The sequence below is a fragment of the Corythoichthys intestinalis genome, chromosome 10 (assembly GCF_030265065.1).
Source record: "Corythoichthys intestinalis isolate RoL2023-P3 chromosome 10, ASM3026506v1, whole genome shotgun sequence".
NCBI classification, from domain to species: Eukaryota; Metazoa; Chordata; class Actinopteri; order Syngnathiformes; family Syngnathidae; genus Corythoichthys; species Corythoichthys intestinalis.
In genome coordinates, this window is record NC_080404.1 from 33,965,890 (window position 1) to 34,022,406 (window position 56,517).

Genomic DNA, 56,517 nt, shown 5'->3' on the forward strand with positions numbered 1-56,517 from the left:
TGTACTGTATGTTGAATGTATACAGTATATCCGTCTTGTCTTATCTTTCCGTTCCAACAATAATTTACAGAAAAATATGGCATATTTTAGAGATGGTTTGGATTGCGATTAATTACGATTAATTCATTTTTAAGCTGTGATTAACTTGATTAAAAATTTTAATCGTTTGACAGCCCTAGTTAAATGTACACCTTATGCCTGATATATACATAACACAATAAAACAAAATTGTTGTCGAACTCAAAATGTTGACTGGACAGTTACGGACTATGCACATTAAATCATTAGTAACATCAAATATTACACAATACACCAAAGTATATCTGTAACCGTGTCCTTAAGTCTTTCTGATAGTTTTCCCCTGACCATTTTACTGCAATAATATAATGAAAGCCTGAAATTATGGCTTTTAGTTTTGGCCACCCCAAGATTTTAAGTGGCCCAATCTGGCCACCCCTATGAAAAATTTCTGGAGGCGCCACAGAGCGAAACATGGGCGGCGCCATCTTGGAAAATTTGTGCTCCAAACTTCCAATTTAGAAAGAACAACATGAATTGCGGTTGAAGCAAGCAGTGTGTTGACAGTTAAAACTGCAAAATCAAACCAGAGGAACCCACAGAAGCTCTAAATATGGACTCAGCACGACGTAGTTGAGACTCCGAGACTTTCTGTGCTGTGCGTGAACTCCTGGAAGCGCCTATATTTTCAATATATGGTTTGAAGTGGAATGTTTTGAACAGCATCCACATTCAAAGCGCCAGTGAGAATGTACCTCGCCATATGCCTTAAATAGAAACCAGCTGCAGTCAAAAAGTTAAGGATGTGATTTAGACCTAAGGATATACCTAAAAGATTGTTTGATTGTTTTTATCACTATGTTGATCATTTGTGGACAGATTTATAACAACCTGTCAGCCTGTGTTAACGTGAGGTTTAGATTGAGGCCACTTAAGTGGGCCACTTAAGTGATCAAAATGAGGTGAAATTACAAATAATATTGCATTTGCCGAATGCAGAAAGGCTGGAACGGATTTTGATGTTACAAGGAAATACTACAAGCAGAGGTTGCGCTAGACATTTTTGTTGTCTGTCATTTTGACTGACAGGGTCATAAAAATCCGGTCATAATCTATTTTTACCAGTCACTGAAATTTTTAAAATGATAATGATGACATATTCAATAGTATTTAGTTTTAATTCATTTTTAATTTTGTAACGCTTGCTTGGCAGCGAAAAATTAGACACTGAGGTTGTATTTTTCTCCCTCTTTTTACTCTGCTTACCGCCAACAACACTAACAAAACAACTCCACTCCCAAAGAAAAAGAGGCAACCATATAGACCCCAATCACCAACGTCACACAATGATCTTAATTGTGGTTGTCAGCCCAAAATCTTCTAAATATATATTAAATGCATCTTACCAGATATAAAATGACTACTACATAGTCTGTGGTGATCGTTTGGTGCCCCGATTTCTTGTCGAATTACAGCAGTCCATCTCGCTCTCCTCTTCGGGTCTCTCAGAATACGGTAGAACTTCAAGTCTCTCCGTCTATCTTCTCTGTTACTGCAACCGACCGCCAAACACGCCTTCGCCATTTTGATTATTAATGTTAACGAACAGAAAAACACGCCGTAATAGGAGGCATGTACGTAGCGGTAATGTGTAAACACGACGAGCTGACGGACAATATGACTGCTCCAGTCAGGGGGCGGGGTTGTGACGTCATGTGATTGGGGTCTATAGACAAGTTTCCTGAGCGAAATATGGGTGCCGCCATCTAGGAAAATGTCTGCTTCGCACTTCCGGTCCGGTTGAGTAGCAGTGTATTAGCAGTGTATTGACGACGATAAAACTACGAAATCAAGCCAGAGCAACCCATGGAATCTTCAAAAATTGATTCAGCACGACCTAGATGACACGTAGATGAGATTGGATAGCAGTTCGTGTCACTTCGTTGATCATTCGTGGACAAAATTATTAACAACGGTGAGCCTGTGTTAACGTGAGGAATGGATTGATACTACGGCCATTAGTGACCAAAATGTGGTGAAATTACAAGTTATATTACATTTGCCGACTGCAGAAGGGCTGACATGGATTGTTTTGTTACAAGGAAATGCTACAAGGTTATGTACATATGATGTTAACACAGATAGTATGTCATTCTTTTTTTTTTATTGCAGGCATTGATAGCAATAAAACATTTAGACATGATTCCATTTCTTGTTTTTTTTAAAACGATTGGTGCACTCCAAAACAGGTCAATAAATCACATTTATAAAAGTATTGCAAAAATAGCATACGAGAATGTGATATCAGACTGCAGAGCTCCGGAGCCTCATGAACAAATAACGACATCACGGAGGCCCTCGGCGGCATTTAGATGTGCTTTTTTCCCGTCCTCGGTAATTCCAGCTCCAATAGCATATATTTAAAGATGCTGCCGTTCACAAGTTCGTAGTTGGATCACGGCGATCTCGGCGAACCACAGTCTGTCACAATTCCTGCCTCTCTCTCGGCCTCTCCCGGGAGTCGAGCTGTCATCATCATTGTGGAACGCAAACGATATATGTTCGATATATGTCCATCAACGTACAAGTCAAGTTGTCTTCCCTTTTATAACAGCGTTTCCCAGCTGTAAACAAACGAATAAAAACTTGTAACACTTGGATTTATGCGGTGCATTCAAACACGATTAGCAACAGGCGGATAGCAGCAGTAGCAGAAGCTAGTTGTTGTAAAAACAATTAAACTTCGTAATTACAATAATCATTGTAATATCAATAGCAAAGGCAACAAGTCGTTTCATGCGCCAGATTTTAGGTTTCGTATTTTTAGAGCACATTACCTTCCATTACAGCGGGGGCATGACTGCAGGAGCTGTCAGTTTTGTACATCTCCTTCCGTCCCTCCTGTATGACGAGTACGAGCACCCATGGTTTGGAAATCGACATGGTACGAAGCATGGAGGCCTTGGCTTGGTTCTCCACCCGCCTACATCAAAATAACATTCCCGGGATCTTGTATAAAGACCTTCCAACTTCGATTCCACTGCCATTGACTTCAATGGTAAACAGGCGGAAACGGAAGGGGAAGGAAGACATAAGGAAGTAAACCGGTACCTCGAAAACTTGTCTATACACAGGCGGCAATCTAGTCCACCAATTGGATCACGCGCTGGCACACCGGGTGCACCAATAAGAACCTCGCGTTGATATGTCAATCACGGTGCTGCCGCCAGACCCCGGTGACGCTACAATATTCTGACAGAATAGCCAACGACGTCATGCATTAAGAGAGACAATAGCTAATTAATATGCTAACTCACCACCCTGTGGTCTGGGGTGTGAATTGCAACCTGTCAAAATGACGGGCGGACTTCAGTTTTTTCCGTCACCGTTTTAAAAAAACGGTCAACGACGGAAAATATCCTGTTAACGCGACCCCTGACTACAAGGTATGTACATATAAACAAAAGTAGTATGCCATTCTTTTTTATTGCAGATAATGTTAGCAATAAAACATTGGACAACATGATTCCATTTCTTGCTTTTTTAGAACGATTGGTGCATGCGCAAAACAGGTCAATAAATCACAGTTTATGAAATGATTTGAAAAATAGCATACAAAAATGTGGTATCAGAGAGCAGAGCTGCGGAGCAACTTGAGAGCCTCGCCAAACTTTCACCAGACATTACGGAGACCCTCATGGCCTCCAGACAGGCTTTCTCCCCCTGTCCTGAGTAAATCCAGCTCCAATAGCATATATTAAAGTTGCTGCAGTTAAAAAGCTCGTAGTTAGATCTGGGGATCGAGCTGACGGTCCGCCGCAAGGTGAGCCACCGTCTCTTCCAGCCCCAGCCTCTCGGCTTCCCCCAGATACAATGCACGTAGGCTCGATATATGTCCATCAACATACAGTAAGTGTTGTTGTAAGGCACATCAACTTGTCTTCCCTTGCCTAACAGCGTTTTCATCCTTTAAACAAACGAACAAAAAACTTAACACATGCATTTATGCGTTGACATAATTGGGCCATCTACACGTACTGATTAGCAACAGGCTAGCAGCCACAGCTGTACAGTACTCGTAAATAATATTAAAGATCATAATTACAATCATCATCATAATAACAATATCAAAGGCAATAAGTCGTTTCATGCGCAAGATTTTAGCTTTAGTATTTTTTGAGCATCAGAAACATGAAGATGCAGGGATAAGAAGAACATACCTTCAATAACACAGCAGCAACATGGCTACAAAAATGAGCACGAGCTTGGTTCCACTTCCATCTGCCGTCATGAACATGTTGTCTTCCCCTGTCGTGATGATGGCAGATGGATACAGTATTTCCAGATAGTCTTTTTAAGGGATTTTGATGAGTAATGTTTCTCCAGCTCCCCTGTTGTTTTGGATGGAGGAATTGTAAAACGGAAGTTGTGAGCAGAAATGCGGAAGTAAAGCAGAAGTACCTCGGAAACTTGTCTATACTACGAAAATACACTGATCGATGATGTGGAATGGCCACTATCTGTCCCTATCCAAACAAAAGTGGGATAAATCACCACAAAATACAAACCTAAAAATAAATAAAACAATCAATCACCTCAATTGCTGCCAAGTCCAAACCATTTGAACTAGCTGGGCTGGCAGCAAACAATTTGATCATGTTTCAGTACTATTGATGACAGTAGAAATCCAATCCCTTTGGACTGTGAGGGGCTGGCAGCAATCCTATTTCAAATGGACTCGACATCTTTCGCCGTCTATGGCAGTTGATAAAAAATTCTAAATAAATTTGAGGTCGTATAAGACTCATAGCCACTATGAATACAAAAGGAAAGAATCATCCACTAATGCACACAAACACGATATTCATATTTTCTTTTTAGTAACGTGTTTTTCATCAAATAATGGAACATATACCAAATAGTGGCATATTGTGATGTAAAAAAAAAAAAGCCCAAATGGTGATTATATTTTTCTCCCATATCGCCCAGCGGCACTTCACATACTACAGTATATGACAGATATTATGAAAGCAAATTTAGCGTACAGTGGGGCAAATAAGTATTTAGTCAACCACCAATTGTGCAAGTTCTCCTACTTGTAAAGATTAGAGAGGCCTGTAATTGTCAACATGGGCAAACCTCAACCATGAGAGACAAAATGTGGAAAAAAACAACAGAAAATCACATTGTTTGATTTTTAAAGAATTTATTTCCAAATTAGAGTGGAAAATAAGTATTTGGTCACCTACAAACAAGCAAGATTTCTGGCTGTCAAAGAGATCTAAACTTCTTCTTATGAGGTCTAACGAGGGTCCACTCGTTACTTGTATTAATGGCACCTGTTTTAACTCATTATCAGTATAAAAGACACCTGGCCACAACCTCAGTCAGTCACACTCCAAACTCCACTATGGCCAAGACCAAAGAGCTGTCGAAGGACAACAGAGACAAAATTGTAGACCTGCACCAGGCTGGGAAGACTGAATCTGCAATAGGTAAAACGCTTGGTGTAAAGAAATCAACTGTGGGAGCAATTATTAGAAAATGGAAGACATACAAGACCACTGATAATCTCCCTCGAGCTGGGGCTCCATGCAAGATCTCACCCCGTGGCGTCAAAACGATAACAAGAACAGTGAGCAAAAATCCCAGAACCACACGGGGGGACCTAGTGAATGACCTACAGAGAGCTGGGACCACAGTAACAAAGGCTACTATCAGTAACACAATGCGCCACCAGGGACTCAAATCCTCCACTACCAGATGTGTCTCCCTGCTGAAGAAAGTACACGTCCAGGCCCGTCTGCGGTTCGCCAGAGAGCATTTGGATGATCCAGAAGAGGACTTGGAGAATGTGTTGTGGTCAGATGAAACCAAAATAGAACTTTTTGGTAGAAACACAGGTTCTCGTGTTTGGAGGAGAAAGAATACTGAATTGCATCTGAAGAACACTATACCCACTGTGAAGCATGGGGATGGAAACATCATGCTTTGGGGCTGTTTTTCTGCAAAGTGACCAGGATGACAGATCTGTGTAAAGGAAAGAATGAATGGGGCCATGTATCGAGAGATTTTGAGTAAAAATCTCCTTCCATCAGCAAGGGCATTGAAGATGAGACGTGGCTGGGTCTCTCAGCATGACAATGATCCCAAACTCACAGCCAGGGCAACAAAGGAGTGGCTTCATAAGAAGCATTTCAAGGTCCTGGAGTGGCCTAGCCATTCTCCAGATCTCAACCCCATAGAAAATCTGTGGAGGGAGTTGAAAGTCCGTGTTGCCCAACGACAGCCCCAAAACATCACTGCTCTAGAGGAGATCTGCATGGAGGAATGGACCAAAATACCAGCGACAGTGTGTGAAAAGCTTGTGAAGAGTTATAGAAAACGTTTGGCCTCCGTTATTGCCAACAAAGGGTACAGAACAAAGTATTGAGATGAACTTTTGGTATTGACAAAATACTCTTTTTCTACCATGATTTGCAAACAATGTGATTTTCTGCCCCCCCCCCCCCCCCCCACACACACACACACACACATTCTGTCTCTCATGGTTGAGGTTTACCCATGTTGACAATTCCAGGCCTCTCTAATATTTTCAAGTGGGAGAACTTGCACAGTTAGTGGTTGACTAAATACTTATTTGCCCCACTGTATATAGCTCCTATTTGATTTGCGTATTTCCAATATGACAGATCTTTATTCATGACCAATATTCATGTTACCAAACATGGTCCTACTTCACTATATACGTGCAACATTAGTGCAGTGGGTTATGAAACTGAGCTGTGCTGCATTGTGCATGCTGTTCTACATGTGCTCCATCTGTCCTCTAGTGTTCTCCTCTAGTGTTCTTGTGTGTGTGTGTTAGTGCACATGTCCACTTACATGTATGTATGAGTACACACTGTACAGTACATTACAGTCAAGTACAGTACTAAATGTACAAAGCCTGCAGGATGAAAACTTTCCATTGCTCTTGGTTTCAACCGCTGAAAGCCAAGCTAAGCATAATGCAAGTTCCTGTTGTGTGTGCACACGCGCATGTGTCATACGTGGTGTATACGGCCTATGGTTATGCTGTGTTCTATTGCTTGCGGCTATGTATGTGGATGAGTATCCAGCACAATGGATGCTATATATGCTCCACATTGATCATACAAGATAAATGTGTGTGTGTGTTGAGAAAGTGGAGGGGCCAGTGGCATTGACAGCTAAAAGTGGTTCCATGTGTTCTCTCCACTAACACACACACGTTGTGAGTGACTCATAAGGTGAGTGAGGTTTTGACAGTCAAGTCAAACCACAAACGGGTCGATGTCACCAACATGTGCTTTATTTTCATATTACCACAGCGTTCCCCCACTATATCGCAGATTCCATTGACAAAAATAGAAGTCAAATATATTTGAACTGGCAGTTAATGATTACGATTTAACGCCCTCCACGGCGATGGATGTCCAATCATTTTGAACTGGGAAGGGTTGGCATAGTTAAAATCATCATTTTGGTTTGACTAAAAGAAAGGCCACCGGTATTGGTAAGTTTATACCCTTTCAATGCGTATTTTCAATAGAGCTGCCAATTGTCAGAATTGAGATACAGTAAATATATACCGTAATTTTCGCACTATAAAGGGCAATAGACTATAAGCCGCACTGGACTAAAAGCCGCAGCTGTCCTCATTGTATTATGGGATATTTACAACAAAAGATATTAATCGGTAACACTATTTGACAGCAGCATCATACGACTGTCATGAAACCTGAAGGAATCTGACCTTCTAGCCAGATTGCCGGAATCGCGCCAACCGAACCGCCGAACCCGTGCCGGCGCAGCTCCAACGGGCCGGTGAGACCCCAACAATCTGGCCAGAAGGCCAAACTCCGCGCGTTCACATTAGTCTTAACCCTTTGTACTGACTCCATTTTGAAAGGTTTAAAGAAGGCTCACCGAAAACAAGTGGACAATTTATTCAGGTCGACAGCGATCAAGGTCACCATATCACACGTCAATAAAAAGTTGCCGAGAAAAATGGCCACGATTAGTTAAACATTCACTCTTTTGAAGGCTCTCGCGGGATGGGCTGTGGGCTGGAAGAAGGGTGTGTATAGGATTATTGTCTGTTTGTGGACTGGACAGGAGGATTCGGGAGTTTCTGTTGTCCGGGCAATGAGGGTTGTGGATATTGCCGTCAAAGGGGCTATTGGAGTCTTGCCAGTCGTGTTATCAGTTGGATATCAGGCGTTCTCTGGTGTTCCTTGTTTTGGGACAGCGCGTCCTGCCATTTGTTCTGGACTGTCCGGGAGAAGTGATTGCAAGAGTTGGTGGTGCAGACGTGGGCTTGTCAGCGTCAATCTTGCTCAGTCAGTTGCATGACGCACACATTGGGCTTCCGTGATAAGAAGGCGTGATGTATCTTTATGCCCTATATTTGGCTGTTTTTTCTTAAACTATGGTATAAGTGCTATTTTTTTTTTATATTGGGTGTGTTTGAGTGTACAGTCAAACAGTAAATACGAGAAACAATCCTATTCCCTGATTGATATTAATTGTGTTAGAATAATGCAAACAGTTAGACGGTGCCTACGAGAAAAGGTGCGATCTCCTTCAAACCAAATGAACCATCATGAAGCTTTGAACCAATTGGCTACAAGGCTTAATTGCTTCAAGAAGCTTCATTTGGCCATCATTGCTCCCTTGGGAGAGTCAATCTCTGCTGCCACTTGCTGTAAATACTGTTGTTGTCCAACATGCCTCCAAGCATGCATTGCAGCGCTACAGATGTAAATAACAATCAAAATTCATGTTGTGTGCTAATTAGGTCTTCAGTTACTGTTCCACTTGTTTAATTAATTGCTAGTTTTGGTATTTGGTAACACTTTATTTGACAGTGGCATCATAAGACTGTCGTTAGACAATCATAATTATGACATGACACTGCCATGAGCATTATTGAATGCTTATAACAGATGTCATTCATTGTTATCCGGCAAATGATCTCACTTTTGAATGGATGCAGAAGATACAAGCTGGACATACAGTGGGGCAAATAAGTATTTAGTCAACAACTAATTGTGCAAGTTCTCCCACTTGAAAATATTAGAGAGGCCTGTAATTGTCAACATGGGTAAACCTCAACCATGAGAGACAGAATGTGGAGAAAAAAAAAACAGAAAATCACATTGTTTGATTTTTAAAGAATATATTTGCAAATCATGGTGGAAAATAAGTATTTGGTCAATACCAAAAGTTCATCTCAATACTTTGTTATGTAGCCTTTGTTGGCAATAACGGAGGCCAAACGTTTTCTGTAACTCTTCAAAAGCTTTTCACACACTGTTGCCTGTATTTTGGCCCATTCCTCCATGCAGATCTCCTCTAGAGCAGTGATGTTTTGGGGCTGTCGTTAGGCAACGCAGACTTTAAACTCCCTCCACAGATTTTCTATGGGATTGAGCTCTGGAGACTGGCTAGGCCACTAGCCACTAGCCATCATTTTGATGCCATGGGGTGAGATCTTGCATGGAGCCCCAGATCGAGGGAGATTATCAGTGGTCTTGTATGTCTTCCATTTTCTAATAATTGCTCCCACAGTTGATTTCTTTACACCAAGCGTTTTACCCATTGCAGATTCAGTCTTCCCAGCTTGGTGCAGGTCTACAATTTTGTCTCTGGTGTCCTTCGACAGCTCTTTGGTCTTGGCCATAGTGGAGCTTGGAGTGTGACTGAATGAGTTGTGGACAGGTGTCTTTTATACCGATAATGAGTTAAAACAGGTGCCATTGATACAGGTAACGAGTGAAGCCTCGTTAGAAGAAGTTAGACCTCTTTGACAGCCAGAAATCTTGCTTGTTTGTAGGTGACCAAATACTTATTTTCCACCATGATTTGCAAATAAATTATTTAAAAATCGAACAATGTGATTTTCTGTTTTATTTTCCACATTCCGTTTCTCATGGTTGAGGTTTACCCATGTTGACAATTACAGGACTGTCTAATCTTTTCAAGTTGGAAAACTTGCACAATTGGTGGTTGACTAAATACTTATTTGCCACACTGCAAATGGAGTTAGTGACATAATTTGACACTTAATGACATCAGTCATAATCATTCAGTTATGCCCATGATTGTGTCATGTCATAATTATGGCAGTCTTACCTATTAGTTACCTATTAACCCAAACAAATCAATAAATAAACCGCATTGAACTACATATCGCAGGATTCAAAGTAAAGCAAAAAAGTAGCGGCTTATAGTCTGAAAATTACGGTATATATCTGAAGCGATAGTAGAATTAAAAAACAGGTCAACTAAATGAACACTAAAATGGTCACACAAACCATTTCACTTTCATTCTACTAGCCTAATGCTAACATGTAATGTGAAACATTATAGTCAGGCTAACAGAAATTAGCAACTATTCTTCAGAATTGTAATGCGCATGAATATACATTTTAGGACTGCATGCTTAATGCCCCCCCCCCCCCCCTCCACAGACCACCATGAAGAAGAGGAGGCGTGCACACACATACACACACCATATGTGTGAGCACCAGTGTGGGCACACTGAACTGATCCAATATTACGCCTGTGGTCCTCGCTGGCTTTATGGGGAGACAGTGGGAGGCTGGCTAGGACTTTGTACATTCTCGAGCATATTTATTATGTGTGTGTGTGTGTGTAGGTGTGCACTTTCCACAGGCCCCACTTTGCTGCACGGAGGGCCTGCGTGAGTGTGTGCGTGCCACGCCATGTGTGTTTAAGCTTTTTTGTTTAATTTCTACTTCCTGTTTTATTCTCGGCCTAATCCAAACGCAACACAGCTGTGCGTGGAGAGAAAAAAAGGGACGAGGAGAGGGGGGTGGGTTGCCAGGTTCTGGCGAGTGCAGCCGTGCTACCAACAGATGGAAGGGAAATGGGGTTACCAGCTTGGGTTTATCTTCTTTGTAGGCCAAACTACAACAGCCACCTCCCACCCCCTGTTTTTGGTCATAATACTTGCTTAAATCTGCATATTTGGATGGTAACACCACCCACCCCAATGACCTACAAGATTCTTGGGTCCAGGAGAGACCTTTTTCCAAATCCAACCCATATTCACTAATTGAGCTTCTGACAATTAGTGTGTTAAAGAAATTGAGGAAAAATTTTGACATAAATTACATAACTAACCCATGTAAGTCGCTTCTTGAAACCCATCCCAGACAGTGAGATCAAATTTCATAGGGCAAGAGACTACTTTTTGTAATTTACCCCCCCCCCCCACCCCACCCCCAAAAAAACGAACAATTTGAACAACAACTTTGAACAATTAAAAACCAATTAATATATATAAAAAATGTATTTTTATTTATTTGGTGGTCTACATTACTCACAAATGTGATGTCCACATGTGGATGCCAGGTCTCAATTCTGATTTTAATGTTTTTTTTTTTTTTAATTTAAAAACTTTTTTTTATTCATTCATTATTTTTATAGACAGTGTTTATGATAAAATGTTAACAAAATTAAAATGAAATAAAATAGTCACAAAGCTTTAAATTCCTCTCATATTAAATTGCAAAATTTGAGTTTTTCCAATACTGTAGATTAATTTCTAGTTTTTTTGTCTTTTTAAACAGACTGAAATAGTTAAATGATCTTCATTACTAATTGATTTTTTAAAATTTTTTATTAATTTCATGTATGTTGGGAATTGGACCACTATTGCCCTCACTGATTCTCTGAGAATCGGGATAAAACATGTCCCGCAATGAGTCTAACTAAATAAAATAAATAATGATTAACATCCTCACAAAGTTAGATATTAAGGAAATATGAATCCTGATGTTATGTTTGTAGCATGAATAATTACCTTTAGGGGACTTTTTTTTTTTAGTAGTCTAACCCTGGCTTATACTGATGTTATTTGTCTTGTCCTCAGCAAGAGGTTCCAATATTCAACACCCCCATAAACTTTTGAAATTTGTGAAAACATTTATATTAAATCAAAGGGTTATTATAAATATATAAACAAAGCATGTTTTGAATATGAAGTAATATTTTCTATCAAGATCGGCCAATCACAGCTGTGTCCTCAGTTTCTGTCAACTGGCAGATTTTATTTTTATAAACCTCATTAAATCAAGCAATAACATGGTCAGCTAAATCTCCAAGGACCCCTTTCCATTCTCCTGGCTGCGGTGACTGCAACAAAACTAAACATGTTCAGGTATGTTTTATATTTTTTTTAGCCAATTTTCCCATGGTCACAGCTGGAGCATGTCAGCTCAGTCTCTGTTATTTTGTTGTTGTTGTTGATTTTGTTTTGTTTTTTTTAACCCATAATGGTTTAAATGAAAGTATTTTAGTTAAGGTATTGAGACATCTAACAACTGCCATAAATTAGCTATCTAGCTGCAGTCTTTCCTTCTGCAGAGAAAGAATTTCCTATTTTGTCAACTCAGTCAGGTTTTTATATAATTTTAACTACAAATAATATTTACCGTGCAAGACGAGATGTCATTATTTGTTAACCTATTATCACATTTTTTTTTTTTTTATATCGTGTTTGTTCATTAAAACTGCACATACAATTTTGTCAACTGTCAGTTTCTTGTCAACTCCGTCTGATAGTTATTTTTTGGTGAAAAAAAAAGTACATCTTTACATCGTAAAGTACATCAAATGCTATTATTAGACCGTGACTTCGCTTTTGTAACGCGGAAGTGGGTCATTACAGAGACGCCCTCGCATATAATCCATGTTATTTCTGCTTGTTTTCTCCGGTAATCTTTCGAAAAAGAACATGCCGATCAAACACTGCTGCTATGGAACTTGTAGGAACGAGAATGTTTTTCTTCATATGTTTCCCGAAACCAAGAACCCGGAGGAAAAAATGTGAAGAATGAATCAACTTGTGCGGCCGTCCAAAAGACCAGTTTAACGCCAGCAAGGTGAAGCCATTCACATTTCATATGCACTAAACATTTTGTTGGTGGACATGGTTCTACAGAGGATGAAGAGGTAAGTCACTTTGATATTTGTACTTATTTTTTAGCATGGTGTTTTGCCGTACTGCTTGTGTCTGACAATGAATGCCCTGAAAAAAATTCAAATGGTATCTGACTTCCACTGTTACCGTTTCTGTTGTTAAAAAAAAAAAAAAAACTTTAGTAATGGGGAAATTATAGAATTAAGATTTGTTATTAATGAAAAAATTAAAAGTGTTCGCTGGCTGTCACTGAGTAGCACTTGCGATCGCGACAAAATAGTGATGAAAACTGCCCCCAAGAACGGTCAGAGACGTAAGACAACCAGAGGATATAATATATAAGAAAGACGGGGCATTTGGTGGTAAAGCAAAGATTGTTGAAACAGGAGAATGTCATTGTCAGTGGCGTAATGCAATGCACACAAGAAAGAGGGGTCGATAAAAAAAACTAACTGTGGATCAGCTCGGCTCCTTTTCCCGTCTCTTTAACTGAACATTTGTATGTTCTTCCACATCTTTACCAGTGAATTTGGCACCAGTGGCATTATTTTTTGGAAAGAATTTGTAGGTTTAGCTCAGTAAACATCTCGTTCGTACACCATTTCAATGCATTTACTACTAGGGACAAACGGGAGGTTGACCCGCCGAGCAACAATTGCTAACGTCATGAATATTAATGAGCAAAAGTGACGTGTTGCTTGCGGTACGCCATTTAAGGATTTTTTTTCCCACCAATAACCACAAAATAAAAGCTAGTCTAAGAATGAAAATATTTAGAAATCTGTATTCAGTGTTAAATTCAGCCTTAGGTTTATATATATTTTTAGAGTGCTGAAACACTATTATAGCATACATCAGAAATCAAGATTCTTGTGAAATAATTATAATTATGTACTTTTTAGTGTCTCTGACAGGGTCGACAGAAATAAGATTTTGAAAATAAACATCTGAATTTGAAATGTTTTTCAATGTGCAGCCTGCACCTTTACAAGGTTACATGCCTTATCAAATTATAGGTGATGACAAGTGTGGACACCCGCTTAAAACTGGGATGTGTCTTTGTTCAGAATGAAACAACCCTTAAAAAAGTAAAGTTAAACGTGAGTCAGCACACACCTTAATCTTCTGAACTGGGAGAGGCTGGCAGATTATGACCGCTGCTCGTCCTCCCAATTGAAATGGATTAGACATTTGTCATTGTCAATGGCAGCCAATGAGTTTAAGTACCTCTGATGAACCCCGAACAAAGTGTCCTTTTACGCTTTTCTTGGAGCAAGAAGTGTTTTTTACTGACATCGACTGATTTTTATAACTAGTTAGCAGGCTCCAGTTTAAGAATCCCTAGAGTGTAGACTGGAGTGTGTAATCCGACCCCAATGTGACCCAAATAAGAGACCTCACTCAGCATGGTGTAGCGACACGACCCCCTTTACCAGGTGGTTTTCACTCAATCCTCCCCACTTCATCTGTCGGATTATGTAAAACAGATTTTTTCCCCAACTATTGGGCATAATTGGACATCACATGCCATTGTGGACCTAAATTCACTACCATTTATCACATACAGTGGGGCAAATAAGTATTTAGTCAACCACTAATTGTGCAAGTTCTCCCACTTGAAAATATTAGAGAGGCCTGTAATTGTCAACATGGGTAAACCTCAACCATGAGAGACAATGTGGAAAAAACCCCAGAAAATCTCATTGTCTGATTTTTAAAGAATTCATTTGCAAATCATGGCGGAAAATAAGTATTTGGTCACTACCAAAAGTTCATCTCAATAATTTGTTATGTACTCTTTGTTGGCAATAACGGAGGCCGAACGTTTTCTGTAACTCTTAACAAGCTTTTCAGACACTGTTGCTGGTATTTTGGCCCATTCCCCCATGCAGATCTCCTCTAGAGCAGTGATGTTTTGGGGATGTCGTGGGGCAACACGGACTTTCAACTCCCTCCACAGATTTTCTATGGGGTTGAGATCTGGAGACTGGCTAGGCCACTCCAGGACCTTGAAATGCTTCTTACAAAGCCACTCCTTTGTTGCCCTGGCTGTGTGTTTGGGATCATTGTCATGCTGAAAGACCCAGCCACGTCTCATCTTCAATGCCCAATGCTGATGGAAGGAGATTTTCACTCAAAATCTCTTGATACATGGCCCAATTCATTCTTTCCTTTACACAGATCAGTCGTCCTGGTCCCTTTGCAGAAAAACAGCCCCAAAGCATGATGTTTCCACCCCCATGCTTCACAGTGGATATGGTGTTCTTCGGATGCAATTCAGTATTCTTTCTCCTCCAAACACGAGAACCTTTGTTTCTACCAAAAAGTTCTACTTTGGTTTCATCTGACCATAACACATTCTCCCAGTCCTCTTCTGGATCATCCAAATGCTCTTTGGCGAACCACAGACGGGCCTGGACGTGTACTTTCTTTAGCAGGGGGACACGTCTGGCAGTGCAGGACTGGAGTCCCTGGCGGCACATTGTGTTACTGATAGTAGCCTTTGTTACTGTGGTCCCAGCTCTCTGTAGGTCATTCACTTGGCCCCCCCGTGTGGTTCTGGGATTTTTGCTCACTGTTCTTGTTATCATTTTGACGCCATGGGGTGAGATCTTGCATGGAGCCACAGATCGAGGGAGATTATCAATGGTCTTGTATGTCTTCAATTTTCTAATAATTGCTCCCACAGTTGATTTCTTTACACCAAGTGTTTTATCTATTGCAGATTCAGTCTTCCCAGCCTGGTGCAGGTGTACAATTTTGTCTCTGGTGTCCTTCGACAGGTGTGTGGTCTTGGCCATAGTGGAGTTTGGAGTGTGACTGACTGAGGTTGTGGACAGGTGTATTTTATACCGATAATGAGTTAAAACAGGTGCCATTATTACAGGTAACGAGTGGAGCCTCGTTAGACATCGTTAGAAGAAGCTAGACCTCTTCGACAGCCAGAAATCTTGCTTGTTTGTAGATGACCAAATACTTATTTTCCACTCCAATTTGGAAATAAATTCTTTAAAAATCAAACAATGTGATTTTCTGTTTGTTTTTCCACACTCTTATGGTTGAGGTTGACCTATGTTGACAATTACAGGCCTCTCTAATCTTTTCAAGTAGAAGTTGCACAATTGGTGGTTGACTAAATACTTATTTGCCCCACTGTACTAGTACTGTAATTTACTAATTCACAGATATAAGTTTTAAAATGTACACAAAATTATGTAAATGAAAATGAAGGGGTATTCAATAGGTTCTACCCGAGTCGGTTTCTCTGTGGGCAAGTCTGGTTTGCTGCAGAACACTCATTCATTGGAAATGCGCCAGAGTCAGGCACTCTCATTGGCAAGCTTTGATGTCTCCATCAAGCGAGTTGGAGCTGGGCTAACGTCTTAATAGAGCAGAGGGGGGATTATGTGGATATGTATGTTCCTATAATCATAAATTCATAGGTTATTATCATGAGACCAGGGGCGGGGGGTTCACTTTAGTCAGGGTCTCGCCACTCTCTGCTATCACAAGAGACACGGGCGCTAATCCTGTTACTCTTTCATCGGGGAGACTCCAAAGTAGAGCAAGCCTCTTCCTCATTTCATGAAATGAACATTTGCATCCTTGCTGCCCAGCCTGAGGTCAAAGCACAAGTAAACCCTGTCCTCACTAGTTGGAAAATTCAGTACACTAGCAGAATGCGGGTCTTGCTAGTAATTTAACAGTATTCAGTTGCTAATGCAGAACATTTTTATATTAATACAAGCTGTGCACAGTCGTGACGTAGTGCAGTTTAACCTCACTTGTAAGATGTACTGTACTGTTGTAGCAAGGACAAAAAAACTTTAAAAAATTAACATTGATATTAGGAAAAGTTGGCCCACATCAAATGACCATATGTCCAAACCCTTATCAGATATTACCATGTGTCAAACCTTACAATTTATACATTTAAAAAAAAAATACAATTTACTTTTTTTGACAAATTGCCTCGTCTCAAATAAATGTGAACTTAAAGCAACACTAGATAACTTTTCAACCTTTATAAAATATTTTCACAACATTTGTGATATGTCAACTGACAACTAGTTGAAAGACACCTGTTTTATATTTTGAGGGGGTCTGTATAGGCACAAATTACAGTGGTATGAAAAAGTATCTTGAACCTTTTGGAATTTCTTACATTTCTGCAAAAAATTAACATCAAATGTGATCTGATCTTTGTCAAAATCACACAGATGAAAATAAAGTGTCTGCTTTAACTAAAAACCCCCAAACATCTAAAACGTTTCATATTTTAATGAGGATAGCATGCAAACAATGACAGAAGGGGGAAAAATAAGTGAACCCTTTGCCTAAGGGGACTTAACCCCTTCTTGAAACACTTAGAATTTCATGATTTTGAGACTAATTCAGAATTTTGAAATATCTTTCCTAAAAAGAAAAATAATGGATGCAAGTCAACTCATGCATCTGCAGGTTCCATGAGGAAAAAAAGATTTAGCAAGGGTTATAGATATTACAGCGCTTATTAAACATATATTTTTTTTCTTTACAAATTTGAAGGTTTCATTAAGACCTTATTTTTCAAATTTTGTGATTCTCTGACAATTGCTTCATATTGCAGGCATTAAAGGGTTGAAAAGCGATTGAAACCAATTTTACCAAACATTTGAAGTCAGGTGTGTGACCAATCACTGATGAGTGTTTAAAGCTGCCCTGTCCACTATAGACCCTACCCACGTGACGTCACAACTCCGCTCTCCTGAATGGTACCGCCCAATTGTCCGTCAAAACATAGTGTTAACCTGTTACGGCTACATACATTCCTCCTATTTACGGCGTGTTTTTCTGCTCCTTAACATTAATAATCAAAATGGTGAAGGCGTGTGTGGCTGTTGGTTGCACTAACAGAGAAGATGGAAGGAGAGACTTGAAGTTTTACCGTATTCCGAGGGATCCAAAGAGGAGAGCGAAATGGACGGCTGCAATTCGACGTGAAAACTGGGCACCAAAAAAATCACCACAGGCTATGTAGTAGTTATTTTATATCCGGTAAGATGCATTTAAGATATACTTAGAGGGTTTTGGGCTGACAAATAACCACAATTAAGATCATTGCTAGGCTAATCGCCGACAACATACACGTATGTATGTAGTGAGAGTGCTATCGCTAAACCATATAAACATTAAAAGCCTTAACTCCATTGACAAACGACATGAAATACATTAGACTTGACAGTGGATGTTAGCAATAACAAAAGATTTTGAATTGAAAATTTCGTAACTCACCTTTCCAAGCACAAGATAGATTCCTGCCGAATTTTCGTGGACGAGGACCTGTTTCACCCAACCAGCAACGAAGTATTTATAAGCCTCCAAGCTCTTGAAGTTTTTCAAATTTTCGTGAGAATAGGCTGATTTTGTGTGGACAAGATAATTGTAAATATCAGCGTTGCAGATGTCAGGCAGACAGGGCGAAGACAGTGGGTCGAAAAACATCGATTTGGGCATCAAATATGGATCTGCCGACTGTATAGAACGAAGCTTTTCCACATAACGCCTTTTATGCAACACATCCAGTGAGTTTGCGGCATCAGAAAGCACCGGGTCTTCCATGAAATGCATTTTAAATTCCTCGATCAATTGAAACCAATGCTAATACAGAGACAAAATGACTGACAAGTGGGCGGAACCATACAGCGAGCACGTGGTTTTGTGACGTCTGTGGGTAGGGTCTATAAAACACACACCTGGTAAGAAATGTCTTGATGAGAAGCATTGTCTGATGTGCATCATGGCTCGGTCAAAAGAGCTGTCTGAAAACCTGCGATCAAGGATTGTTGATTTATATAAAGTTGGGACAGGATACAAAACCATCACTAAAAGTCTGGATATTCATCAATCGACAATCAGAGAAGTTGTCTACAAATGGAGAGAGTTTGGCACGGTTGCTTCTCTCCCAAGGAGTGGCCGTCCACCAAAGATGACGCCAAGAGTTCAGCGCAGAATACTCAGAGACAAAAGAACCCTAGAGTGTCTGCTAAAGATTTACAGAAATCACTGGCACAGTCCAATATCTCTGTGCACACATCAACTATATGTAAACGGCCAAGAATGGTAATCATGGGAAGACTCCACGGAGGAAGCCACTGCAGTCTAAAAAAAACATTGTTGCTTGTTTAAGGTTCGCAAAAAGTCCCTTGGACACTCCACAGATGTTTTGGCAAAATATTTTGTGGACTGATGAAACCAAAGTTGGATTGTTTGGAAGTAACACACAACATCATGTGTGGAGTGAAAATGGAACAACTAACCAACATCAGCACCTCATCCCCACCGTGGAGCATGGTGGAGGGAGCATTATTTGGGGTTGTTTTACTGCCTTGGGGCCTGGACAACTTGCAATCATTAATGGAAGAATGAATTCAAAAGATTATCAAGATGTTTTGCAGGAAAACCTGAGGCCGTCTGTCAGACAGTTGAAGCTAAAAAAAATGGATGGATCCTGCAACAAGACAATGATCCAAATAAACAACTTCCGAATGGTTTCAGAAGAACAAAATACACGTTCTGGAGTGGCCAAGTCAAAGTCCAGACATGAACCCGATTGAGATGCTGTGGCATGACCGAAAGACAGCGATTCATGCCAGACATCCCAGGAAAATGACTGAACTACTTGTAGAGATGAATGGGCCAAGATTAGTCCTGATCGATGTGCCAGACTGATCTGCAGCTGCAGGAAGCGTCCGGTGTAAGTTATTGCTGCCAAAGGGATGAGGGGGAACAAAATTTTAAATGTGATGGTTCACTCCCGCCCCCGTCATTGTTTGCATACCATCCTCGTTAAAATATGAAAACATATGTTTGGGTGGTTTAAGTTAAATCAAACACTTTTTTTTTTCCATCTGTGTGATTTTGACAAAGATCACATTTGATGGTGATTTTATGTAAAAATGTGAAAAATTCTAAAAGGTTCAGAGATTTTTTTTATACCACTGTAACTTTAACTACAAATGTGCTTACTGCTTCACCGTCTACATCAATTCCCCATTTCTCATTTATTATAAAGACTGAAGTCAATGCTAACGCTTTTGCGCGAATTCCGCAAAGATGGCAGTGCAACAGAGACAAAAAATTTGTCTGAGGAGGAAAAAGAAAGGGCGGCTATCAGGATATACAGAACATTGGCCCAGCTCTCACTCGCTGGCGTGATGCCCCCACCCCCAGCCCACCTGAACTCGTCAGCCACATGGTTGCTAACAGTCAAATGCTATTATTTAGCCACAACTGGATACATTACCTTATTACTTTTCATCCTTCACACAGCCACTGGAAACAGAAATGTTGTTTAATCCATCTGCAGGCGACCATCAATGACTTTACGACATTATGCGGGTGTGTGCTGGTCCTCATGGGAAACGCAGCGCTGCTCATGGGAAACGCAGTCTTCCTTAAGGCAAAACACTACCGCCTTTGTCCACCGGCGTCATTAAAATCAACTAAAAATGAAAAGTTATCAAGTGTTGCTTTAACATGGCAACATTTTTAAGCACATTTTTCAGAAACAACACTGCATCAAAATGATAAAATAATATACCAGAAATTACACTGTGTAAAGGAAACACAGTTCAGAACTTTATCCCGATGGGACAATAAACAACTGATCATGTATCAATTAAGCTATGACCAGAAATTGTGTCAAATATCACTAACCAGATATTAGTAAATATGTAAAAGAATGGTAAAATTATTTATCGTAATCCTGTTGCTAGAAACATTACATGCTGCTGTACTTCAACTATTGTGTTTGAAATTTGACAAATAACACTTCCGTTTCTTCCGCCCACCGAATTGTTGCATTGACCTTTAAGCACAGGAAGCTACATTAGACTTTCACAACACTGAACATCTGCAGTGATCAGATGGTAACTTCACTGACACAAAAATTCCTTCAACCCTTGCAACTGGTTGCCATTGAAGGTGATAGACGTCCGATCCATTTTGAGGAGATGGCGTGATCCCCTCCCGTTCAAATGAGTCGGACGGCTATTGCTGACAATGGCAGCTAATGAGTTAAAGGTTTCAGTGAAATTATGTCAAGGCACCTTCTGAATGACTTTTCTTACCTATTCATGATCATTCCTGTGCTGTTTAAATGCAATCAAGTGGATGCGACAATGGGGTGAAAACGGGCTCCAGTGTCCCATTAAATGTTTTTTTTTTTTTTAAGAAAGTCCTCCGTCTACTCCAACTTCAAAGCACCTGCACAAAACAATGGCATTTGTAACAAAAATTGGCTGATTCTAGGATAAAACACAAAATTTCACAAGGGTTCGGCGGTTATGAAGACGCTTGCAAACAGTCAGTTCCCCGCTGTTTTTTGTGTATTATATTTTTATTATCTTAGGATAAAAAAAACATTAACAATTACATGGGATGCCTTGTTCTGCATAATTTAAACGTATACACAGTGGGAACAGGAATGGCAATGCTTTTAGACATCATCACAGCCTCTTCATAAACCCACCCCCTGCCCAGCCCTCCCCTTGAACCCACCCTGGCCCACCCCAACCCCCCGAACCCACGGCCCGCATGCAGTTTGCACTGCACAAAGGCCAAAAAAAGTCACGTGAGACAGCCTGCAAAGAGCACAAGAAGCATTCACAGTAAAGGAGGAGGAGGAGTAAAAGAGGAGGAGGAGGGAGTGAAACAAAGTGACTGCAGCACTGGCCTTGGTTTGGACAGGAGAAGGAGCAGCATTGTCCCGAGTAGATCGTCCTTGACTTCAACTCCCGTCTCTCCTGATTGTGGTACTCTCTGTCTTTCCATTGTCTTTGACACACACACGCACACACACCCCCACACACAAATCCTTTATATATGATTGCATATATATGTATATACATAAACATATGTATATACATATACAAACATTTTTTTTTTGTAATAGCTACAGCACCTTTTTCCCGTCGGGCAACAGTGTCAATACCTTCGCACGTGGTCGATGGCCGTGCCAAAAGGGAAAAAAAACAAAGAAAATAAAGAAAAAAACAATATATTGGTCAGGATAGTCATCTTTTTTCCCCTAAAATTGGCATTTTACATGATGATATTCTATTGCCATTTGGGTTGGGGGGAGGGTAAGGGACAACAAGGATCTTCTTTTAAGTTTATATTCAAGTTTTCTCCTTTTTTTCTCTCTGCTGAATAATTTCTTCTCTCGCTGTTTGTTTTTTTGTCATTTATTTAAAAAGAGTTCACACTTTTGTTATTTGTGAATGTTGCTCTTCGTCAAAAGGTTCATTTTCCGGATCAGAGTCAGTGGTGTCAGAGTATCGATAATGGTCTGGCTCATTGTCGCTGACGTCCGGCGTGACGGATGTCGAAGTGCTCGCCTCGGAATTCGAAGGCTCCTCCACGGTTTTTGTGAAATACAACTTCACCTGCGGGAGAAGGCAGGAAAAAAAGGTTAGTTCCTGTACAGAAGATTAAGCTAGTAACTATGATAATTTTGTACCTATTTTAGCAATTCTACGTCATCTTAAAATTAGATGGCAAACTTGGAAAGACTCTTCATAACACCCTCATGAATTGTAGTATTGACTGATTACCTTAGTGATTACCTTCATATAAAGGCTTAAATGGACAGACAACATCTTGACCATGTGCATCCCAGCGGTTTAACAACGCTAAAAGACATTTAATTTTTCCAGTGTGTTGTAGTGAATCATAACATAAAACCTGATTTTTCCCAGATGTCGGCGAATTAGCTGTTATCAGACATTTTTAAATGCCAGTCATATTTTAGCCAATCAAAAGCAGGTATCTCAGATTGTCCCGCCTACTCGTCACGCATTGGCTACCCTACTGTACTATGCACTGTTAAGAGCCTATACACACTTTAATTGTCCCAGGAAGTGAAGCGGGCATCGTATGAGTCTCAGACGGAAAACAGAGAAAGACTACGACAGGTTAATGAGGTACAGAAACTACTGTATACAGAATGTAAGCTTATTTTCTGAGCTACATTTTTTTAAATCTAATCCGAGTATCAGCGTTTATGTGCTGTGTGCACATGGAGTGACATATGTCACGTTTGTGCGCTTCGTTATTTTCTCACTATTGCCAGACCTCTAACAAATGTGCAATTTGCTTACTAAAACACTTTTTACATTTCTGTCACACGAAGGTCATTTGTACTAGGTCTTTTACATGATCTAATAGCAAGGGAGAACAGGTGCTGCTGCAAAAAAACTAGAAAAATTGCATTTTAGCAAGTTGAAATGTGTTTTATGAGATAAAACTACAGGGAGTTCAAAAATTAACTCACATCAGTACAATAAGACAAGCTATGTATGTTAAAAAAAAAAAAAAAATATATATATATATATATATATATATATACATATATATGTAAATTCTTCATTAGTTATGCGCCTATATCTATGGTGGAAAACACAGACAAGGCTGATAAAGCAGTTTCTGCTCTTGCACCCCTCTTTAAAATAAACTGCTGCATTTTAAGCCAAAAGAACTGTTGTGCTTGATAGTACAATATGTCTATATGCTGCCATAGCTGTTTTATGGCGCATTAAGCCCCCAAACTATTTTTAATTTCTCCGTTTTACTCTGGAGACCCCCGTTTACAGATACAGCTTTTGTTTCAACCCAGCCGTAAAAAAAATTATATTTATAATTCGAAATGTCTATCATTTTTAGTTTAGAATCATTAATTTATGTCCAATATTTACTTCAAAAAATAGACTTTATAAAATCATTCACTCGCATATTTTAAACTTTCAAACAAATTATGTCACACTGAAAAAAATAGTATCTGTAAATAGGTCATGGATATCTACCTCATAACTTTTACCCATAACCAGCAACTTTTTTTTACTGTCTCATTTCCCCCGATATTTTAGATGATAATCGATCCAAACAAAGAAAAATGGAAAAAAATAACATTTAAAAGGGTAAATATCTGAAAAAGAAAATCTCGCCCACTCCTTGATATCTGCGATTTCTGCGTTGCGACCCTTGTTATATTACCGTGTTTCACCCATAAAATCCCCAAAAAGTCCAGCTGTGGCCATTCACAGCTGTGTCTTGACACTCGGGGAGACATGCTACATGGAATTTTTGGATCGAAACAATGTAAGTATGTGATAATATCTCGTTAAAATCATGGTGTCTTAAATTATGCTCTCTCATGGTCTTGAGTTGGGGTTTAAGGGTTTAGATTTAAAAAGAAAAGAAAATGCCCTGTTCAAAATTTTTCTTCCCCCAGAAAATTGAGATTTTAAGCTTTCCAATGATGTATCACACATGCATTTTTGAAATTTGGCCAAATTAGGGGTCTCAGAGTGGAACTTCAAGTCACCTGAGTGTTTTCCCCCTATACAGGAAAATATAAAGTACATATATACATAAAATGTTCCGATATGACACACTAGAGCTACGTCAGCCATGTGGATGAGGGAAACACCAACACTTTTAGGTGACTAAAAATGTAAGCTTTTCAAAATGAATGGTATATACACTGTAGTGCCTGTCATGAAGAGTTGTATATCTTGCTTTTTCATATTACTCAGTTAATTACAGGTAGTCCTCGGGTTACGAACAAGTTCCGTTCCTAGGCTGGCGATGTAACCCGAATTTCCGCATAAGTCGGAATTAACCCTTTAAGTACCCCAAGATACCCCCTGAACCTTGAAATACCTGTCCGAAAACATGTATTACACATCATATTAAGAAGATGAAGTAAAAAATAAGATACTGTGAGCCAAGTACGCCAATGTATGTGGCAAAGGCATAAAACGAGTTTACACTCAAGCAGATTTGAACCTTATATTGATTTATTCAAAATATGGCTGCCTAATGTTTCACTACTAAGAAAAGAGGTTCCATTATCTAACATTCCACATGAAAAAGGTTACCTTGAAGTTTGGCGAGAAGTAGCGGTTGGCTTTGTCCTTATTCGCCTTGTCCAGGTCATTTTTGGTCAGCGTCAGGATGAGGTAGTCCCTGTCGCCGCCATCCCTGCTGCCCCCGCCACCGCCTACGTCCCTGCACTCTGCGCTGCTTGGCGGCTGCAACTGTTGTTGGACCTGGCTTCCGCTTCCCTGCTGGCTGTCGGCGTTGTTCACCGCGCCATTCTCCAGCTTTTCCACGCCCTCTTCCGGCCCGGGAATGAAGAAGGTGTTCACCCAGAAGTGGAACATTTTATCCTGTGATGGAAAAGATTAAATTAAGTGACACAGGCATGGAAACAGCAAAAATAAATCAATAAATAACCCCGTCAAAATTTGGCAAAAATTTCAAACCAACTCACTCCCAGTAATGGGCAAATAAAAGATGAAATACGTTGTGCAATTTCACACTTGATGGGTGGGCAGACCCTCCTGAGACCCACCACTTTTTATACAAGCAGTCCAATTTCTATAATATGTCCTCTTTAATGTTGGTGTGTGAATAATGGCATCTATAAAATGAGATCATTACACTTACTACTTTGACACTGTTTTCCAAACAAGGAAAAAGGATGTATCTATTTGAGGGAGCCACTTATTTGTCTTTAAGGGAACATATAATGCAATATTGACTTTCGGATTGTCTCCACACAAATAGGTCTCTTGGTCTTACTCTTTATGTTATAACACTGGATGCGATAGATGCCTGATCCATAAATGGACTGAAGATTTTAAGACTGATGTATTAGCAGACAACCAATTAGGGCTGCAGCTATCGAATATTTTAGTAATCGAGTAATCGACTGAAAATTCTATCGATTATCAAGTAATCGGATAAAACATTTTTTTTTTTTTAGGTAAAGAGCAATTATAAATATACCAGAGAAAAAAGACATTTAATCCAATAAACCATTTTCCGTCAATCTGTCTTTATTTTCGATGTACATTGTTGAAAACAGCCAACAATTGCATCTCAGATGTGACTAGAAAAATTCACTGCTTTCACTCAAAAAAACTTCTAGATCTTACTATAAACAAAAAAAAACATTTCTTACCTAAAAATTACGCTTGATGACACACATCACTTGAAAGGTACGTGTTTTTCCCACTTTTTTCAATTTAATTTCCATTTGTGTCAAGCTATTTTTAAGTTCTAATTAAGTTTTAAGTTAGTCTAAACTGTAAGTACTGATAGGATTTTGATTTTTTGCAGTGTTCAAAATAAATATGATACCTGCTGTATTGGAGCACATTAGGGACCAGTGGTACTTGGTGTTTTATTCAGCAATGACTAATGAGCTAAAACTGACAGTTAGCTTTATTATGTTTTAATTTTACACCCTCATCACTCTACAGAGCTGTGTTTTTACAGATTAAATAAAGCCTGTATGTAAGACACATTAGCCACGCATCGACAGTGGTCATGATCAATAGAAACCTAGCCCTCCGAAGGGCTAACGTTACGCGAGCACGTTACGTTATATTTATTAGCAATGAGAAGTTTACTACTAGTCCTAAATGCATGCGATATCTATGAGACTCATCCGACACTACCTGCTACCACACTAGCATCATGTGAGTGTAGTTTTTAGCAACGTCGACGTAGTTTGTAGCGGCTGTCGGCTGCAGTAAGTTTTTTTTATTTTTATTGCTACTTCCTCTACGCACGTGACGTCAGCACGTTGTCCTGCATTAAAAGTAGTCCGGGCAAAACGTGATGCTTAGAGCTGGCAAAATGAAACGATTCCTCGAGGTGAATAAAATCACTCTGATCAGTTTTTAAACTCGAGTTACTCGAGCTGCTCGAGTATTCGTTTCAGCTCTACAATCAATGCTTCCTGCATCCAGACTCTTGACTGGTTGAGAAAAATGGCTGTCTTGTAACATGAAATGAATCGCATGTGAAGTGGTTGTACATAATCCAAAAATGCAAATCAAGCACAAAAAACTCTTTAAACAAAAGATAATTATGAATTCATACCAAATAAGAAAAAAAAAAAAAACTTTCATGCACATAACACACATTGTTGTGCACACAGAACACGTACTTACGCATTCTAAACACATTTTGTTTTATGTACATGGTATTTCAAATTACGCACATGGAATTGCGGCTTGAATCTAACTGCAGCTGCCGCTAGTTAGCGTTATCACACGCAGGGCAAAACCTGGTTGTACGAAGGCGAAAAGGGCGACACGAGCGCAGAAATTACGTTTTACACAAACGCTAATTCTGAATTTAAACCAAAAACACACTTTCGTGCTCATAAAACATTTTTGTGCACCAGTCCTAAACATGTGTGCTTCAAATCAGTTTTACTTACACGCTATCTCGCATTACGCACATTGAATTGCAGTATAAATCTAACGCTATACATGGGCGTTGGTAATGTGTATACTAGTTTAGTGACTTAAGCCCTCTCAGTTTTTTCAAACCTTTTCAACACAACTTTAAAATCCAAGCATTCTCAAGGATTTTAAGCACCTGCACAAAGCGTGTAATATACAATGGTAAACACTTGTATAAAAACACCAAATTAAAAGCAAGTTCTACAAAAATAAATAAATAAATAAAAAAATAAAAAAATATAAATCGTGGAGGTCAAGCTTGGGCAATATGGAAAAATAAATTGATTTTTTAAAGTCCCTGTAAAGTAACAAAAAACTTAAATTGGACACAAAGAGAAAAACCAAGTAAATTTGACTAAATTAAAAGGAGGCTTCAAAATCTTGAAAAAAATCCGCTCATTCCTAAGGCTTAAACCGCAATTGTCTTTCAAATACCATTAACCCAAACTACAAAAATGGATGCTACGTCATCTAGCATCTTTCTTATGCCCACGCATAAATACACACTTGAGGCATGAACCCTCGGATGACTGCAATATATCCCACTGGATTGTCATGGGGTTTTTCCCCGTGGTGTCAACGAGGTGCTCTAAAATGGTGTGTGCAAACATAGGCAATTAAAAGGAAAGACAAAAACTGGTATAAATGACCTTCATGTAAAAGATGATTACTCAAACTATGCGGGTATGCAAATGGCAAATCTTTTAGATCTCCGATTATCCAGAAAGTCATGATCATAAGCAAGGAATGAATCATGAGCTCAGACATTTTGTGACATTGTTAGACCCACAAACATACACACTGATACATTTTGGTATGGGTCTAAGAACGGGTATTAATGATGTCACGAAGGGCGAGCAATACACCCATTTCATCGGCTAAAATAATATCTGCATTATCAAAATGTCTGCCCCATGTCGGGCGGCCACTTCCTGGAATGGCGTACCACACGCATGCTATTTTTAGACCGTGACGTCGCTTCGTAAAGCGGAAGTAAAGCAGGAGTGGGACATTATAGACCGGCCCTCGCATAGAAACCATGGTAATTGTGCTACTTTTCTCCGGTAATCTTTCAAAAACGAACATGCCGATCACACATTGCTTTTTTGGAACTTGTAGATATGAAGGATGTTTTCTTCATACGTTTCCCGAAACCAAACACTCGGAGGAAAAATGTGAAGACAAAATCAACTTGCGCGGACTTTTAACGCCAGCTCGGCAGTAAACATTTATGCAGTAAACATTTTGTTGGGTTGGCATTGGTAGGTGAGCCATTTTGATATTTTGAACTTATTTTTAGCGTGCCGTGCTGCTTCTGTCTGACAATGAATGACCTGAAAAGAATTAAAATGGTATCTGACTGCCACTGTTACATTTTCTGTTGTAAAAAAAAAAAAAAAAAACTTTAGTAAGGGGGAAGTGTAAATAAGTTATAGAATTAAGATTTGTTAACAATGAAAAAATTAAAAGTGTTCGTTGGCTGTCACTGAATAGCATTTGCCATCGTTACACAAAACGAACTAAATTACCCCAAAGAACGGTCAGAGATGTAGGACAACCAGAGGATATAATATATAAGAAAGACATGGCTGGTGGTAAAGGATAGCTTGTTGAAACAGGAGAATGTCATTGTCAGTCGCGTCGATAAAGAAGTTAAGGCTATGCTAAGGTCGGCTCGTTTTTTTTGTCTTTTTCAGCCTTCGACACTCAAGCCATCTCTTTAACTGAACACTTTTATGTTCTTCCACATCTTTGCCAGTTAATTTGGCGCCAGGGACATCATTTTCGGAGATAATTGGTAGGTTTAGCTCTGCAAACATCTCCTTCGTACACGATTTCCATTCATTTCCTATTAGGGACAAACGGTGGCGTGTCCCCCCCTTAGCAACAGTAGCTAAAGTCATGAATATTAATGAGCGGAAGTGACGTGTTGCTTGCAGTATGCCATTACTAGCTTTTATTACACAGCACCATTTTACTTTACAAAAATGAAATTGTTTTTTCAATTCATCAAAAGATTCTTTCTGCTAGAATTCACATTAAAAATGTGTTGTCTTTCACTTTAAGTAGTTACATATGCTGGGACCTGCCCCCCCCCCCCCAAAAAAAACAAAACAAAACAAAACAAAAAAAAAAACAAAATTGAAATACGAACATTTCTATTAGAACTGATTAGATTTTTTATCAATGAGCACTGACCTTCTTCATCATCTTGTTCTGCTTGTGAAAGAACTCCACCTTGATGTCGCCACACACCGGCAGTGGCTGCGGGAACTCGAAGAACATGTGCTTGTCCTCCCGCCGGGTGTGGGTAGGGTTGGACGTGTGGATCTTCACTTTGAGCTGGTACACAACGAACTGGGGATCTATAAAAGGCAGGAGCGAGGGCACCACACATAGGCTTGAATGTCAGGAAGGAGGTTTTAGCGCACAACACAATTGAGGATTACCAGTGTGTTATTACGTGAGTGAATGCATGCAAGTACACCGACATTAAAAGGTGAGAAAGCAACATGCTACACGTGAAGAGACCCAAACCAGAGATGCAGGACCCTATTCTGATGGCTTATCCTAACGGGGAATATGTCTGCTACCTAAAGACTGGTGCTGCCTATGGATGCTGGATCTCTGGGGCCTGGTAAAAGAAAATGAATGGAATGGAAAAATTGATGAAAGGCTCATTTACCCCAATGCCAATTCCCTTTCTTGAAGCCCTGAGGGGTTGGCTCGCTCCTGTTTTTAACGGTACTGTCTCCTTAAGAGAAGGAAAAGAGGAACATGGTGGTCACAAATGGCGCCCGACAGCGAGGGGGTTCTCAAGAGAGAGCACAGCAGGCACAAACAAGAGAGGTGGACACAAATATTTACAGATATATTTACACGAGGCGAGGGAATTCGCTCCCCACTGAAAGACTTAGGGTAGGTGTGAGGAACCTGCTGTACATGGGTTATATAGGGCCCATGAGAAAACAATATCCAAAAAAAGACCATTAAAAGAAACTGCAATACATATGGCCTCGAATAGCAAAAACCTTGTGTCACTTGCATCATAACCTGTGTCCTTTATTCCTTTTGACCTAAGTGTATTCACTCAGAATAGGTCCATTTTTCAAGCATGAAAAAGATTAGGAGTCAAGAGAAGGAACCCATCCAGTTAAGAGTTGAGAAGCCACATATATCATCTTTTATAGACAAGTTGTCGGACCACAGCATTCACATACAAGACAAATATGTGTGAGTTAACAAATTGGGTTATGTATCCTTTGGACACCATCAACACAGCAGACACATTAGAAAATTAGAAACATATACAGTTAAGCCCAAACTTTGTTAGTTGGAAATGACACAAAAGTGTTCAACAAATAACTCTTTATAGGGTACCCATTTAACTCAATGGCTGTCAATGAAGGTGTGAAGACGTCTTTCGACTTGGACGAGTCAAAATGTATTGGAAGTCTAGCGCTGTCAATTGCACTGAAACGCGAGTAAGTCACAGCCATCGTCTTGTGGACATCACATTTCGGGCCACATGTTGACCACACTTGAATACCAAATGTTAAAAATGTGGCCTACATGACCATCACTGTCATGTCGCCGTATGTGGAGGCTAGGTCTCTGAGGTAACCGTTAAAAAAATTTTTTTTTTAAATAATTATTTATTTTTAAATCATCAAAAATAGTTGCTTGCTCTATAATGGGTTTATACAATTTCTTATGTCTTTTTTGCGTCATTACCAACCCGAAGAAATCTGTTTTAATAAAAAGCTGTTTTAATGCAAAATGAATCCAGGGTGTAGACTATTTTGAGCTTAACTGTATGTAGATTTCACATGAAACAAAGCAGTAGCATTGCTGATCAAACAGGCAAAAGCAATTCAATTTCTGTTTGCTGTTAAAAATGTGACGTTTGATACTGTAGCTCTGTGTGACTATTTGGATGTAAAACAGCGAGTTTATATCTCTAAAGGTGTTAATTTTCGAAAAGTATATAAAAGAACTGCTGTGCATTGGACCAACAAATATTATTGTCTTCCCGAGGTAGCTTCAGTGTGGGCAAACATTTAAAAAACTTCATAACCTACAGGTCAAGTCGACCTGGTAGAGGAGAAAAGCAAAGGGCCTCATCAATAAGCAGGCTGCGTGCACTGCGCTACAATTTCTTTCCAACAAGAGAAGCGCCACACTGGACCCACCGTGTCCTGCGGCTCCAAAATGCGTGGGTGAGCCTTACCATGCCATATGCGTGTGCCTACGACCCAGTTTACGGCTCCAAAAAGTTGAACATGAGCATATGTGCGTGTGTGACTCACTGCAGGTGCCCCCGCTGAACATGGGCAGCGTCTCGAACACCATTTTGTGGAAGAGCAGCGCCACCGGCTTGTACTCCAGCTGGTTCTTCAGTAGGTAGCTGTAGTAGTAGACGTAGCGGCGCTGGCTCGGGATGGTCACTCCCTGGTAAAAGCGCAACGACGACAGGATCAGAGAGGACAAACACATGAGGCACCTGTCAGCTACTTTGGGGAAAAAGGAAACATTTTCAAAACTTTTCTTAGCAATTTTCTGACATATTATGAGGCAAAACTGCAACTCATTAACTAAATTCAGGCTGGTCTTTTTCTGCACTGAGAATTTCAAATGTTCTATTTTTGAATAACGGAATGAAAATTCATTCCCACCGCAACCCCATCAATTATTAAAATAATTGTTGTTTGCGGTAGCCGTACAGGAGTGTAAAATGTCTCTTGAAACATTGCCTGAAGGCTTATTAACTGCTAAATGATACATTTGGAGCCAACAGAAAATTTAGTGGGCACTACACCAAGAACACTGAAAATGACAAAAATCTAACAATTTTTTTTTCATGACAAATTTATTAAAACCCATATATGGGCATGTTGCTAGAAATCTCAGCAAAACAATGGTATACATTGCAGTGTATTGTATGTGGTGTATTGCTAACCTCATACATAGAGTTCTTATTCCTGCTGTAAACTGGTATTTTTTGTCAATTTTTTTGGCAGCTAGATAACACAAAGAAATATATTTTTATTCGTTATTTTTGAAAACCGTTGTTTCCCACTGCCAAGGCAAACTGTAAAGTCCAATATGGATCCATCTGTCAATAACATAATAAGCATGACCATTATGCGAGTGCCAGATCTGAGAAAAAATATTTAAGCATTCTTAATTTATAGCAAAATTTGTAAACGCATGCAAAATCTGTGAAAACAGCCATTGAAAATGTATAATTTTCGATGCAATTAGCTAGAGCAGGGCTGTTTACCGAAAATGTACCGTTACCGAGATGGTTCACGATGACCGACGTAATTTTAACCATGTCGGTGAATTCAGTTTTTTTAATGAAACGAAAAAATTTAAGTCTTTTCAGCCCACTTTGACATGTTTTGTTCAGATATGCTCAATCCCCTTTAAGCACGGAGCCAGTGTGCTTACGTGTGGAGCAGAGGTTGCGCTAGACTTTTTCGTTGTCTGTCATTTTGACTGACAGGGTCATAAAAATCCGGTCATAATCTATTTTTACCCGTCACTTAAATTTTTTAAATGATGATAATGACATTGTGGTGACCCTTTGTTTGGCATAAATCACCTTCCGTACTTGTGTGTCCATTTGACCGAGCGTGTTAGCGGCTACGACACAGTCACGTGACAGAGACACTTAAGAGCCGTGCGCGTTCCGGCTTGAATAGAGTTCACAGAGAGAAGCAGAGCTACAGCGGCTGGACACAGCAATTCGAGCTAACAAGACTCTTAACATTGCATACCGCTTCAACATATTCAATAGTATTTAGTTTTCATTCATGTTAAATTAATATTCTGTCCGAACAAGCTTAACAGAAAATCCACACCGTGCCATCACACATCAAGCACATGAATATGTAACTTTTTCTCCGCAGTGACAAAAACAGCTGACTGTGGCCCCAGTAGGTAAGGCTACATATAGAACAATGAAATTAACAGTTCACGTGCCGTGGCCTGAACGGAGTCTTACACCTTCCTCCTGGTGCGCATGGACTTGAATTGCGTGCCTGCTTGTGCAGTCCCTGTTTTTTCACCTCTTTTATCAACACCATTGTCGTTTTGGGTCTTTTTGAAGAAACTTCGGACACTCAGTTGCCTTGACATTTTTCAGAGTAAGGCCAACAATGTCATGCATCAAGAGAGACAATGGCTAATTAATATGCTCACTCACCACCCTGTGGTCTGGGGTGTGAATTGCAACCTGTCAAAATGACAGGTGGACTTCAGTTTTTTCCATCACCGTTTCAAAAAATCGGTCAACGACGGAAAATATTCGGTTAACGCGACCCCTGGTGTGGAGTACCGTGGCGATCACGTAATCAAACAAACAGAAGCCCGGTACACTAACGCTAGCGGGTAATGCTACAAATGAACGTGATGGAGTCTGATAATAGTGTGATTTTGGTGCCAAGAAAGAACTCGACGTCTGATGTCTGGAAAAATTTAGGATTCGAGAAGAACGAAGTCGCCATCACCACCTGTAACAGCGGCTCTAACCTTGTTGAAGCGGCTAAACTAAATGAGTAAATTGGGCACGGATTGCATCGAGCAATCAGTGTGTGTGGGCGATTTCTCCGATAGCTGTTTTGATGGTACAGCATTCAGCACAAAGTATAATCCAACAGTGTAGCCTATAATATGACCGTTTAATATCCACAGCTATTTTTCTGTATGATTGCTTTGTGTCATTACTGCCAACATAAAATCTTAAATGTTTCATTGGCATAAGAGTTAGAGCAGTATAGCTTAATGTATCTGTGTGTGGGGGGGTGCATTTCAGAAAATGCTCTGGCGAAAAAAAACCTGAAACCTTGAAGTAAAAACTTGTGTTGAGTAATCATGTCACAGCAGCCATTAACAATAAGTTGTCTGATACTTGGTCATCTGTTTGAAGTGTACTGTTCAAGCTGTAAGTCATTTGTGTTACAATGACATTTTTTCACAGTGGCCATAATTATATTATGTTGTACATTGTGAAAGTGATAATAGCTGTTATAAATGTTCATACTTGAATGCTTATTGTTTACAAGATATTTTTATATACTTAATTTTACACTGCATGTACAATTGTTAAATTGAAAGCTGGTAAATAAATCAATGAGAAACGGTTAATTTATATTTCATGCATTGATTCAGATTTTCAAATTATATAACAGTCCGCTTGGGAGAATTTATCGTCGTTTATAGTTTTCGAGGTAAATCTGCTCAAGTTACCATGATACGTACTTAAGGCCATATTGCCCAGCCCTAATTACAGCAATATATAAAGTGAAAGCTTATGAACATTGAAGAACTTAAACTATCACAAAGATGTAAAAACAAAGACATTGAAGAAAAAAAAAAAGTTTGGTGCAGTGGTCCCTTAATTCACAATTGTCTATCAAAACCTTATTTTAGTTTCATGACACTATATATAAAGTGACTAAATAAACATCGAGCGTGGTTAAAGTTTTATGAAAGTGATTGGGTAAAACTAGATCAATTAGTTTGGCTTTATTATTTTAGCTGGACAACTTGATTTTGTGAATGATGTTAATAATTTTTGCAAATGAATTTATAACACTATTTCCCAAAGGAAACATGGTTTTGAACACAAATGGTACCAGTCCATCTTAACTTTACATGTACAATACCAAATCAGTTTTAGAAGTGCACACAATTCTTATAGGGAAGGTTTTAATCCAAACACTGTCTTTTAATCATCATGTATTCATATTATCTTATTCCCCCAAAGTGACCCTCACCTTCTTGTCCCTTGTCCTGACTTCGCCGTAAAAGTCTAGTGCCTCTTGGGCCTCCAGGAACTTGCCACGGTGGAGGAGATAGGCGCAGATCATCACCCCGGTGCGGCCCTTGCCAGCTTTACAGTGGATGGCCGCCACGTGATTGTCATCCTCGCTGAGCCACTGGTCAAGGTCTTCGCAGAACGGCTTGATCAGCTCCAGCTGAGGGGGGTTATGGTCTTCGAAGGGGTACTGTGCAACTGGAGAAGGCAATTTAGGTATTTTAGTGATTTTATAACAAGTATGAGTCATAGTGGAGCAAAGACATAGAAAATTTTAAATGGTCAAATGTCCCAAAAGTTTGCATTAACCCCTTTATAGCTCTCAATTAACTCTTTGGTTGCCATTGACGGCGCTAGATGCTTAATTTATTTGACTGGGAGAGGCTGGCAGCAAGCCCTCACTCCCAAAATGGACTGGATGTCCAGAACTGTCAAAGACACAAAAAGATGAGCATTCACAGTCAGTTCCTCCTGTTTAAATGATTTGGATGTCTATCTTTGTCAATAGCAGGCAATGACTTAAATACAATGAGATAATATCAATTTATATGTAGATAATCATTTAAAAAAAAAAAAAAAAATCAGACTGTAAATCACCCCCCCCCCCCTGTTTGGCAGGGGGTGCGACTTATAATTCAGCGCGACAGTTATGCTACATTATGAAAGGGACGACCCAACCAAGAATATGACCACGTATAAGGGTGCCAGGTCTTTAAAAAAAAGGTAATTACCAAAAATAATCACTTGCCTTATAATGTGTTAAATTTCTTTGTGATATAAATTTGGAGAACTTTTTAAATATAATAAATGTTTTTTTTTATTCAGGACTATGCTAAAATGGTGAATATTTTCTCCACCTATATTCTGACCAATGTGTATTATTTCCCATGGAAAGTTCCCTTCTTCGAAAAATTCCTGTACTTTTGCAACCCAAGTGAGTCACGAGATTTTATGGAAAGTGTGGGTCAGGGGGGCAAAGGGAATAAAATAGTGTACCTCTGCAGTTAAATTTGGCAGCGTCATAGTGTCTTTCTGCGCAGCTGAAATGCAAACAACATTCAGTCAGAAATCAGAAATGAGTAAACTCACAAAGTGGAATAAACTGTGAGGAACACTTACAGGTTGTAGATTTTGTAATGGTTTTTATGCTTTGAATCCAAAAAACTGTTTACAGAAGAGAGCCAAAGTTAGGAAACAAGATGAAGTCAGAGCAAACATTTTTCCAGAAGGAGTGCAGTAACTTACCGTACTACATCGTCTATATTGTTTCTGTACACGCCTTCAAGTCGCTCTGCTGGAAAGCCCATGGCAATGATGTTTGGGTAGATATCTGTTTAGTCAGGAGGGTTAGGGAACGGTGCAGCGTCTGTGGGCACGGAGCCCTTGGAACGGAGCTTTTAGGCAGCGATGTAACACAATGAATTACTTGTTTCGCTATTTAACGAGACATCGCCATCGCTTGGAATTAGAGCACACAAGTACAGGAACGCAGGCATGGGCAGCAGACCGTGACAAAGTTTTGAGCCCACGTCAATACCGCCGTGTCATTACAGTCGCGGCTAGATGAGAGGGCAGGAGGGACGCTGATCTGTGTGTGTGTTGTGACAGATGGCCTTGACGGTGAGGAGAAAGGACACAGAGACCTGCGCTCTAGCCCAAACCCGGGCCAGGCCCACATGTGGGCGCACAAGAGAAGAGTCTCCACTTCGTGACACGCGTGTATTTTTAGAGTGCAAATGTTATATCAGCAACGCTGCAATGCAAGAGTATCTCTCGCCGGAGTTCAGTTTGCACGCCTTTTGAACACTTTACAAGGTACACTGGGTTCCCTAGGGCAAATATCACATAGTAGACAGTCGAGGCAGTTAAGGTATGGTCAGAGTCAGACGGGACACTCAAAGTTCAAACAGAGTATGACAAGGAGGGAAGGTGATTTTAAAGTAGTTTATGATAGCTAGAGATTTCCCCCGATCCGATCACTTGATCAGGAATTGGGCCAATCACGTCATTTTTCTGAGGATCAGAACTAGGTGAAAGAGATTGGGTTATAATTAGGAATGTCCCGATCACGTATTTTTGCACCCGGGTCCATGTCAGCTGATTTTTGAGAATCTAATACAGAGTCCCGATTCGATACAGGGGGAAAAAAATTGTTCAATTTTTTTTTTTTTAAACATGTTACTGTCCCACCGTGCAGCCGTCACAATATGAATTTTTAAACTATAACGTAGAAAATGCTTGTCTATATTAAATGTTTGATTGAGTGAGTCCACACCAATCCGCTCACACTGCTGAGAACAGCAGCTCACTTACCAACTCACACACAAGCACACAGCACACTACTGCTAGTGTTTAACAAGCTAAATGATGATTGACACAAGCGGCGCCTTTGAAGGTAGCACTCCCAAGCTTCTCTGGCAAGATCAAAGCTGCAACGCCTGTCAATCATCGCTAACTTTGACAAGCAAACTCCAGCTGCACTGGTGGGCTAGAAAAGCAGCAGGAAGGAGGGTGAGAGGCTGTACGAGCATGAAGCAGAAAAACATTTTTTAAAATTAAAAACCCGATCCTTTTCACCCGATTCCGATGCAATGAAAAATAGAGCAATAGGCCAGATATACGATCACGTGATCAGATGGGGACATCCCTAGTTTTAAATGTATTTATTTTAATTTTTAAAAAATGTAACGGCTACAAAGAAACAAAATAATCCAAAGGTAAAAAGATATTGCCCAAAGAAACAAAAATACATGTGTTTTCCAGTACGCAACATAGCTGGGAAAAAGCTGACAAACTTAACACCACCAGAAGGTGGTGGTTCTGGTAGCTGTTGTGGGTAGTGATGGGTAAAATGAAGCCTCCTGAATCACTAGCGTTTTGCTTCAGTTTAAGGTCCATTACTCGACCTCGTCACATTAACTCTCTACTGATACCTGTTGTACAGGTGAAAGGAAGCAGATGAAATCTTGAAATGCTTTAAAGAATGCCCCAAATCCCAATATTTACTCAACACACTGCACATATGTACATAAATACATACAGTATATTCATGCAATACATACATGCAGGCACATCATGTGAAATTAAAGATGGTTTAGTTATCGATTTTTATTTGGGAATACTTTATGAATGTGCGACTAATGCTGAGCTCGGACTACACGATTGCAGTCCGTTTTTGCCTCGATAAACACGCCGTGCAGAAACGACCGTCGTGGTCGATGCCTCGAGGTCAAATGGACCAATCGTCTCGTATAGTCCCCCTTCAGACATATGATGAAGTGCTAATGCAGTGCTTCCCAACTCTTTTTGAGCTAGGGCCATTTTTGTTGTTGCACTTATTGCATTGAAAAAAAATCTCAAGGTGCTCCACAAACTGAAAAATTATACAATTCAAAAATTTTTACCGTGTATGAACAACAAAGTAATTCTCATCCAGGTTTTATCAACAGGAATCAAATAACCACAAAACATCTTTTTCTGCATTCATTACCTAATTCTTCACACAGACCTGGCGTTGTTGAAGTAAAGTATGCAGACCCCGAACAACTTCCTGTTCACGTAACGTATAAATAATATCAGCTTTAATCTTGAAATTTAAACAAAAGAGGTTACACTTAAAAAAAGTAATAATAATAATAATGCATAGTTTCTGGTTGCAATGTAATTTCACAGCTAAAATTTTAAACCCAAAATATCATCTCAGCTGTACATGCTGAAAACTACTACAAAAGCAGAAATGATAGAAGTGTGTTTATCTTAAACAGTATACGAGATAATGCCTGAGAGAAAAATCGTAATAACAAAATTGGCTTGGAACATTATTTCGTGCTGCACAACTTTCCACCTTAACATACAAAGGTAAACGTTGCTAGACTTTTTATTAACCCATTGGCGGTGATAGATGACCAATCTATTTTGACTGGGAGGGGTTGGCAACGAGATCATAAGCTTCCATTTACAATGGATTTGAGGTATATTTCCATGAATGGCAATCATTTAAGTAAACTTCTAAATGCACTTGTCTAATACTTCAATGTTGGTTTTTGTCCAACGTGCTGTTCTCCAAAAAGATTTACAAGTGTTTGAGCGTTATGAATTCAGAGGGCACTGGGCAGTGAACTTTTAAACTTTTCTGTGACTCTTACGGTTTCTCTGACACAACCTGCTGATGACATTCAATGGCACTCTAAGCTCGGTGGCTACATTCCCCAGACAACATCCTGTTTTAAGCCCCGCAATAGCAAAGTACTGTTGAGAAATTGTCAGTGGGAGTTTCGTTCCTTTTAAAATATTTATTGCCATCGCAAAAAAATTCCTTTAAGTCACCGAGTTACTAGTCAGGCTGTCGACAGTCAAATCAAATGCGTTCAAATATGATTTGCAACCTTTTCGCACCATGTGTACACCACAGGACATGTAGCAAAACATTGATTTGAAGTGGATTTTTAAAAACAGACAAAAGGGTGACTTAGTGTGGCCCATTTTTACAGTCTTTAATATTCCTTTTAAGGCGCAACCACATTTCCATTCCAAAAGTGGTCACTTAACCTGAACGTGAATGAATACCTTTGGCCTATAATTAGCCAACATAGATGCAGTCACTAAATCAGTAAATATTGCGAGTCCGAATGATTTTGAAAAATAATCTGATTACGATTGTTTCTCACAATGATGTGATTATTTTTCATAGGTCTTTTTTTTTTTAATCTCTCAATAAAAGCACATGTAAGACCATAAATAACAAATTCTAAATGTTTTTCTTTCTTAAAATGTTTTTCATATTAATTCATGGTTCGTTTTGTCAACTTACAAGTATAAAACACTGACTTGCAGCCATTTAAAGATTCACAATGAAAATGTAGACATTTCTCCTAAACAAGTGTGGCGTACTCATAAATTTGTAAATTATGAAACAGATTAGAAGTTACAAGAATAATGCAAACAAAACCGTGGCATCACTTCACCTTTTCATGATACATGAAACTGGTTATATAAAAATGTTGACTGCCCTTCATAAGCACTGAAGCCATCAAGATTATTTAAATAAATGTCATTAAGAAAAAAAAAAAAGAGAAGCTACGGAGCATTGCAAATTCAGTGTTTTTTTGTTTTGTTTTTGCCGTTTTCATTTTTCATTGACATCGATGGCGCCAGATGTCCAATCCATTTTGACTGGGAGGTCTGTCAACGAATGATCGATCCAGTCAAAATGTATTAGACGTCTACTGCCGTCAATGGCAACCAAAGAGTTAAATGAGTGCCCTGTAGTGTTAAAGGCAGATCTTCATATTCAAACTATGCATTTAATGCTATATCTGCTTCCAACAATGGTAAAGAATGCTCTAACTGATCTACCTGCGGGTTATTTTGTTGAGAATAACCACTGCAATATAAAGTGTGGCATAATAAAACACTCATTTTATGAGTCTTGAACAAATCTGTGTGTGACACTATCATATCCTCTAAAATCTCATCTTGCGAAGGTAGAAAGGAGGTCGCAATCATGTGCCAGCAAGGTGGAGCGAATGAAATAGCCAAATAACGACCAGAAACACTCGAGATGAAGAAAGGACCACTGCCTTGTGCGCATCTCGCCTGCCTTTTTCCGAATGGCATGATGTCATCGAAGAGTGCTGCAGCACAAGGGTGGGGAGGGGGGCCGACGGGAAGCGTCAGGGCCAATTATACAGTGACACACATACGCTCTTAAAACAGGAGCACATCAGTGTCAGGTTGCCATGAGGAGAGAATAATCGAGTTGGCGCGAGCAAACGCCGCCGCCTACCTGAAAGTGAAGTCTGCTCGCCGCCGCAAAGCCGAGGGATTTCACACTTTTAACCAGTGACTAAAGGGCAACCTTCCAGTGTCAAAAATAGGGAAGCTCAGTGCTTCTAATTGGATATGTCGTTTTGATGTTGAGCTTTTATTTCTTCATTTTTTCCCTCTCCTCTGTACCGCTGTTGAGCCATGTTAGAGAAGGTCAAGACCCCTTGCTGGGAAAGTAAAGCTAGTAGCATGCACAATTCTACCTTTGTATGTAATACGGACAAACTATAAAACCTTTAAAATGCAGTTAATGATCATGTTTCAGTGCAATTGAGGTGAATAGACGTCTAGTCCATTTTGACTGGGAGGGGCTGGCTGCGATCATTCGCAGCAGAGTGGTACATTAAAGACAACGTTTATGTTCCACCACTTCCGGCAAATGTAGATGACCTAAAAGATTGATTAACAGCTGCAATCAACACGATGAACTGTGATATGCTGAGGCACATTTGGGAGAAATTTCTCATGGAATTCTTGATTATGTCTGTGCTTCTGATAGCAGCCACGTTGAACACTTGTAAAACATAAAAGAAAAATTAATGTTCAACGCATGTGTCTAAGCTAGAATGTTGTTATGTTTTTGATTTTTGACACATTGTATGATAATTTTGGCGTATTCTTTTTGAATCACCCTGTATATCGCTCAGCACTGATGGCAGTCAATGAGTTAATACTTCGCTTCTGTTTTAAGCAGCTACAGTGTACCGAGAGTGCAAGGGTCCCTTAGCAGCAACCAGTGTACATACGGCGCAATAATCCCAGCCATGCATCAAAGCATTTATTAGAAGTCAAACACAGCGTTTCATAGCCTTCTATAACCCTTGGACCTACTGACAAAGTGATCCCAGGCAGACTATTTCAAGTGTTTTTTTTGTTGTTTTTTTTTTTTTTAAAGCTCCATAGCTCCCAGGAGAGCCTCAGCCCAGGGCATGGGGGAAGGGGGGTGGGGTCTTGGGTTGTGCAGCTGAGAGGAAATACAGATGCAAGACCCCCCCGACGGAAGCTCTGAGTAGGAGGGAAAACGGAGAAGGAAAAAAAATCTGCCATTTCAGGAACGCCTTCTTTTAAAAGCCAACCCTTGCCTGAGTTCCATGCACACGCCAAATCTACAACTGAGAGCAAGGGAGAGTGGGAACCGGCGAGCTGAGGCAGGGGGGCAGCTTGGTGGGGGGAGGACAGGAAAGGAAAAGAGCAGAGGAAAGGGGGCAAGCAGGCAGGGAGAATTAAAGTGGTAGTCAAGTAAAAGAGCAAAGAAGACCGAGGCTGTGGGCCGATACAAGATCACTGCTTAACTCCGATTTAACTATGTATTACATAACCGCATATTGTTTCAGACGGCGCGCCAAAAAGCGATAACAGGACCCGCATTGTAAAAGCAGAAACGGAGAAGCCCCCCCCCCCTCCCATTTTTTGTGGAACATGCCTCTTTCACCACAAGCTATGTACGCACAACAATCACTTTAGCATGGAGAGACATGACACATTTCATCAGATGACATCTGTCTGAACTCTGCAAGGTACACAGTTCCGGAACATCACATCAGACTTTGGTTGTCTTACAAATATGTGAGCGCACAATGCAGCCTTTGCAATGCCCCAAAAAATAATCATCAGGGGTGGAAACCTCTTGGTACCTCACGATACGATACGATTTGCGATACAAAGCTCACGATAACGATGATCTGACAATTTAGCGATACAACGATTTTTGATACATTGGTCAGGAAATCATTCTAGGATATTCTACAAAAAACTAATAAACAGAAAAACGAGCTTCTGCTGTGAATTGGAATGAGTTTATCACTAGTAGACATCCAATCCATTTGAACTGGGAGGGTGGCAGCGAATGAACATTCGTTCATTCGCTGCCATCCCTCCCACTTCAAACGGATTGAATGTCTATGGCTGTCATTGGCAGCCAATGCCAGGCAATGAGTAATTTTGGGCCATTTAAGGTCATTTACCTGTTGATTTTCAATTACTTCCTGTTGATTTTGGGGTATTTTATGGGTCACTTGCTGTTTACTTTGTATTACAGAACAGGAAGTGACTTGGGAATCACCCAAATAAATAGGCAGTGACTCAAACTCAACAGGAAATGACCTGTAAATGCCCTGAAAATCGGACCGAATGACTGTGAACGCTCTGGTTTTGAATGAACGAACGTTCCCAGTCTAAATGGATTGGGCGTCGAGCACCGTCAATGGCAGCCTTTTTTTTTTTTTTTTTTAAATCTAAACTGACACCTTTTTAAAACGATATCTCGATTCTTGACAGGAGCATATCGATAACCTTTTGCTGTAACCTTTGGCTGATTTGCTGCACCAATTGTTTCACTGGCTCCCACTGACAGCGATAGACATCTAATGCATTTGAGATGAAATGGATTAATGTTCATTTAAGTTAACCGATTATAGGGCACAGATTGTTTATCATTGACAGCAGTAGGCGTCCAATCCATTTTGACTGGGAGAGGCTGGCAACTAATGACTGCTGCCACCCCTTCCAATGACACTAAAAGAGGAGCATTCACAGCCAGTCCTCCCACTCAGTCGCCTTTATAAGGCAAGTAACTATTTTTGGTAATTTAAGAAACACCCTCAAATACCTGGTGTCTTTGGGTGATGTAAGCCACAATATTAACATTTGGCAGAGTACAAGTCCAACCTACATCACCAAATATGTGCTGTCCAAATATGTGAAGCCCAGGTCTTATTAATATGATTCACTATTACTGTTATTAGGTTATTATTTTTTTAATGAATAATAAAAACAATCTTCACTATTACTGTTATCAGGTTATTATTTTTTTTAACAAATAATAAAAACAATCTATATGAATAAAAAATATACATGACCGCACATAAAACTGATAAATGAACTAGCATTAATATTTAACATTTTTTAAAATGCCCATTTAAAAAATATTTTTAATTACATTAAAAGAATTGCACTAAAAAAAGGAATATTTACTCTTATTTTTCCCATTTTTTAATGTTTAAAATGATGTAAAGAAGAAAACAATTTTCTTTCTTCAAATATATGGGAGAATATTTACCATTAACTCATTGTCTGCCGTTGAAAATGATAGAAGTCCAATACATTTGAACTGGAAAGACCTGGCTGTGTATGCTCATGTTTCAGTGCACTAGATGTCCAATCCATTTTGACTGGGTGGGTTGGCAGCAATTATTCACTGCCAGGCTCTCCCAGTCAAAATTGATAACGTCAATCGCTGTCAATGACAGCAAATATGTTAATGCATTTTCTGCCATTGACTACAATAGATAAGCTTAAGGTGAAATGTCTCTAAAATAAGTGTATTTTAGTGTTAAATGAGTGCCTTAAAAAGGATTAACTCAAAAGACTGAAAAGATTCTGTTCCGCCACCGATCTAAAAACAAGACTGATCTCTTAAAAACTACCAGATATGCATCTATGCTACCCAAGAGTTTCCATAAAAGACTGGAAGCCAGAGTTGTAAAATAGTGATGGCATTTTAGAAAGGGACAAAACAGCCCGATTTTGTCATTTGTCTGCTCTGCCTAAAATACTAAATCCAATGTCAAACGGGAAGCGTAGCAACAGATATTTAACTTAATAATCTGCCAGCGCTGATGATACCGCCATTATTCTCGGTGAGCAGCTAGAATTAGGTTTCCTGTATTGTAATTGCATTTGTAATGTTAGACATTGATAACATATTGAATGAAAGTAAACCTATTCATATTCCTGGTGTGTAATCAAAGTGACAAATTTCAGTAATTTCATTACACCTAATTATAATATACAGTATTAACTTAATTTTTAGGGTAGAATTTATCATAACAAAATAAATAAGTAAACCAATCCAAAAGCCAAAAGACACTGGTATTCTCACCCTAGCCCAACCAACAAATAATTTTCACGCGAGATTATTAAGTGTGTACTCTTTTTAAAAGGGCCCAGTTAAATTAAAACTCAAATGATATGAATATAAAATGTACACTGGAGTAGGGCTGCAGCTATCGAATATTTTATTAATCGAGTAATCGACTGAAAATTCTATCGATTAATCGAGTAATCGGATAAAACAAATATATTTTCAGGTGAAGAGCAATTATAGATATACATGAGAAAACAAGACATTTTATCATTTTCAGTCAATCAATGTCTTTATTTTTGATGTATATTGTTGAAAACAGCCAACAATTGCATCTCAGATGTAACTAGAATTTTAAAAAATGACTAATTCACTGCTTTCACTCAAAAAAACCTTTAGATCTTATTTTAAAAAAGTATATACACACCTAAAAATGCCTTTACGCTTGATAACACACATAACTTAAAAGTTAGGATTTTTTCCCACGTTTTTCAAATGAATTTCTATTTGTGTCAAGCCATTTTTAAGTTCTAGTTAAGTTTTAAGTTAGTCTAAACTGTAAGTCCTGATAGGATTTTGAGTTTTTGCACTGTTCAAAATAAATGTATGATACAGGCTGTATTGGAGCACATTAGGGACTAGTGCTACTTGGTGTTTTATCCAGCAATGACTACTGAGCTAAAATTGATAGTTAGCATTATTGAGTTTTTATTTGACACCCTCATCACTCCACAACGCTATGTTATGTTAAAGCCTGTATGTAAGACACGTTAGCCACGCATCGAAAGTGGTCTTAATTAATTGAAACCTAGCCCTCCGCAGGGCTAACGTAAGGTGAGCTAGTAGTGACAGTAACGTTAATCTTATATATTAGCGCTTAGCGCTCTTTATTAGCGCTTAGCGCTCTACTGCTTTAAGATGGCGGCTGTTTGCTAACGCTGCCCAGACGCGGCCTAGTCTGTCATTGTGCATCTAGTTCAACATACATGTGATCTCTATGAGACTCATTGGACGCCACCTGCAACTAACGTAGCATGTGCGGGCTAGTATTTAGCAACGTCGGCGTCGTTTGTAGCGGTTGTCGGCTGCAGTAAGTTTTTTTTTTTTTTTGCTTCTTCCTCTACGCACGTGACACCAGCGCGTTGTCCCGCATTAAAAGTAGTCCGAGCAAAACGTGATGCTTAGAGCTGTCAAAATAAACGATTACTCGAGGTGAATAAAATTACTCGGATCAGTTTTTAAACTCGAGTTACTCGAGTTGCTCGAGTATTCGTTTCAGCTCTACACTGGAGTAAAAAAAGGGGTATTTTAAGGCTTTAGATGCCCTTTTGTTTCCATAAAGAGATTCTAAAAAAAAAAATCTAAGGCCTCTTGAGTGGGATTTAAGACCATATATCAACAAGTAGTAAGAAAATATAAAAACCTGCAAATACCTCCATTTCCCACACAACCCAATCAAAATAGACGATTACGGTAATTTTGACCATGTGTAACTGACAGATTTGTCACATTCACTACAAAACAATGTATACCTATGTATAGTTCTATGTAAAATTAACCAGAATGACACATATAGTAAGAAAAATATAGTAAGGGAGTGGATGGGGGTGCTGCAAAATGACCTATTGAACAGAGACCTAATTATATACATATTTTTTTAAATGCTAAAGAAACAAGCAATGCCAGCCAAATAGAGCCTGTAGCAACTGACTTTGGGTCAGATGGGGGTATGCCTGGACAGGTCGCCAGCCAATTTTAGCACTGAGAATCAGTGGTTCCAAAAAAAAAACAAAAAAAAAACAAAACAACAACAACAACAAAAAACCCAACCAAAAAAAGCTGCCATTTTTCAGACCATATTTTCAATGGTTGATTTAAGGACCCCCACCCCCACCCCAAAAAAATCTATAAAGAAATCCGTTGTTACTTTGCACCTGTTTAACACAGTGCTTTGTTTTGCATGGATAACACAGATAAGGCTCCAGTATAACTGTCACATAGGAATAAAACTTGTGGGGATTACAAAATGCTACAGCTAACCCCAGTTTCCATAATGCTAATGAACTTTATAATTAACACCACCAAAACATACTCTTCAGGCTTAAGGTAGTCCAACTTCAAATGGATCCCACGTTAACAAAAATGTTAACAAATAACTTATGATCAATAGTTCCAACAATTTGGGGTTTCACCCTGATGCTTTACAAGCTTGTCGGGCCACCAGGCTTTTCCTAAACCCCCAACCAGATAAAACTGTGCTACCAAATAGGGTATAAAAATATATACTGTATATACATATTTCAACCATATTTCACCAGCGCCTGGCGATACCGTCGAAAGCATAATGGCAAATTCTTATGTCGATGAGTGAACAAACTTATTCCAGTTCTCTGCCATTGCACTGAATTACATTGCATTTCGTCATTAATTAATAAAAAAATAGCACTGTCTTGAAATAGTTTTAAGACTACGTTTAAGTTTAGTTAATAAATAGTAGAGCTGAAACGAATACTCGAGCAACTCGAGTAACTTGAGTTTAAAAACTGATCCGAGTAATTTTATTCACCTCGAGGAATAGTTTAATTTTGCCAGCTCTAAGCATCACGTTTTGCCCGGACCACTTTTAATGCAGGACAACGCGCTGACGTCACGTGCCTAGCGGAAGAACCAAAAAAAAAACTCACTGCAGCCGGCAGCTGCTACAAACTACGCCGACGTTGCTAAAAACTACGCCCGCATGATGCTAGTGTGGTAGCAGGTGGTGTCCGATGAGTCTCATAGATATCGCATGCATTTACAACTAGATGCGAAATGACAGACTCGGCCGCGTCTGGGCAGCGTTAGTAAACAGCCGCCATCTTTAAGCAGTAGACCTCTCAGCGCTAATAAATATAACGCTACTGTCACTCGCATACGTAACGTTAGCCCTTCGGAGGGCTAGGTTTCTATTGATTATGACCACTGTCGATGCGTGGCTAATGTGTCTTACATACAGGCTTTATTTCATCTGTAAAAACACAGCGCTGTAGAGTGATGAGGGTGTAAAATTAAAACATAATAAAGCTAACTGTTAGTTTTAGCTCAGTAGTCATTGCTGAATAAAACACCAAGTAGCACTGGTCCCTAATGTGCTCCAATACAGAAGGTATCATACGTTTATTTTGAACACTGCAAAAACTCAAAATCCTATCAGTACTTACAGTGTAGCCTAACTTAAAACTTAACTAGAACTTAAAAATAGCTTGACACAAATGGAAATTCAATTGAAACACATGGGAAAAACACATGGCTTTCAAGTGATGTGTGTTATCAAGCGTAATAACATTTTTAGATATGAAATGTTTTTTTTTTTTTTTTTATAAGGTCTAGAGGTTTTTTGAGTGAACGCAGTGATTTTGGTCACATCTGAGATGCAATTGTTGGCTGTTTTCAACAATGTACATTCAAAATAAAGACATTGACTGAAAATGGTTCAATATTGGATTAAATGTCTTTTCTCATGTATATTTATAATGGCTCTTTACCTAAAAAAATGTTTTATGCGATTACTCAATTAATCGATAGAATTTTCAGTCGATTACTCGATTACTAAAATATTCGATAGCTGCAGCCCTGATAAATAGCTTATAATAACAATTTCATAATTGCTGTCAACTATTTTTTTTTTTTTTCAAGCTTTCTGTGGGAAACTGAATTTGCAATAATGCCATTTGCAAATGGCATTCACAATTCATAATAAAAAAAAAACGTTGCTAGTTTGGATCGTAAACATTTTATAAAAACCATTCAACCATTTGCACTTCCATGTGTGAAAGGTCCAGCACAGAAAACGGTGACCCATATATTGGAAGTGCTGACGTAGCAGCATATCAGGAAGTAGACTGCGCCACGAAGAGTTGTATTTTTTGCTGCTGCACAACCAAGACAATATTTTACTAATTTTAAGGAGGTGTAGGATATGATAGCAGGAAGAAAAAGGACCTTACTAGCTCTGCTTTCCCGCCGGGAAAGCAGAGCTGAATGTCGTTCAGTTCCATCCAAACTGCCTGTATATAATTCAGGATGAACAGAGACCACTATGAAAGCCCACTCTCCAGTTTCCCAAATATCAAGAAACTAAGTCACGAATACATCCGTCAAAATAGAACTAGGTTCCTCCATCACTCCCTCTTCCAATGGAGGTACACTCTGATATCACGGTGATGACGCTCTCATAGAGAGACCATGTTTCTATGTGTGGAGCAAGGCTTGAGTTCGTGCAAATATACTTCAGCAATGACCTACTATGCAAAACTACATCCTTTACATTTACACCTTTAAAGCTGACACGGTTCCCATGTAAGAATAAAACAAAGACTATACATAGCTCACACTTATTGTCTTAGCAGTGTGTTACACAAAGCCGAACAACTATCATCATTTCCAGACAGCCAAACCAAAAAACATATTGAGATTAAAGATCTAAGATCATCAAAAAAAGAACTGAAATTATTTTTAAATAACTCAAGCTGATTCAGACCTATTGCCTTAATTAAAGAAATATTTATTATAAGCTTATGCAATTCCAATTGTTACTTGTCAGTGCAAAACATTCCCACTCAATTTACTGTCTGTTAAGCATCAAACACGTGCACCTATAAACTTTTTTTTTTTTTTTTTTTTTTTACAGAAATAGAACTAGTGAAAGCGCATGCAAAAAACAAAACTAAAAGTGCTTATATATGTCGATTTAGATGGCCAACCCCCCAGAATTAAGATCTTTCACTGCCAACAAAGCCACCATAATGCAAATGCTTTCCAAAACAAATAGGTATTACAGAGTACCATTTCTAGTCCAATGTAAATGACAAATTTACATTTCCGAAAAACAGGCCCAGTTTGTAATTTTTGGCATTTTCGCAATCATTGAGTTTTTATTGACCATGTGCCATCGTTATTGACTACTGTCTAAACTGAGGAAATATCTATTACAAGAATATTTATTATGAAACAAAATATCAGTGGTAGTTAATAATTCAATCTTTTCACTCAATTTACCATGTCTGCTAAGGTACACAATTACATTTTAGCACGCAATAGTTCACACAGGCATAAAACTTTAGCCCCGGCTAGTTACACACCATCGTGATAATGAAGATTTTAATTACCAAACAGCTACACAAGAAAATAAAATGGGGATTAAGATCTTTAGGCTGACAGAAATGCCACTGCCATGTAAATACTTTTCCAACACAAGTGAATTTTTAAGGAAGATTTTAGGATGTCTTATCAAAGGTAAATGACAAGTTAACATTGGTAAGAAATAAAATGTGTCCAGTTTTTTTCCCATTGCTATCATTACAACAACTGTTTAAGGACGAAATGACATTATCTGTCTAACAATTCTGGTTAATAACTTATTTTTCCAACAACAACCAATTGATTACAGATGTTTCCACCCATTATGATCAAATACAAATGATACTTTCGGCACATTTGTCGGCAAGAAACTACAGACATGCTTCTTCTATCTTTGGCCTTTGTTGGACCCAAGTGTCATTGTTGAGAAAAACCAAAGCATCATCAGCGGCAAACCATAACACAAACTAGTGCCGAGTGATATAGCCTGATCATAAAATCTCTGATTACTTTATTTTCCACTTTTCCACTTTTTTAAGGAGACAATAAAAGAAATTTGCCATTTATTGGGCAATTATTGAACTCGTTGAGTGCTATTGACGGCACTGGACATCCAATGCATTTTAACTCAAAATTCAGAGTCAAAATGGGTTGAATGTCTGATGATATTGAAATGTGAGCATTCCAAGCCATTCTTCCTAGTTTGATGGAATTGGAAATCTATTGCTGTTAATGTCAGGCAATGAATTAAATACTAAGAAATTGCCAAAAAAAAAAAAAAAAAAAAAAAAAAGGGTGTTATTGGCAGTTATAACCAGAATACATTTCCGTTTTATTCATTTAAATTAACATTTGCATTAAAAAAAATCAAATTCTAAATTATCAAAAAAGAATTAATCGTGATTTTATACTTCAAATTATAATTGTAACCAGAGGTCTACATATGTGGACATCACTTTTTGGGTAATTTCGGCCACGAAGAAAAACTAAATATTAGTGCTGCAACGATTAATCAATTAACTCGAGTATTCGATTAGAAAAAAAATATTCGAATTCAATTTTGTTGCCTTGAGTATTTGTTTAATTAAAGTGACGTTGTAATGGTTTATTTTGAAAGTGTTTGCATTTAGTTTTATTGATTAGGGTGGATACACTGCCCTCTGGTCCGCCTCTTTTCACATGGCTGAATCCAACTGCTCCCTGTTAAGACCAACGTAAGCTAAGGTTTTGTTTGAGCTAATGTTTTTTTAATGCATTCATAATTTAGTTTATAGGTATATTTAGCCGTTCTTTTGTGGGAATATGTGCCATTTGTTTAGAGCATTGTAAAACAAAACAAAACAAAACAAAAAACTAGCATTTTATAGCATCTAAGCTCGTGGACTTTTTCTATGTAAGTTAGCCAATTGTTCTTTTGTTTTACATAGATCCTCATTTTTTAAAATAAATGTTTACTGTTTGAGGCTCAGCTCAGGTATTTTAATTTTTCATGTTCCTTATTCGATTACGCGAACTAACTGGTCCATCGATTAATCGACTAGTAAAATATTCGATAGCTGCAGCCCTACTAAATATTGTAGCCTACATGATCTGAAATGTGATGTCCACATATGTAGATGCCAGGTCTTTGTTGAGTCAAGTAAAATTTTCAAAAATAGTATCTTGTCCTACATACATATGGATATATAGTACTCTATATATATATATATATTTTTTTTTAAACCAAAGTTAGAAGTATGGTTCGACATTTAACTTAAATATCTTTTTATCTCCCCATTTATGCTGTTAGCCCTCAAATACAAAGTCATAACTACTCAATGAAACAAACTCTAATGGAATAATCTATTGAACAATTGGTTGCTTGATTCCATTTTTGGCCCCCCAAAATAAACCAAAAAGCTCGAATCATTTTGAATCATTCGCAATAAAAAATAATAAACCAAATTAATACATAAAACCAATTATCGCCCTGGCCTAACACAAACCTCCAAATGACAAACTATTACTTGGAATTCAACCCATTTAACTCATTTCATCACGTCTCCTGAGCGAACACATGTACGCACGCGTGTATAAGCCTGCCGCCTTTGGGATAAGGTTCTCCCGTAGAAATACCACTGAATGATGCTACAAAATGCAAAAGCTAGAAGCAGCGCCAGCCGGTTACCTTGCATTTTCTGAAGCACGCACACACACTGGGTGTCCAGTAGGACGGGAAATTCCTGCTGCGATACGACGGTGACATGAGTGCACGCCGATTTGACAGATCCACCATCTTTCAAACACGCTTGATGACAGCCCGAGCTAGCCCCCCTCACATTTCACATAGCCCGCCTGTATGCATAATGAAAAAACAATGCTCGATCTGGCGTTATGGATGAGTGAAATAACCCACGGGAGGAAAGGATACATGTTAAATCCAGGTCGAAGCCGTCCTCCTGGTATCTCCTTTTGTTCCGGCTGACAATTTCTTTAATAATGGCAGTCATTGCAGCGGCTGACAGGAGTCTATTACGGGGAAATGTGAAAAGCAGGCTTTGTGGTTGATCGGTGGTATACTGCTCGGTAAATCGGGGGTGAGGGGAATAGGGTCCTCCTCGGGGCTAGCCAGCCGAGCTCGTTGGGATTAGACAGGCTTCCCCTGGAACATAAAGACGGGCCTTGCTCGGCTTCTCCTCGGCGAAGGCCCGACTTTTCCGATCCTGCGGCCGCTCTTGCAAATACTCCCCAGCGAAATACATGCAGTTGTCCACAAAATAAGCCTCGGGTTCGGTCCGAAGCGAGAAGTCTCCGAAGAAGCAAAAAAAAAAAAAAAAAAAAAAAAAGAAAAAAGAAAAAAAAAAGGAAAAAAAAAAAAAAGAAGAAGCCCGTATCCAGTCACTGGGACGGCGGGGGGCGAGGGGGGTCGGAGCTAGGCTAGCTCGCTAAACTAGCGCGCTAGGTAGCTACAATGGCTAGCTCCGGGGTTTTTTTCCGATCCAAAAAGACCTCCTTAGCGATTCAACATTGTCACCAAGCGCTCGTCGAGAACATCGCGGAGAAATAAAAAAGTGACAGGCTCCACCTCAGTTGTATACAGACTATACAAAGATCAGGAATATGCACAGATTGCGTTGACAGCTCCGTCCAGGGGAATCATCTTTCTTTTTTAGTCGCTCCAGCTGAACTCAGGCTCCCATCATGGCCTCCACCGAGGAAAAAAGAAGGTAGCGCAGGCTGGGCTTTTAGTACACATATCCCTCCGCTTCCGTCGTATAGTCCCTCGGTGCGGTTCAACTTGACCGTTACGTCGTTAATCAAACAGACGTAAACATAATAAATGATGACTCGACCCGAATATTGTTACTGGATGGTATTTGAAAGAAAAAAGTGGTAAACATTAGGGCCCCATAAGGATAGCGGCGGAAGGATACGAGAGGTACGCACGCGACAGCTCCGTTCTGTCAAAGTGATCACGTGTGACTGTAATTGGGGAAGTTTCTTCCATAAAATGTCACTTTTTCGCGCTTTTTTTCCACGCTCACAGTCGAGTCAGTTTCCCCAAACATGTTGATTTTTATCATAAACTAATAATTTATTCTCATTTTTAAGTATAATAGTGCATTTTGCGAAAAACAACTGTAAAACAAAACATGACCCAAAATGTGATATTGACAAATGTGGACCCCATGTCTCAATTGAATTGCTGTATAGATTTTTGATTATTATTTATCATCATTGAATTTTTTAATATTATTTTCATAGTTCTATTCTATGTATAAATAAAAGGATAAATCGATAAGATAATAAACACAATGAATACAATTTAAATGAATTAAAAAAAAAAAAACTGAAATACACCTATTATGCCCCCCAATAAGTCTAACAGTCTTTTTTGTGTTTAACTCATTGACAGTACTGGTTGTGAATGCCAATGTTCATGTTTTTTTTTTTTTAAAATGTACATGTTATAAACTACGAAAGAATAAGAAAACAAAGTAAAATAAATAAAAGAGAAAGACCATGTTTACTTATTATTTTTTTCATTCTTATAATTTTTTGGAGGAATTAAACATTAAAAAATAATATTTACTTGTTTCCTTTTTTGTATATTTCAATTCTTTTTTTTTTTTTTTTTTTTTTGTACATTATATCGTAGTTCAGTCTAAAGCTGCCCTAGGAGCTATAATGCTGGGGGAAGTACAGCCAATGAGTCCTATCCCCCGTTTTTCACTCTACTTACCACTTGTTCTTACTTTATTTCTCTTTTCTAATTCTAATATCTAGTTGACTAGTCTTTTTATCACTAGTCACCCAGTGTCCCCTTTCCCCCATCCCCTCGGGGAAGGGACTACTTTTTCAGCCGCCTGACTATCCTGACCCCTGGCTGGATGGACGTCCTCGTTGCCACCCCCCCAATCTGGCTAGATGGACCTCCTCATGTTCCGTCCCTCCATTGCATCTCTACAAACTGGAACTCCTGCTACTACCCATCATCAGTCCTGGTGCATCTATAGCCTGTCCGTCCTGGGAGTGGATCTCTCCTGATTGTTTACTGATTTTTTGATTTTTTTGATTGTTTACCAAGGTTTCTCTTTTTTCCCATGTTTTTTTTTTTTTTTTTTTTTTTTAATTTTCCTTGCCGCCAGTGAGGGTCTAAGGATGGGGGATGCCGAGGTCATGGACTCATTTCATTCATCTACTGTATCTGACTGTGTATCAAAATCACTGTGTAAAGCCATCTGAGACAAACCTGTTGTGATATAGGGCTATACAAATAAAATTGAATTGAAATTAAAAAAAAAAATTTAAAAGATCATATTACTGTTACTTCCTTTCATGTTTAATTTTTAAAATGTACCAAAAAATACACATTTTAAAAGTTAAATGGCAAATTATTTTTTTAACATGTCCTGTTCAGCTGCCTAGACACAGCATGCAGGGAGTAGGAATCTGAGTGTCCATATGGTCTGAACAGTTTTAATGTATCACATAGGAGTTTGATATACTCCCATAGTGGTTGTTCATTATGTTTTATTTATTAGGAGAAAGCAGCGAACACGAAGGGGCTAAGGGGGGACAGAAAAGAAGGTGATGGACAGAAGAGGAGAAGAACAATCAACAACAAGAAGTACATTATTACACGCCTATGTTACCTATGAACATAGTGGTGCTATCTTTAGCTAATTATATTTACCCATGGACACCATGTGGAGGGCCTGATTACCGAGGAGAAAGAGGAGGGAAGTCAAAAGGAGACATGATTAAGCGGGATGGAGCGTACACAATTCAACAATGTGAGGTGAGAAACCCAGTATTATGTGAATGTAAATGAGAAATCATTTACTGTTAACTCTTCAGATGCCATTGATAGCACTAGATGTCTAATCCATTCAGACTGGGAGTGTTGGCAGTGATTATTCTTAGCCAGCCTCTCCCAGTCCAAATGGATTAGACATCTAGTGCAGTTAATGGCAGCCGAGGAGTTCAATGCACAGGAGCATCACTAGACCTAATACAATACTAGGGCACTGGCGAGCAAAACATTTTTTAAAGCACTTATTTAACATAAAAAGCCAGAAATAGTGCTTTAAAATATATATATCAAACCAAAATACATGTTTCTGTAAAAAAGTAACTTTTTGTTTTTCGGCTATCAGTATTCAAAATCAAAATGAGGACATCCCTTGTTGATAGTTGATTGACCTCTGCTCATCAACTTCCATCTCTGATTCACCTCTTCCTTCACTCTGCTGCTCTACTTTGTCAGGACAGAATTGGGGATATATCACTGTAACATATGCAATTCCTCAGTGTTTCTCAACTGGTAGATTGTGACCCAAAATTGGTTTATGATGCCTGGGTGGGTTACCTATCTTACCTCTCTCATTCCTCTTTGCTGATTTATCCTTGCAGCGAGCCAATAACTTTCTAATATTAATTTGCAAGTGTAATATCAATTTGCAAGTATAATGCTCTTTGCGTCAAAACGAAATAAAAAAGAATACATCCTTTTTAGGGATGGGAATCGAGAACCGGTTCGTATAGAGATTTGGTTCCGTGTGTTCCGATTCCGTGGAATCGTGTAGCAATTTATTTAACAATTCTGTAATCAATTCCAACCAGCACGTTTTATGTTTTGAAATTCACGCATGCTACACACGTTCAATTTGGCAAGCACGGCTACATGATTGCTCATGAAAAGACCTCTCATCAAGTGCTATTTGGAGAAAGTTGTTGCTGGTTGAATTTGCATTTATTTTCACAGGCCAGGTCATTACTCATGAGACTACTTAAAGAAATGGTGATTTTTCCCAAAAAAGATTATTAATGGGTCTATCGTATTCCTCGTCGAATACTCTATAAGAAAAATATAAGTTATATGCATCTAAAATAATCCTAAACGATTTTATTAGCAATTTTAATACTCCTGTTAGACTCCATGGGTATGCGTTCGTTCCCATAGCAACCAGTCAGTTTCCTGTTATTGTCCTATGTCATGCGCTGCGTATTCAGGGACCAAGAATAAGAATTGATAAGGAAATCGATAAAGAATCGAATCGTTAAGCAATATTGATAATGGAATCAGAATCGTAAAAAATATCAATTCCCA

At 39.1% G+C, this 56,517-nt stretch overlaps 1 protein-coding gene across 2 annotated transcripts; it reads right to left on the reverse strand.

Moving 5' to 3' along the window:
• Window positions 1-21,554: 21,554 nt before the first annotated feature.
• ptena (phosphatase and tensin homolog A) lies at window positions 21,555-53,122 on the reverse strand. Of its 2 annotated transcripts, XM_057848457.1 has the most exons (10): window positions 52,336-53,122; window positions 36,365-36,449; window positions 36,239-36,283; window positions 36,116-36,159; window positions 35,079-35,317; window positions 31,605-31,746; window positions 29,981-30,049; window positions 29,494-29,660; window positions 24,913-25,203; window positions 21,555-22,419 (listed from the first exon to the last, which is right to left on the reverse strand). In XM_057848457.1, exons 1-10 carry the CDS (start codon window positions 52,412-52,414, stop codon window positions 22,234-22,236), a joined length of 1,347 nt encoding a protein of 448 aa, XP_057704440.1. In that variant the 5' UTR covers window positions 52,415-53,122; the 3' UTR covers window positions 21,555-22,233. The 2 variants fall into 2 exon arrangements, with proteins under 2 accessions (XP_057704440.1, XP_057704441.1); XM_057848458.1 differs by lacking the exon at window positions 29,981-30,049.
• Between the last annotated feature and the right edge of the window lie 3,395 nt (window positions 53,123-56,517).

Coding starts and splice junctions, on each gene's coding strand:
- ptena (XM_057848457.1), bottom strand. CDS start 52,414: ATGACTGCCATTATTAAAGAAATTGTCAGCCGGAACAAAAGGAGATAC. Junction 36,284..36,364: donor AATATAGACGATGTAGTACG/GTAAGTTACTGC, acceptor TTCTGTAAACAG/TTTTTTGGATTCAAAGCATA. Junction 36,160..36,238: donor CATTACAAAATCTACAACCT/GTAAGTGTTCCT, acceptor TTTGCATTTCAG/CTGCGCAGAAAGACACTATG.